Consider the following 72,089-nt stretch of genomic DNA (forward strand, 5'->3'; position numbering starts at 1 on the left):
AATGGCTGTACACGAACTACGAATTATGTGACATGTGTTTATTTAGTTTGGATTTGAAAGGCATGTAATGTATGGCAGCATTAGCAATGCTTTAAAGTTAGGGTTGATTATATTTTAGTGTATATACAGACAATGGCAAATAATGACATATGACTGAAATAAGTAAACATGGCAATGAATATATAAATATGGGTTAGACATTAAATGAGTTAACATAGTTAAATAAATAAATAGATTTCAGGTTTTGTGTTCTTTATGCAGATGTTTAGAGCGACTGCAATGCAGTTAGTGTTTTTTAAAAAAAATTTTCCCACTGTACATCTATGTATATCTGTGGCCTGGTTTACATTTACACATGTAGTCACACCCTACATTAAGTCATTAGTTAACATTCTTCCGGATCCAGCTCACAATCTGCCTAAAGGCTGCAAGCTGGTTATCAGGACAGCCACCAAGCACTTTGACATTTTAGACTTTCAAGATGCTGAAATGAGACACATCCTTCTTGTCCATCACCATCTCCAAATATGTTTTATATTAGGGATGTCCGATATTGACTTTTTTCCGATATCCGATAGCCGATATTCTCCAAATTCTTAATTTCCGATACCGATTTCAACCGATATGGTATACCGATATACATATGCAGGCGTTTTTCCCCCAGACTAATTTTAGGTCCCATCACATTATTTTCTGCCATACATTGTCTATAAAAAAATAAGGAAACTACTTCAACTTATGGAAAAGTTCCATATTTATTAACATTTTGTCAACAGATTGGATCATCATACTTTTCCTGAGATCATCCTGACAATGCCCATTACAACTAGGACAAATCTGATTTCTTCACAAATTGTAAAAAAACAAAACAACAACATTGTTGTCCTGTACAACTTCATACAGCATTTAAAGTAAACATGTGTAGTGTAGGACAGCCTACTGAAAACAAATTTCTATGAGGTACAACAAACAACACTTTTGGAATGAGGTAAAGTGCACACAAAGGAAATAAAAGTGCAAAGATATAGCCTAGAGACAGACTCAATCCTTAGCCCATTACTTTGACTAATACAGTATTTGTCAATTTAAAATATAAACTGGGCTCAATCAGCCCTGCTAAACATGAGCAAAAACACAACCTGTAATATTAATGTGGTGTGCAATAAAAACAAGAAAGGCACACAGTTCAGTTCAAACCTTCCAGAGTAGTAAACAAAGTTCTCCTTTTGTCCAGAAAATGATGCTGAAAGATTGATGGGCCATATGTAACTGTCCATAACTTGGCTAAAACAATCATTACAAATATAAACCGTTTCTTTCTGCCCTCTCTTTCATAATGAATAACAAAAAATGTGCAAATAAAAAAGGCACAAAACTAAAAACAGCTTCAGTTGAAAGAAGCAAACATAAATTAGAGTGCAACGACTTAAAGTGCTCTAATTCTCATCCTTGTACTACTGTTTAAGAGGGAGATTTTTCTGAATGAAAATAAGCATCTCAGCATTGTCGCAATGTATACGATTCCTCTTCTCGTCGATGACATGCGAGACAGCACTGAACAGCCGTTCGCTGTCTACACTGGTGCAGGGTGCAGTGAGGTACTTGCGTGCTACACGGGCAAGAGCAGGGAAGCGGGCCTGGTTGCTCTTCCAGTAGCTCAAAGGGCATTCTTTCTTGAGGATGAGGACTTCTCCCAGGTATGTATGCACCTAAAGAAAAAGTAAACACAAAAATAGAATTTTCTATTAACTATTCTTCAAAGCACTGACAGACAAATGTTTTGGTTTTCTTCATCTAATGTACACTTCAATATGAAGCAGAATGAAAATAGTTTATTATTTACTCACCTGTGAAGCTGTTTCGCCTGTAGTTGCTTTAGTGATGATATCATTCTCTGCCAGGATTTCTTGGTACATGTCCTGCAGGCTTTCATTTCGGGCCTTCTTAGGTGGTCTTGGGTTCCCGTCCTCCTGTCTTGGGTTCCTTTCCTCTTGTCTTGGGTCCCCGTCCTCCTGGCTTGGGTCATCTGCACTGGCACCAGCAGTCTCTTCCTGCTGATCGTTACCACCACCAGCCATTTCATCCACAACACTCAGCAGCATATTCAGTGCTTCCCCCTTCTTGTCTGAGTCAAAATACCGATCTTTGTGACGAGCATCAACCAAGGTTGCAATGGCATACAGTGGTTCACTTTGAACACCATTAAAGCGATTACAGACAGCTTCGAGTAGAGTACGTTTGGCCGTTTGCACACCCTTGTCTGACTCATCAACCCTGGCCAGCAGCCGTGTGAGGGACATCACAGCAGGGATGACATCTGCAGTAGTGGCCTCCGCAGAGCTGATGTCTTTGGTAAGTTGTTCAAATGGTTCCAGGAGGTTGGTCATCTTCTCCAGAATCCCCCACTGAGTTGCATTCAATGTTGCTGGGAGTTCATAATCTGCAGCATATGCACTCAATGCTCTCTTCTGCTCCACCAGTCTCTGCATCATATAATAGGTGGAATTCCACCTAGTGGATACATCCTGTTGCAGCTTTTTCACAGGCATGTTGAGTTCTTTTTGTATGTCTTCAAAACGACTGCAAGCCAGTGGTGAGTGTTTGAAGTGGCCTATCACACGTCTACCCACAGCCAGAGCATCTGCTATGTTGCGTTGAGACAGGGCACCTCCGTTCACTGCCAGCTGCAAGGTGTGTGCCATGCAGGGCAGACTTAGCACACCAAACTCCGACGTAGCTTTAGCCATGTTGCGTGCGTTGTCCCGAACTATTACATGCACCCTCTCCTTGGAGATTTTCCATGTTTCAAACATCTTTTCAAAGGCACATGTGATCGCTTGTGCCGTGTGAGACCCACGGCACTCTTGAGAATGAAGCACAGTCTTGACGAGCTTAAAGTCCGGGTCCAGCCATTGAGCCGTCAAGCTCAGCATGCTAACCTGGCTAACGCTTGAAGACCAGATATCTGTCGTAAAGCTAATGGCTACAGCATCAGAAATTAGCTTCTCGACGTGTTCATAAACAACACTGTACAACTCGGGGAGGCAAAGATCAGAGAAATACTTGCGACTGGGCATGGCAAAGCGCGGCTCGAGGAACTCCACAAGTTTGCTGAATCCAGCGTCTTGCGCGATTGAAAACGGCTGATTATCCAGTGCAATGCACTCCATGATTTTTTGGCTGATAGCTTTCGCTCTCGGGTGTTCCTTGTTGTATTTCATTTTTTTTTCTGCTGACTGTTTGAGCGACAGTTGCGTTGTTTTCTGCAGGGAGTCCTTTCCTCGTTGTTGTTTTGCCTTACTTTGCTGCAAAAACGCTTCGTGTGCCTCGGGGTGGTTCTTCTTAATTTGACAGATTAAATTCGAAGTGTTGAATGACGAAGCCTTGCTCCCCCCTCGCATGACATGCGCCTCACAATCTTTACAAACCGCAAATCTGCTATCCGCAGGTGAATTGTTAAAAAAATTCCAGACCGCAGACATTTTGTGAAGCAACTAGCGGGCAACCTGTTAACCACACTAACCACACTCTTCGTTGTTGTTTTGGTTCCAGGTGCGGTTTGTTGATGTCATCAATTGCGCGCCGGTAAATGTCAGGACCCAACAAGCAGCAGCGGCAGCACAACCCAGGCATTATAATCGGTTTTCATTATCGGTGGAAAATCCGATAACGATATGAACAGATATTAAAAAAATAGGCTAATATCGGCCGATATTATCGGCCGACCGATATATTTGTTTTTACTGTACTACATTGTGCTTAAAGACAAGATTTTTCTTATGTGAGTATTTGTAGTGGATCATTTTCATTTATTGCGTCTTCAGTTATTAGTTACACTGAGGAGAAATTGCAAAACAATACTCACAGCACTTCCACTATTTAAGGCTCGCATTCGGATTCATTTGTTTTAGGTACCTGATTGTGTCAAGTGAATATGGCCTCTGACATTTGTATTGTATGTATAGTTGTGGTTGTGGGTAGGTTCAGTGGTTAGCACTGCTGCCTCACAGCAGGAAGGTTTCTGGGTTCGAAGATGCCATGTGGAGCTTCCATGTTCTCCCTGCATACCTATGCCTCAGTGGTTTTTTCTCCCCGTACACAGGCTACCTCCCACAATCCAAAAAAATTCAGTTTAGGTTATTGGTGACTCTTGATTTCCTGTAGGTGTGAATGCGATCAACAATGGTTGTTTGACGCTATATTCCTATGCTTTGATGGACTTTCAACGGCCTCCCACCCCTGTGCCTCTCAAAGGAAAAGCTTTATAAATGGATGGTTGGATAAATTGTAATTAGTTTAAATACATATTGACTTAATGATTTCAATATTTTAACAAATTGTCTATATTGTTTTATTTGGACATCCCTTAATTCTGATGTGGGGGTCTTTGAGGATCCTAGTGAGGCCAGGGTCAATATAGAAGCATTAAGTAGTAATGCTTGTGTCTGTTAGGCCAGAGTGAAGCTTTACATGATAAGCATTTAGCCGAGTCTGCAATATAATCACTTCTCTGTATTGATTTAATGTTTTAATTTGAGAGGCTGCCACGGACGAACAGGAAAAGATCGCTCAGTGGTCATACACGTGAGAACCATCAACAAACACAAGGTCTTTACTGTACCACACACATCACGTTATATTAATCAGTTGCAGTTAGGGCTGAACGATTAATTGCATTTTCGATAAAATCGCGATTTGATAAAACGCAATTTTCTAATCACAGCGTGCGCGATTAAAACGTGCGAAAGAGACTAGGGCTCTGGGCTGCTGTCCGCACCCACAGCAAGAGTGCTGCGGGACCACAAAACTCCTCTGATCCAGAAGATAGCGAAGCAAGCCTGCATCACCTACAGGGTTCTAAAGTCTTCGGCCGACGTGGCGGACTCACAGAGCGAGCTCATGCCGCTGCTGATCGCGGTCTGGGCGGCGGACCTGAAAATCACTCCGCGGAAAAGCAAGCCGTGCTCCGGGGCGGCGGGGCTCCAGAGCCCCCCGGTCACATACATGCACATCTGCGAGACGGAGGTGTGTAGCATGGGGGTGTTCCTGCTGAGGCCCGGCGCCTCCGTACCACTGCACGACCACCCGGACATGAACGGGAATCTACGGAGCTGCTGATCCGCAAGCTGCCCTTCCAGCACATCCAGCTCGCATGCGCGGACACAGAGCCTAAACTGCTTCTGCTCCACTGACTATAACAACGCCGCTTTCCAACACTTATAAAAATTAATTCAATGTGGAAGTAATCCAAGTATTCAGAATACGTTACTCAAATTGGTTGGGCATGTATTCTGTAACGGAATACGTTTTCAAAGTATCCTTCCCAACACTGGAAATGTTACTGACTTGGGAGCAGTAAGACACCTACAATAAAAAATTGTTTACAATCCTTGTGTTTATACTTACAATGACTTTGATTAAATTACTTAAATGCACACTGATTTGTTTTTCTTGTTGCAGTAATGAGCAGTTAAATAAAAATGTGGGAAAGAATATTGTACAGTAAATGTATCTAATATTGTGTTGGTCATATTTAAATCATTCATTATGTTTTTTTCGGGAGAAAAAAATCGCATATTAAATCGCAATTTTGGGGAAAAAAATCGCAATTAGATTATTTCCCCAAATCGTTCAGCCCTAGTTGCAGTGGTACTTTTACCCTTGAGCTTAGATTTCTTAGCTCTCAACATCTTTTTTACTTCACTAAGCATTCTACATTGTGTCCATCCAAACTTAAGGTTGGATTGATTTTTTTTTTTTACATTGTTTTATAATATCATAGATGCATACCTTTTTAATTGATTTCAGAAACAGACTGTGGTGTTCTTTTTCATCTCAAAACGAGGAAAACATTTAAATGTTTTTTAGGGTATGATAAGGTCTCTGGCTCTATTTAGCAGTGTAAACCCAACATGACCTTTGCTCAATACATCACAGCCTGAGAGGCATTCTTGCAGTCTATTGTTTAGTATGCTGTAGAACTACTTCCTCAGTTTGCTGCTGACACTTGTGCCTTGCTAATTGTTTGGGATAATGTGACGGAGCGGCTCCGCCACTGACCGCCAGCGGTCTTCACACACACCCATCCACAGTCACACGCGCGCACAGCAGTCACACATGCGCACCCACAGCCACACACACGCCAACAAACATTTCCACGTTTCCTGTTACAATTCCTGTTTGATCACTATCTAACCATCATCTACTCTGTTTAGCTGTGGAGTGCCCGAGTGTGCACACACGTCAGCTCCGCATCTGGCTTACACACACACACACACACAGTCACAGTCACTTACCAGCGGTTAGAGAGGCAGCGCGATCAGCGCGCCGTCAGCGTAAAGCTGGACGGAACAAACCGGACACAACCTCCTGTTTGTTTAAATAGTATCTGGTTGAGTTTTTCTAAAGATGTTTAATAAGGGTTGTACTGGTTATGGTTGATACCATTTGGTTTATCAAAGTCATGTGATTTGTTTAAAGATGATTTATGTGATGATATGTAAAGAGGTCATTGAAAACTGTTAATTTTTGTTCTAAGCACTGGTTTTACAGATAAATGTGTCTGAATTGGTAATTAAGCCCGGGGGAGGGGCTTAGGGTTTAAAAGGGCAGCTCAAAGCCTTTGAGGGGGAGTCTGAATCCAGTTACAGAGGAGGTAACATCAGAGCTCAGGAAAGCATGGGACAAGAGTTTTTCCTGTCGATTTGATTTAAAAGTATTTTGTTTGTGAGTATTTTTTTTGTAAATGTCCACGAGGGCACCTTGGAGAGCCGGCTGAAATAAATTGGAAACAACATTTTTGACTACGCCTGTGTTTTCACACTCTGAGGAGTTGTTAAGAGAGACCCCGTCACAGTCAAATTCATTCTATTTTAGAATTTTGCTTTGATAATTCCTTTGTTCCAAATGTCAGTAAACACCCAATGCTCAGAATCAGGCCGAATAATTTTGACATTTCAATGCACTTATGGTTGCAAAATTACAGCATTCCTATTAGAATTCTATGAAGACCACTGACCGTGTTTGGTTGTAGGGCCATTGGCTCTTACTTGGTAGTTTGATTTTTGTCTTATGGGTTCCTCAAATTATTTTAGTTAATGGACTTTATTTACAAAGGATGGTGCTGGACAGGCTGTTCTTCGGACCACATTCACTGATTGCTGATATTGGTGGGACACCTCCGGGTGGTTAACTTCTCTCCATTATTGGCATGTTAGACTCAATGATTTCTCCTAGATTTCTGTTGTCTGTGTCAAACAGAGGGCTAACTTTATTTGGCTTACTATCGTCTGTGATACTTTTTCTGATTGGATAAATTCAACACATTGTCAAAAGGTTGCCACTGTCTCATACAGCCTGATTCAAATTCAATCAATCAAATTGTATTTGTATAGCCCATATTCACAAATCAAAAATTTTCCCATAGGGCTTTAACTGTTATGTCCAGCCCTGATTATTAAGTTAAGTTGGCTGGATATTTATAACTTATAGCAATTGGATCCACACACTAGTCTGCACCCCTTACAGTACGAACTGGCCAATAAGATGGATTCAGCCGACTCCGGTTTCCGGGCTCACTGTCCTGCCGGCACCATTACTGCAGCAGACGGAGGAACAATTTAATGCAGTTCACCTCGAGATGCAGGGGATGTCGGAGCGCCAGGACACCTTCACCGCTCCGAGTGCTGCTCCAGCTCCGATCCCAGCCCCAGCTCCAGCTCCAGCTCCAGCTTCACTTCCCGCTGCTTCTCCGCCTGCTGTCCCGCAACGTCTCTCTCATCTCGGAAGATTTTCCGGGGACTCTGGCGACTGTCTGTCCTTTCTGGTTCAGTGTGGGCTCCACTTCGAGTTAAACGCGCCAGCTTTCCAGACGGAACGTTCCAAGGTGGCGTACATAATCTCGTACCTCTCTGGCAGGGCAGAGAGATGGGCGACAGCTGAATGGTCAAGAAACTCACACATCTGCTCCTCGGTTCAGCTATTTACAGAAACGCTAAACAAGATCTTCCACTAATCGCGGTCGAGAGGTCGGCGAGAGCACTGATGGGATTTCGCCAGGGCAATCGGCGTGTCTCGGATTACGCCATTGAATTCCGCACATTGGCAGCCGATAGTGGGTGGAATGAGGAGTCCTTGTTCGCTGCATTCCTATATGGGTTAGCAGAGCCCATTAAAGATCAACTAATCAACCGTGAGTTGCCAGAGGATGTGGATTCGCTCATTGCTTTGGTGGTAAACATCGATAAACGTCTCCAGGACTGTGGGAGATCCAGACCGGAATATTCTGCTCCTGTCCAGAGGGGGCAGTCGACTTCGGCTCAGCAGTCCTGGCGCAGTCCGGCGCGGTTGCGCCAGCCATAGGTGCGAGCCAATGCAGCTGGGGCGCACCAAGCTCAGTCCAGAGGAGTGTCAGCGTCGAGTCCGTGAGGGTAGATGCATTTATTGTGGGCAGAAGGGTCACTACCTCTCAAGCTGTCCAGTAAAAGACCAGGCAACGGCAAGATATACACTGGTGAGTCACACTACTATGTCTTCTGTTCGACCTTTCATGCAAGCCAAGCTCATCACACCTTCTCAGACTGTCAGTTATCCTTTCTTGGTTGACTCCGGGGCTGACGAGAATTTTATGGACTGGAGGTTAGCAAGGAAATTAAATTTAAGATTAATTCCTCTTCCAAAGCAATTAAAGCTCACGCTCTGGATGGACGTTTACTATGTAAAATAACGCACCGGATTGATTCAATTCAGATGATTATTTCCGAGGAACATTCTAAAGTCCTGAGTTTTTGCCTTTTCGACTCTCCTTCACATCCTCTCATTTTGGGTTTTCCATGGCTCTCTAAACACAACCCCCACATGAACTGGGTCACAGGGGAAATTACAAGTTGGGACAGAAACTGTTCTGTAACCTGCATTCGCGCTGTGTCTATCTCCAAGGTATTCCACTCTTCTGATGTTTCTTCTCCCAAGTGTCTAGAACTTCCTGCGTCTCGATCTGTGGTCATCTCCCCCCGCACAGCTTCATCGGACGCTCTCCCGAGTTCCCCCATGTTATCTAGACCTCAAGGAGGTCTTCAAGAAGACACGGGCTACCTCCTTACCACCTCATCGACCTTATGACTGCGCCATTGACCTCTATTCCTTGTCTTCACCGGAGGTAAAAACTATGACAGAATATATTGACTCCTCCCTGGCAGCAGGACTCATTCGGCCATCCTCCTCTCCTGCTGGAGCTGGGTTCTTCTTTGTGTCCAAGAAAGATAAAACGCTCCGCCCATGTATTGATTATCGGGGATTAAATGAGATTACAATCAAGAATCGATATCCTCTTCCCCTCATCTCCTCTGCGTTTGAGGTTTTAAGGAACGCTAAGGTCTTCACCAAGCTGGACCTGAGGAACGCCTATCACTTGGTGAGGATAAGAGAAGGGGATGAGTGGAAGACAGCCTTAAATACCCCAAGTGGTCACTACGAGTACCTAGTAATGCCATTTAGTTTATCTAGTGCGCCAGCGGTATTCCAGGCGTTGGTTAACGACGTGCTTCGTGATATGTTGAACCAATATGTCTTTGTTTATTTAGACGATATCCTCATCTTCTCTCCAGATGAGGACACTCATGTCCAGCATGTTCACAAGGTTCTCCAGCGTCTTCTCACCAATCAACTTTTTGTTAAGGCAGAGAAAGCGAATTTCACGTGTCCTCTGTCGCTTTCCTAGGGTTCATCGTCTCTCAAGACAACATCCAGATGGATCCGGCGAAGGTTAGCGCAGTGACTGAGTGGGCTACTTCCACTTCTCGCAAACATCTCCAACGCTTTCTGGGTTTTGCAAATTTTTACAGACGTTTCATTAGGAACTTTAGCACTATTTCATCTCCTTTGCATAAATTGACCTCCTCGAACAAAAAGTTTCAGTGGTCATTACCGGCTGAGAGAGCCTTTCAGAAATTAAAAGAGCGATTTACTACTGCTCCGATCCTCATGCTCCCGGACCCTAATCTTCAGTTCGTGGTTGAAGTGAATGCCTCAGACGTAGGAGTCGGGGCCATACTCTCGCAAAGATCAGAAGTGGACAAGAAGCTCCATCCCTGCGCTTTTCTGTCTCGGAAACTTTCGCCCGCTGAGCGAAATTATGATGTGGGGAATAGGGAGTTACTAGCTATTAAAGTGGCTCTGGAAGAATGGCGCCATTGGTTGGAGGGGGCAGAACAGCCGTTCTTGGTTTTGACTGATCAAAACCAAGAACGGTTGCCTCCTTCAAAAGGTAACACCACTATTTTAACAGTTGTTGATAGATTCTCGAAGATGGTTCATTTTATTCCCTTGCCCAAGCTGCCTTCGGCCAAAGAGACAGCAGAGGCTGTTCTGTTGCATGTTTTTCGAATTCATGGATTTCCGAAGGATGTGGTGTCAGACCGGGGTCCACAGTTTGTTTCACAGTTCTGAAAGGCGTTCTGTTCCCTCCTCGGTGCCACAGTCAGTCTCTCCTCCGGATACCATCCCCAGTCAAACGGTCAGGCGGAGCGGATGAACCAGGAGTTAGAGACTGGACTACGATGCCTGGTCTCCCAAAACCCGGCCACCTGGAGCAATCATCTCATCTGGGTTGAGTATGCACACAACACATTACCCAGTGCATCTACCGGCCTTTCTCCATTTCAGTGTGCCTATGGCTACCAACCTCCACTGTTCCCCGACTTAGAGAAGGAGGTCAATGTCCCCTCTGCCCAGAGGTTCGTCCATCGGTGCCGTAGGATCTGGAGTGGGGTCCGGGAGGCCCTTCTAAGAGGCTCCGTCTGTACAAAGGGGGCGGCGGACATACGACGGACCCTTGCACCCACATACCAAACAGGCAATAGAGTCTGGCTGTCTACTTGTGACATTCCCCTACGTGTGGAGTCCCGCAAGTTGGCTCCACGGTTTATTGGTCCGTTCCCCATCTCCAGGATTATCAACCCTGCTGCAGTGCGACTCCAGCTGCCCAGTTCTATGAGGGTGCATCCCACCTTTCACGTGTCCCGGATCAAGCCTGCATTGGAGAGCCCGTTGGTTCCTCCCACCAAGCCCCCTCCTCCTCCCAGGATCATCGATGGAGGGCCGGTGTACACGGTCAAACGCCTCTTGGCAGTTCGCCGCCGCGGTCGCCAGTACTTGGTAGACTGGAAGGGGTACGGTCCTGAAGAGAGGAAATTGGTGTCTACAAAGAACATTGTCGATCCGGACCTCATTCTAGACTTCCACCATCTACATCCTGACCAGCCTGGGACGTCCAGTGCTGTCCCTAGGAGGGGGGGTACTGTTATGTCCAGCCCTGATTATTAAGTTAAGTTGGCTGGATATTTATAACTTATTCTTCTGTTTTGTGTTGTTATTGTTTACTCACCTCTCCTCTCGTTTCAGATTCCTCACTCCCTCCCTCGTGTGTGTGTTCCACCTGGGTGATTGTCAGCTCCTCCCTGATTGTTTGCACCTGGTCCTCATCACCCGGTGTATTTAGTCTGTGTGTTCCTGTGTTGCGTTGCCAGTTCGTCTTTGTTACTCCATGTTCCTAGCATTCCAGCATTTACTCCTGATAGCCTTCCTGTTACCGATCACTGCCTGCTTAAGGAGGTACGTCTCTGCATTTTTTCGCTGCCGGATACTCTGCCTTGTGATCGACTGCCTGCCCGTGTACCGACCTTGGACCGTAACTATCACGAACTCTGTCGGTGTCTGCTCCCTGCTGGATTAACGGATTACTAACTCTGCCGCTGCCTGCCTCCGGTTGGATTATTGTATCCGTGTTTGGACTGCCTTAACTTGTACTGCCATTCAACAGTAAAGTTGATTAACTGCACCTCCTTGTGTCTCCGAGTCGTGCGATTGGATCCACACACTAGTCTACACCCCTTACATTAACAAGGTGGGACATCCTCTGCTCTTAAACCTTCAACAAGAGTAAGAAAACCTCAGAGAGCCACATGTGAGGGATCCCTCTCCCAACACGGACAGAAGTGCAATATATGTCAAGTGTAATGGAGAACATCAGAAAGATCAGGGTATTTGCAGCATTGGTTGGAATAAACAGGGTGTAGCATAATGTAAGGTACATTTTTAAAATCAGTAATGATTCAGGCCATCCTTACTGGGGAGACAAAAGCATTTTGGGTTTTTACATATAGCGAGTGCTTTTTGCTGCCAGACACCAGGTTAAACTGAGTGCTCTGTGGTTTAAGTAACCCAAACTTTTGATGCAATCGTCAGTCTGTAAATCATTGCCCAGGGACAGCTCCCTGCAGGTAGTGGGGTTGAATCCAATCACATCAGCAGTAGCACAACTGCATGGTCAAAAGGTAAGATGGTAGACTTGTAGGGAATAAACCTACCCTGTGGATTGCTGTGGCTTTCAGGAATACACCAGCCGTTTGAGGTCCAGCTGGTATTTCACAGCTGTCCAATGATGTACATTCCTTCCATTGTCGTTAAAATTCTCTCTTAATACCTTTCCTTTCCCAAATCACAAGCTCTTCACTGTGCTCTTCTTTCACTACAAAGCTATAGCCTGGCACCTGCAGACAGTGTGGCCCATATCGAAATACAGAAACAGGGCACAGCTAATATGAAAGCACGATTTCCTTCCCATCTGCAGAGATTGTTAAAATGGGATGGCTAGAAGCAAAAAGAAGAAAATAAGAAATAAAAATGTCCAGTTCCTATTTTGTTTTCAATAATTAATATGCAGATATATTAAATGATTCATTGGTCAGTCTATACATTGACAAATTACAGTGAATCTTTATCCCATAGCCTAAAGGGCCTTTTTGAAATTGTTAATCTCTTTTTAATTGAAAACATTCAATACCCAAATCATTTTTTTGTTGTTGTGTTCGTCTGTTGTTCGACAGTAGAAATTTTAATCATATTCCTGTAACAGTTCATGTTCTCATGTATGGTTAGTAGAGATGAGCCGGATACTCGGCTGAAACGAGTATCCGGTACGGATAAAGCACTTTTGCAGAGCACGATTATTATACGAGTAATACGAGTCATTATCTGTGCTCGGACTGAATGAAAATCCTCACACAGCGTCACAGCGCTCCTCCCCTTCACACACCGCTCTGCTCACTCACTCACAGAACAGCTCTCCGTCTCTCTCAGTCACTCAGGTTCGCAGGTCTTTTCGGTTAACGTTTAGGGTTTCTTCAGCTTGAAGTTTGTTTTTATTTCAGTTTGTACTTACTTATTAACCAGTAGAGTTCTGTTAAACGTGGGATCGTTCAGACGTGGTGCTGGTAGAAAGCAACTCGCGTTGCGTCTCTGCCTGTCGGAGATTTTTTTTTTTTTACAGTTTTTTTTTTTTACTTCACGCATTAAGTGTCTGACTACTCTCTAGCGTCTGGCTACGCTCTCTCACTCTCTCTCTCTCTCTCCCTCTCTCTGCCAGTCGTTGGAGTTTTTTTTTTTTTTAAACCGTCAGTTGGCGCTTACCAGTTTTATTTTACTTCACGCACTGAGTGTCTGACACATTCTAGGTAGTAGTGGTATAAAAAATATTACAAATTAAGCTACACACACACACACACTCCCCCTCTCTCTCTATGTCTCTCTCTTACTCACTCAAACACACACTCACACACACACACACACACACACACACACTCCCGGGTTAAATCACACCCACTTCCGGGTTAGGCCCCGCCCACTCCGAGTACGGATACGGATACAGATAATTTATATGGTTAACAGATACAGATACAGATAATGCTGTAGTCGCTCATCCCTAATGGTTAGTGTTTCATTAATTACACATAGTGAACCATGGTGAGAGACAATGCAGATAATTAAGAGATGAATTAAAATTAAAAAGCAAAAACACATTTCACAACTCATGTGTAGTGCACTATGCTTTATTCATATCCCTTTCTGTCTTAGAAGTCTGTTAATCACCGAAGGTTTCAGTTCACACTGTTCTTTTTATCTGACGTCACATAAAACAGATTTACCTCACTGATCCCTCCCTCCTACCTCTCTTAATTATCTGAATATTTAACATATTTTAACAGTCATGCTGTTAAAAGGTCCTACAAGGAACTTTTCATTCCGACCTCTGTGGACAAATGCAGTAGTGTTTCCACTGTTACCTGTTGTTTAAACCTCGGTCAAGACAGCACATGCATTTGGTTTGGAAACTGAAAGAGCGATTCCTGGGTTTATTTCCAAAGTTATTATGGCCGAATGGAACATCCCGCCTGAGACAATACCAAGTCACTCAATGAATAGGGGTTAAAGCTGGCTGGAATATCAAACCACACAATTACACACAGCTATCGTAATTCCCATTCTGATCTCATCCATCTTGTTTGTAAGGGACCTGAATTTGGAGAGGAACCTACTCTGGAGCGCTGGTCTGTACATTTAAGCCTTTAGGTTAGAGAAAAGCCTGGCTCTCCTCTCCCTCTTCCGTTTCTTCTCCCTCCAGCATCCAGCCTGACTGCCATAAATAGTTGCTCTGACTTCGCTGGTGATCTGTCCCAGAGACAGACATTGAGAATAGATTTCATAAAAAGCCAATTTTCTATTTAGCTGTTGTTGGTCAAAAAGAGACAGCAATTTTAAAATAAGACAGTTTCATAACCAGGGCTTTAATGTCTACATTGGTATGATTTTTAGTACTTAAACTTAACAAAAGTATATAGATCAAAACTACAGATACATCTGTTAAAAAAAATGGACCTTTCAACTTTAAGGAGTCTGCTGATGGTGGAATTTTATTCCTGGATTTAACATCATTATTATGTCACATCAGGATAAATGGCATTGCTAGTTACCTCTCAGCATGGTTTAGGCACACATCAGCACATTGGAGACCTGAATTGCGAATGTTAGCATATAGACAAACCATATCCAAGCAGAATGGAGGATGAAGATGGATGAGCGGCAGAGAGAAGGATGGACCGAGGTGGAAAAGTTGAGTTGAAGAGTGCCAGCAGGAAACAAAGAAAGAATCAGACAGATCTTTAAAGGGATAGTTCACACAAAATTCACTCAGTATCTAACCACTATGCTGCTGGAGGGATGGGGGAAGTGTTTGAGTCCACAAAACATTTGACCCACATATTTCAGATAGTCCGTCAGATTAAGAACTGGCCACACCAAAGGGAACTTATCTGCAAATTTTTCTGCAGGCTCCGATACAAAACAGGGACTTAAAGCCCTGCTGCCAAACATCACAAACTCCACAGCAGACCCTGAAGTGACCATCTCTGCCAGCAGGCCTTTTGATAACACGTCAAGGGTCCTGGCCAACATTTGGTCTGCTCCTGAGTCAAGGGTAGAGATGTGAATCTTCACTAGCCTCACAATTCGATTCAATTAGATTCACCGGACAACGATCCAATGCCTCTAAATGTATCATATTGTATATTGATACAATCAGTCTGAACTCAATTTTATTTGGTATTATAGACTGTTAATGCTATTTACACAACAGTGTTTTCAATTCTAAAATCAGACTACAACTATTTAGTTATTTTGATGCTGTCCACAAGGATTTGACGTTCATTCAGTTTAGACATGTGCTGCAACTAAGACTAAAAATGAGGAAGAATTGATTATAGAGAGGCGGTGGACTAGTGGTAGAAACTTGGACTATGGGTAGAAAAGGTCTCTGGTTCGACTCCACGGAGAAACAACAAAAAGACGAACCTGGATTGATCTGTCCAAAATCCAAGAGGATTCTCCCTACCCTCTCTAGTGCCCCTGAGCAAGGCACCTTACTCCCCCAACATCTGCTCCCCGGGCGCCGTACATGGCTGCTCACTGCTCTGTGTGTCCTGCACCAGATGGGTCAAAAGCAGAGATAAAATTTCCCTACCTGCATGTGTTTGGGACTAATAAATGCATCTTAATCTAATTTTATAGCATTTTGGTGTTTAAATGAGTGTCAAATAAATTAAAGAGCAAATCAAACAAATGTTAAGTAAACGTCAATTACTTTACAGGTCCAAATAACTTCTGAGTAGTCTTGGTCCTCCTTATTCTCGAAGTGTACAGTGAGTACAGGCAAGCGGGGGTGTCTGGAAGGAGGACACTGTCATGTAATCATGTTAACGTGGAGCAGGAACTTAAAAGAAGTTTTCCAACATCTTCAGGAATCAATACATTTTTTATTTGTTATTTCTATAATGTATTTTTTATATTTGATGATAGATAGAGTGACAGATAGATAGGAAAAAATATGAGTGTGCGAGTAATGTATTTCTAACATAAAAGCCATTTCTCTCTGTGTTCCTTTACCCAAGATGATGAAAATTTTACAAAACCCTGTGAATATCTACCCTATTTCTGGCTTTAGTCATTGCTCTGCAAGAATAATATTCTCAACAGGCTGGCAGCTATAGTAATGGGAAATGGCTGCAGGAGCTGCACCGCCATCCTTCCACTCATGTGTAGTACATAATGGGACGCCTCCACCTGTATTCAGCCCATAATTCGTTAACCCATAGTTAGTTGATACAATTTGCACCACTACAGTGATCTGTCCAATCTTGTTGGTCAGTGACAAATGAGGCAACCATTAATGGATTTTACATGAATATAGCTGTGCTCTCCTTGATATCAGACCCTGCTTTGGAAGATTACACTATTAGTCTATGGTGATGAGATCACTGCTGGGGCAGGCAGTTTAATAGGAAGGGGGACATTATAGACAGAGTGGATTAAATAAAGGGGCGGGAACGGGTGCAGATAGTTGTCACTGATGCCCTCCAATAATCACTGTGGTTCAATAAGGTAATTCTGTTGGTTGAATACATTTGGCCTTGACAAACCCATACAAGTCAACGATGTCGTAAACGACCTTAAAGGACATAGACTAAATATCTCTGGAACGATGCATGCTAGAGACTACATTTTTATTATCAGAAGGTGGCGTTATGCGGTTCCAATAAGGGCTCTGTGGCTTTCTAACTGGGCATGTGTATGGTAGCTCTGATCTCAAATACAGTGCAATTGAATAACATGATATTGAGCCTATCCTGGTATAAATACATTGTTGTAGTAGTAGTAGTGTGATGTGTCCCTCTGTCTCATTGCAGATAGAAACTGCTATGAGACATGACAAAACAGTTTGTTATAAACAGGACGGGAGGCTGACAATTCCAAAAATAGACTATTTATTCAATAAAAATACTGATTGAACAGTAAATAGTGTAGATGGGAGCGACACAGTGACAAGGTTGGACATTTGCAACTTGCAACTTGTTTGGATAACTAGCACTCACTTGACATAGATGGCAGATATAAAAAGGGGGAAGAACCTAAAGGTTCAGGAACCAATTCAAGTTAAAATCTCATGTGTAAAATAATCACTGTACACTTTAAGAATCCTAACACAGGTGTATTTGCACAAGTGGATTATCACAGCAATCGATATTATAACAAAGTAATAGAGGAGGGTCTCTCTTTTAAGAGACCAATAACTTACAAATATTTATGCCATTACACCAGGATTGCACAGTACCCGTCAACAATATTACACATTGCCCATTTAACCAAGAGCAAAATAAAATAAAACAAGGAAACCAGAAATCACATGTGTGAACCAGAAAGAAAAAAAGAGGCCTAATAATGTTAATGAAACCCAAATGGTTGAAAAAACTGACAGTGGATATCCTGCCTTAAGGCAGCACTATAAAACACACATATCATGTAAGGTCACAAGGTTGTTAAACAAGGTTATAAAAATATATAAAAACGAGACCCACACTGTCCTTATTGTCTTGATCACAAATGGTAAACCAGGCAGAATAAAATATACACTCAATGTCACAGCTACACTGTAAAACCTAACAGTACATCTTACTTAATGAAGTAAGTTACAATAACTTAATTCTCAAAAAAAGTTGAGACCACTAATATCAATAATTTAACAGAACTCAAAAGTAAATTATTGAAGTAAAAACTTAGTTATTTTGAGTTCGATTAAATTCGAGAGAATTTTGAGTACTGCTGACATGAAAAAAAAAATTTCAATGACTCATTTTCTTTAAGTTGATTTTATACTATTACAAAAAATGCAATTCCCATGGGCTGCTTCCTATGTCTTAGGATTTTAAATTGTATTTTTGTTTTTTTTTATAAATCATCATATTTTGTATAAGTATGCATCCAGATCATCTTTAATAATCCTCCAAAGTGGAACCTAAGTGAGGATGTTAATTACATAACGTACAAGCAGGTATTTTTAACAACTTGATTGACAGAAAATGAATTGCCAACTAATATTATACGTGATTCATTGTGTATCATATGTACATTTGACATTTTATATAAACATTTGAAATATATATATATATAATATTGTTTTAATTTCCTTGTCTTATAAATCTTTTAATATTTTGAAGTGTCGAAGGATGAGGCGAGGTGGGGTCAACTTCTGTTTGTGATTTCTAAACGATTTTCCAGCCCGAATCATTATCGTATTTTATAGTCCGGAAATAAAAGCACGGCTCCTTTATATACAGTCTATGCTCTCCGCGCAAGTAAACGTCAAGACTCTAAGTTATTAGTCCGTTCATTTTCCGCTCCTGCAACAATAAAACCTTGTTAAAATAAATGACTAGACTCAGTCAACAGAAACGCGAGAGTGCTTTTACTCTGAAACGGGCACAGGAAGAAGTGAGTGGTTTAAGCTGATGATCTGGCGCTGACTATGACCTGGCGCTGACTACCGTAACCCTAACCTGCCGTTCACCTGCTGTCACACGGTACCGACGGAGACGGAGGGCTTCGAACCGATCAGCGCGAAGTTTGCACTTGGCACCGGCGTGTTTTAAAAGATCGGCACGAAGAGTTTTTTGCTGGACAGACTTGAGACTTACTTACAAGTTTCAGCGTCAGACTTACTGACGGAGAACCCCGTGACGATAGTCCCCCACGCACGGTAACTTTGTTCTGTTATTGCTTTTATTACTCTTCATGTCTTGGATTTAGAAATATACAAGAAAAATGTCTGACGCTTAAACTTGCTAATGAGTTCAGTAAACGGCGCTAGCTTGAAGCCTCTCAATACCCGCTTTTGAAAACCATGTGGAAATGTAAATTGTGTGATTTTTCTACTGCCCTACGAATACGGTTATTGAGACATTACAGACTGAATCATGGCCAGTATTCCACAATTTCACCGTTACCATGCCTGTATAAGAACTGTTTGTGTACATTTAGTACTTTTAATTCACTAAAGGTACATTTGTCAAGATTACATTCAGAGAAAAAAGTGGTAGGTGAAGACGGTCACGATTTGAGTATTCAGAGGGCATTTCATTGCCCTGTGTGTGACTTTAAGCAACCATTTGTTGACAGGGACATGTTTATACACCTAAGGGGGCATTTAAGACGGAAAGAAATAGTGCCATGTCCTTTCAGGGCCTGCACGTTTAAAACAAATGTTTACTCCACATTTAATGCCCACAAATCCAGAGAACACCAACATGTGTCAGACTACGATGTAGGAGTTGTGGTGCAAACTGTTTTTAATGTTTGTCAGTATAGTGACATTGAACAGGATCCAGTTCAGTTTTTAGATGAAAATGAAACTGCCACTGTGTCAGACAGAAGCAATGAAGGGTTAGCAGAGCAGTTACAGTACAACCTGGCTGCCATCTTCTAGAAAATGCAAACCATTCTCCATGTATCACAGAGGGCAACACAGGAAGTCATTGAGCATATAGATCAGTTGTTTTCACTTTCAGAACCTGTTATCAGAAAATCGGTAACAAAGATATTAGAAAAACATAACTGCTCTGTTACTGAAACACTTGCAAATGACATTGTGCAGGCAGTTTCCGAGAGTAATGTTTTGCAAAAATCAGTTACATCTGAAGGACCACTGTCCACAGCTAAGAGACGGAAATCATATTATGAGGAGAAGTTTCCATTTGTTAGGCCTGTACAGTACCATATTGAGTCGTCCCAGCATACCTTTATGTATGTGCCCATTCTCACATCTTTGCAGCAGCTGTTGAAAAAACCCGATGTACTTGAGAAAGTCAAAGAAACTACTGCACAGTTGCCTGGGCATTATTCATCATACTGTGATGGCTCCTACTACAAGGAAAATCTGCTTCTTTCTGATGAGGGTCAGAAATTATCAATAATTCTCTATGTTGATGATTTTGAAATTGCAAACCCTCTAGGAACATCAAAAAAAATACACAAAGTCTGTGCAGTTTATTGGACATTAGCTAACTTACCAGTAAAGTACCGCTCAGCCCTCCACATTATTCAACTGGCTCTATTGTGCAATTCAAATGATGTAAGGAAGTTTGGATATGCAAAAACATTTGCACCCCTCTTGAGTGACCTAAAAACTCTTGAAGAAGCTGGTGTCTACATTGAAACATTTGGTGACTGCCTCAAAGGCACAGTCTTCTCTGTTGTGGCTGATAACCTTGCTGCCCATGGGCTAGCTGGTTTCAGTGAGAGTTTCAGGTCTACATATTTCTGCAGGTTTTGTCTTGCCACCCAGACAGAATTGCAATTGTCAGATGCAGTTTCTGGTGGTTTTGAGTTGAGAACCAAAGATCTGCATGATAACCATGTTCAACAAATACAGAACAATGACAATGGAGACAATTGCGGTGTAAAAAGCAGTTGTGTTCTCTCTGACCATCTCTCTTATTTCCATCCTGTCACTGGATTTCCACCTGACATCCTCCATGACCTGTTTGAGGGTGTGGTTCCTGTGGAGTTGGCACATTGTTTGAAAGGTTTGATCACAAAAAAATACTTCACTTTGGAAGAGTTGAATAGGGCAATACTGTCCTTTCCCTTACAACATTCTGACAAGGTTGACCGCCCTCACCCGATTCCTCAAACTTTTGCTAAAAGAGGAACAGTTGGGGGGAATGGGCATGAGAATCACACTCTGATTCGATTGCTTCCTATTCTCATTGGCTCCAGAGTCCCAGAAGGGGAAAAATTATGGGAAGTGCTAATGGACTTAAAAGATATTGTTGAGCTTGCTATGTCTCATAATTTCAGTGATGATACTATTCAGTACTTGGCATGTAAGATTTCAGATCACAGGCAGCTGCTTCAGGAAGTCCTTCCTAACTTACGATTACGCCCAAAGCATCATTACATAGAGCATTATCCTCATCTCATTAAGTGCTTTGGTCCTCTGGTGCATCTCTGGACAATGAGATTTGAGGGGAAGCACAAAGTTTTCAAGAAAATTATTCATGACACTCATAACTACAAAAATGTGTTGAAAACTTTGGCAGAGAGACACCAAAACATGATGGCATTCTATTTGGCATCTCCAAGGTTTTTCAAGCCACAAGTACAAACTTCAAAAGTGGAGTCTATCTATATTGAGTCATTGCCTACTGATACACATGCATTAATATCGAACATCACAGACAGCAGCAGTGTATACGGCACAAAACAGGTAACCATTGAAGGCACAACTTTTGTGGTGAGCATGTTCGTTTGCACTGGAACGTATGCTGCATTGCCTGAGTTTAAAGAGATCAGAAACATATTATTAATCAGAAATCACATCTTCTTTCTTCTGAAAGACTATGAGACCGGGTATATTGAACATTTACGGTCTTATGAGCTAACACATCATAAAAGCATGGAGGGCCATACAGTGAAATCTGTGTGTCAGCTAACTGATCCAATGCCACATATTGCCTACAAAGTTTCAGGCAAACTAATTCTGACAAGTAAACATTTCATTCCAGTATCTGAGTAGAGGAGTAGCACAACGGCAAGCAGCCTTCCTCATCCATTTTTCCGGTAAGGTACTATGTGTTGAAGTATATCATTACTGTATAATGGTTAGTTATATTTGTGAATACGTTGAGTGTATTAGCATACACTTAAGATTGCATTGTTCCAATTATACCATGCTCTGTTGTAAAATATTTAACCAGTCCATGCCTATTTAAAGGGAATTTTCAATATTTTGGGAAAGTTAAATTGAAGAGCAGCAAAAAAGTGAGCCGCTAATGTACAGATTATAGCCTGCACCTGAAGTAACTATTTGCGTTTTGTGTTACAGGTCTTCCTTATACAGTGAGAATGGATCCAAATGCCGTCCTAAAACTAAGGGTCATCCTAGACGATATAAATGCTGAAAGGCTTATTTTGCCCTCTCGTTCTGAGACTGTAAACGCCCTCATATTGGAGGTAAAAAACAAGCTGAACTTGGCATATGACTTTCGCCTTCAGTTCCAAGACCCAGACTTTGACAATGCTCTCTGTAATTTAGTTAACATAGAGGACCTCCCATCCAAGGCAACCATTAACATAGTTAGATTGGTTGATTTACATGTTAGTTCAACCAGCACAGATGACACAGTGTTCCTGTCTGACAACACATATTCACAAGAGCGTCTTTTTCCATGGCCAGAGATATTTGTCATTCCAACATTCTCATATGAGGTGGAGTATGCTCTAAGAGAGGGCAACTCTGCATATGTGCAGGAAGGAAAAGCTCTTCGTTTGCTCAGGGATCAAAAACACAACATATTGGATTCAATGGCTGCAGAAATGTATAAACATAAAGCATATCCCAGTACCAAAGAGATCGTGAAGGCTGCTGAGGCTCTGGTGAGCAAACACCCCTGTTTGAAAGAAACTGGTTCCAAAACGGGGTGCGAGGGTTGGAAGAACAGTTTGCGCTTCAAGATGGGCAACTACAGGTCAAAACTGAGCAGGGCTGGCATAAAGGAAGTGGCTGTGAATTCAGGAAAGCGCAGCAGGACCAATCCAGAGGGTGAGCCATCCAGGGCCAACATCAAAAGACCCAAAAGAGGGGAAGTCAACTTCCTCCCTAATTATCCACAGGGAGAAAGTAAGGACACAATGGATACCATGAGGCTTGAGATGGTGGAGCAGTTCAAGAGGACATCGGTTGAAAGAGACGCGGTTCTCATCCACCAACACATGCAGCGTACCTTTGCACTAAGGCGCGAAGAAATTGTGAATTCAGGTCCTCCCATTGCTGAACTTAAAGACCGATGGCCTGCACTCTTTTCTGAAGCCCAAGTGAGTAAACAATTAAAAAAAGAGCAATTAATTGACAAAACACTACTTGATCTAGAAAAATGAGCTTGAGTTGTTTAATATAATATGTCTATGTGTCTTTCCTATGCTGTTTTCCATGCAGCTCTACACTGAATTCCACAGGATCACCAACACAAATCTGCCACATTCCTTCTATGCTGCCCTTGACAAGTATACACCACTGCTGCTACAGCTTTACAAAAAGAAGAAAACCGGAAGTTTTGCAGAGAAGATGGAAGAGGTTATTATGGCATATAATGATCAGGTAAAATGTTTTTTGCGTATTACATAATGTTTAATGTGAACAGGATGGACATCCATATATGCATAACCTGTGTATGTTTGTTCAACAGGACAAGAAAAACATCACTGCAGCTCGAATGACAGCCCTAGCCGTCCTACCCCTCTACTTAAAGGAGGATTCATCAGAGGTCTTCAAAACTTGCAAGGTATGTTTGCCCTCACTATATGAACAACTCAAAGGTAATGGTCCACACAGCAATCATATTATATGGTTTGTAAAAGTACACTCAACCACTCTGGACATGTATTCCCTTTTCAGGATGAGATGGAGGCAACCCAGCAGGGAGCAGTGGCTCTGGTTGCAGTGGTGGATGAAGCAGAGGTGCCTGCAGGAGTTCCCTTTGACACTCACCATGTATCGATCATCCTCGAAGATCAAGTTGTTATGTCTAGCAGATCTTGGACTGATTCACTTGTAATTTTGTTTGGACTGATATATGCTCTACATTTGAGGTACCCTGAGAAGCTCAGTGGCTTCTTTGAGTTCATCCAGGTGGTCATGTTAAATCTTGATGATGGGAGAAAGCAGCTCAAAGCTAAGTTGCAGTCCTTAAGAAATGAGCTGGAGTAGGTTGTAAGTAGCTAATAATGTTGAATGTCAGCATCGTTTTGCCAAAATAAAAATAATATATATAATAATAATATATAATATAAATAATATATGTATATAAAGTAAACTACGGCACATCTGATTTTTGTGTTTAAAAAAGATCCTATTCTTGGATTGTTTCTGTGATGTTCTCAGTTCTCTTCGTTACCACATGGAAATATTTTTTATTTATATTGATATTATTTTTATATGAGCCTCATTTCATTCATTTCATCAACAGCTTCATTGTAAAACAATATTGCCACGGAGTCCAAGGGAATCCAAATGTTGACGTTAAAATGTTTTCTTTTGTCAGGTATTGACACTTTGGGTGAACTATACCTTTAAAACCCTCGTGTTGTCTTTGGGTCGGATGACCCAGAGTGTGTGTTTGTGTGTGTGTGTGTGTGTGTGCATGCATGCGTGTGATTGTGTCTATTGCCTACGTGTGCGTCTTAATATACTGGGGAAAGCAAGGACAACACGAGGGTTAAACTGTTTACTTCAAATGTGCCCTGCTTTATGTTGTACAGTTCATCGTTATGGGCACAAGAATGTGCTTGGTCTGCTGTAGCCTTTAAGTTGCATTGAAATGTGAACAACAAAATAAATTGCTCAAAGTGAGTCATGTGGGTGTTTTTATTTTGAGTTAATAGAGTTTAAAATGTTGAAGGCAATCAGTTTCATCAAATGAACTGAGTAGCCATAATAAAGTTTTAAGTTATCACAACTTAAATGTAATCATTTTCTTAAATGGAAGACAACTAAGTAAATTGAACTTAAGTGGAAACCTTTGTATAAATAAGGTTCATTTAAGTTAGTCTTACTTAATTCACTTACATTCTGTCAACACATTATAAATAAGTTTGTGTAAATACTGCATATGAGTATAGAATACTAAATAGATTTAAGGTCAGGTAACTTATAGGGATCGGCAATATTAACTTTAGTTACTCAAGTTGGCTCATCAATAAATATTTGAGTTACCTTTGCTTAAATCAAATAATTTGTAAACCTTAAATTGTTTGAGTTAATAAACTTAAATGGTTCAAGGCAATCAGTTTCAGCAAACGGTTTGAGTTGACCTAACTTGTCAGGTTTTACAGTGTATATAATAGTGTAAACTCCTGAATTGTGTCTGGCACATCACTTACGATTGCCGTTCACACTCGTTTTTGTATATGTGCTGACTGCAGGAGGTCACAGTGTGCATATGAGCCGACTCTAATACTTACACACACATTTTTTTTTTTGAAACGTCTTACACTTGGATGTATTCCCCCTCATCCACCTTTTGCAACCCTGTCAAACTGTGTCAAATGGTTCTCAAGACATGATAATGTAGGTATCAGATTACTGGGACTTTTCACCAAACGCCATATTAATTGCGTGGCAACAAAGTTCATCAGCTCGCCATGACACACGAAATCGCTGTAACTTCCGTGTTCATGGGTCCAGCTCCCTCAAACTACATATAGGTATCAACAGCTTAAGGAATGGGCGTGGCAAAATAACTGACTAGCGCCCCCTAAAGGGCAGCCCAGTCACTACGATTGGCCTACATCTACAAAAATCGATAGGGACATGTGTCTTTTCATGACAAAGAAATAAGTCTCATGGATAGATATGCTAGACCAAACAGGAAGCCCGCCATTTTTGATTTGGTGGCCATTTTAACCATTTTCTACAATTTTACTCTGATGAACTTGTCGTAGGGCTTTCATCAGATCAACTTCAATTTCTGGGAATGTCACCTAAACAAGATGGATATATAAACTGACTTGGTAGATTTGATTTCGTCACACGGTGTGACCGTGGCCTGGCGTCAAAGTTTGATACACGCCATCAAAATACAAGCTTCTGTATCTCAGACATATTTGGACCAAACTAGACATATAAGACAAGACTCGCAACCTGATGACACCTACAAAGACTTTATGACTTAAAACCAAAGCGCAACCTGATGGCTACAGAAAGTGAAGCGTTTATCCTTGCCGCAGAGCGCAAAACACATGCAACATGGAGACGTGCGCTTGGTCATTGAATGCTCCCTCTTAACCGACCACAAAAGGCTTGAAATTTCCTGTGGTTGGCCCTGTTAGTGCTACAACATAGACCTCGTTTGTGTAGGCAAAAAATTCAATAAATAGTGTTCGATGGGCCACGCATTCACACTCTACGTGTCAATATATTTGGCCAATCAGATGAAGCCCTGCTACTCTAGACGATAAATTAAAGAAATTCATGTCATTGACAGGTTGAAGTTGAAAGCCGAGCTCCAGGAGGAGAAGAAGAAGAGCAACGATTTCCAAGAATAGCTGGAGAAGCTCAAAGCTTATAACGAGGCCTGCCAAAGTCTTGCAACCAACCAGGAGAAGTTCAACAGCGAGTTCTGGGAGGATAAGAAGAAGAAGAATGTTCTCCTAAAAAATCTGGAGAAGTTCAGGTTTACTTCTGATGAGGTCTTCCAAAGATATAAACCTTATGTTTCCAGAACTGAGCTCACTGAGGACGAGTCTCTCTTCAATGTTCTCCCTGATCCCAAACCCAAGGAGACAGGGCGGCCTGAGAAGACAGAGAAACCAAGGAATGCTCCATTGTGTAAGAGAGTCCGTCACCTTGTGTGGTTGTGAGGCGCCAACATCCCCCAGCAACTGAGCTGACTTTACCTTCTTCACCTGCTGTGAGGACTGTCAAGGTTAATGGAGGGTTTTACAATTTGATTTCAAAACATCATATTAATGTCCTCACAATGTCTCACATATGTTGATGTATTTAAGATAAGGTAAGATAAGATGTACCTTAATTTATCCTCCGTAGAGGAAATTCATAAATGACACAGCAGCACAAGAAAGTGTATCAGATACATCCTCCTGCAGAGCCGGAGACCGGTTCCAGATGAACACATGCAAGAGTCATGGAACCACAGTTTAGGCCTGTGCATGCACCACCAGTTTGGTTCTTGTAGTTTTCCAGGTATGCATTTGTCCGACTATATACATCACATTTTATTCTCTTCTATAAAATGTTCGTGGATATAGATTTTTTAATCAATATGAACATTTATTAAGTGTACACAGCCATATCCCTACATAAAATACATTAATCAGCTGTATACCTGCACACATGCAAATACAAATATACAGACACTGATATATAGTCAATGCTTTTTTTATTCATACAGATTTTGTGTATTTTTTTAAAGGAAACATAAACTTGAAGGGCTTTGTTTAGGCAGAGCCATGGAAATCTGAGTGGAGACATAGAATACTACTTAAAGCTGTTCACTAAACCACCAGTAAATATCTTTGTTTGTGATAGAGTGCTGGAATTAATATTCTGCCCTAATGATGTAAGAATGAAACTAGATGTTCACTTTTCTTCTCAGTGGGTTTTGAACTCGTGCATTCATAGGTCTAAAATGGTGGAGAACAGGGGCTCTCCATCTCTGCAGGTGGATGTTAATAAAGAAAGTAGCAGCTCAAGTGGAAAATATAGTAAGAAAAAAAATATCAGTAAATATAGAAATATATACAAAAGTAGGGATAATTCTATCTATACACAAGGCTATTAAAAAAAAGTAAAAGTAATATAGAGATGGGATCAGTGTTGTGTTCATGTGCAATTTGTCCAGTCTTTGGGCCCGAGGTGCGGTGGGACGATCCTCTTAATGGTGACATTAAAAACACCGGTCCGAAGTCATTTGCAGCACTGGGACGCTCCTTCTTGGGCACAGGGACGATGCAGGCTATCTTCCTAGATCTTTGGCAGCCTCAGCGAGAGGTTGTATAGATGCATAAACACACCTGACAGCTACTCCACACACACCTTGAAGACCGTGGGGTCCATGTTGTCCAGACCTCTAGTCTTATTTGTCCTTGTTTTGGTGAGCTGTCATCTCACTTGGCTGGTCTTGATTTTCGGGGTAGTTTGGGGCGTGGTGGGGAACAGACTTGGGGAGGTGACAGTAACTACTATGGCGGCTGAAAACTAAAGATATCGTTCGTCAATCTTGTTGTTGAGTCATACCCCAAGACGACTAAAGGGAGACAGGACTTGTCTCTCCATCTTATCTCTATCCCTTATATTTTCTCACCATCCTTGCTGATTGTGATCCTTGTCTCCTAACGCTCTACTGCGGCTGGGTCTAGGGAGTGACTATGTGTCACTGTTGTTTTGTTAAGAAGAGCAGGTCGGAGTAAAACAAAGCAGACCAACGTACAGTATGCAACCGATTTTTTAACATTTAACAATATTTCAATTATATGATATATTAATAGTTTGGCTTTGAACACATACCAATTTTAATACACAATTTATTTATATGGCACCTTTCCAAACAAAGTTACAAGGTGCTTTAGATAAAAATGAAGAATTTAAGCAATTTGAACCTGCGGAAAAGCTCTGGATCGTTATCAAACAAGTCTGTCTGGACTCTGCAGGAGAAACAGAAAACATACGAACGACACACTGATTGTTGCATTTACATATTTAAATAGTTTATGCTGTACCTGTTTGACTTATAGACTTGTAATAAGTCTGCACATGGCCACTTCTCTTTAAGCATATGAGGAATTGTAACAGTTTTAGTGCATTTTCATGTGACGTATTGTTATTGTTACATTACTATATATTTGTAAACCTGTTGTGACAACACACACGGCTCAATGAGCTAAACAAAACCAACGTCCTTGAGAAAGTTCCCAGAGACATCTCTGTTCAGTTCTTGCAGCAGCTCAGTGGCGGCCTGACGTTGTCATACTCACAATTCTAGTCAAAATGTGAGTCTGATACCGCGCCATTGGGCTGTGATTATGGGGCGTTTTACAACCGAACCAGAAAAAAAAAAGCCTCTTGTCTCAATTGGATAGACCTACAACCAATCAGAGCAACGTAGTATGTGACGTATGTTAAGCGGCTCATTGTGAGTTATTTATTAACGCCGGGTTCACACCGGACGTTGAAGCGACCGTTTTGGCGTCGAGTCTATTTTTTGCGCTCAACGCGAGTGTATCGCACCAGGAAACACACTGAAAAATGATTTTAAACGATATTGATGACATATTTTATATGATATAAATTATCAAATATGATACTTTGAATTCATTAAATGTCCCCCTCTGCCACAACAGCCACACAAGCAGTGATAAAGATAAAAAGAGAGAGAGGATAGGCTAAGTATTCTCCACATAGGCTTGAGTGGAGAATACGTAATTTACCCTCGACACCCGACATTTAATGGAGCAAACAGCGAAGTTCTTCAACATGGATGACATTAAATTAATAATTGAACTGGAGAAGTCCAGTGAGTTGTATGATCCTCGGAACATGTTGTATAAAGACAACACCAAGAAAGACAAATGTTGGGACGCTGTTGCTTAATGTTGGAGCAACAAGCACGTATATGCTTGAATACTACTGGATCAACGGGTGATATTATTAGCGCTGCCCAGCGGTTCAGCGTCACTTCCACGTCCGGTGTGAACAGCCAAGCACCGGCGCGATAGGGATTAGCGCGGTGCTGCGCTTTGGCCTCACCTCTGCGTTCTCTGTTCCTATTTCAAAATGAATGCGCTGTCGATGTCTTCTAAAACAGACTCAATGGCAGCATCTACACATCTCAGCTCTCCGCTGGCAGGCATGTTTGCTGAAAACGAATTCAACCCAAGCTCACTTTGATGACGTGGTTGATTACGTTACTGTCTATCATCTGACCATCATCATATAAAGCCCGCCCTGACAATCTGATTGGTACGGCCACTTTCGAACCGGGCATAATTTCTCCCCAATGGAGCGACTCCAGACTGAACTTCCCGACCTCTAATGTTGTGGGCGGGGCTAAGTTTGTCTGGCATCCAGGCTAGGCGGCCTGTGCTCTGTTGTGGAACATGAAACAGGAAGTACTTTGTTAATCCACTCTGCTTTATCTAACCGGCTCCGAACTACTGACCCCAATCCTTATCTGAACAGCTCCTCATCCATACTGATCAGGGTGAAAATTTAATTGTGGTAACATTGTCCAATTGACACAAAATTGCTCACGCTACATCAGAGCGCCTACTCAAACAGATCTGTGTGTCGGTGCAGCGTGGAGACGTGCGCTTGGTCATCGATCGCTCTCTGAACCGACCGCAACAAGCTTCAACGTTCGGGTGCTCGGGCCCGCCAGTGCTACAACGTAGCCCTAGTTTTGCTTGAATCAGATGGTTACACGCACTACACGTTCCGAAGGCCTTAATTTAGATCTGGTCCTCACTTACTTTAATTTAATAATTATAAGAAGCTTTCTTCAACTTCAATCTTGATCATACTGCTCCTCTAAAACACAGAAACAAAAGTTGAAGTCCTTCCCCATGGCAAACTTGGACCCTCAAAAGAGAATACTGAAAATCAAAATGTAAATTGAAGGGAAATAAGTTACAAGTCCATTTTTAAATCCTTAAAAGCCACCTGGTCTGCTATCAGGCTGCTATTAAAGGTAGGGTTGGTGAGACTTCCGGCAGCGGCATGTTTAGGTAGGATGCAAAAGTTTGAGCTCTGCTGATTAACCGACTTACCAAACCGATATTCGAACAAAACTCAGCAAAGACATGTCTAACGACACCACAAAGACGAGCGCTAATGACAAACTCACCAGATATCAGTTTAGACACAAAGGAGAAGAAAAATCGTCTGAACCAAGTCTGCTGATCCCGACGGAGCTGGCGCTAGCAAAACTAATGATGCTGCCGTGTGTAACTTGGAGGGGATGTTTCAAGCTATCGCCAAGTTGAACCGAGAAATATGGGGGGACATTCTGCAGATGAGTATGGATGTAAAGGAATTTAAAGGCCAAGCAAAGGAGTCATTCACAAGGCTTGAAACATCAGTTGAGGGTTTAAGAGCACAACTAACAAAGTTGGAAAAGAGGATCGTTGACGCAGAGGAGCGTATAACAACTATGGAGGAGACCACCGCAACCCAAAGGAAAGCCATCGGCTTCCTGCTGCAACGTGAGGCATAATTATTTGAATGGTGCGAGGATCTTGAGAACAGACACAGAAGGCAAAATCTAATGCTGTATCAGGTTCCTGAAGGAAGCGAGGGGAGAGACATGGCCGCCTTCATTAAAAAACTGCTGCCGAAGGTGCTGACTGGTCTGCCACTAACCGATGCCGACATCAGGATTGACCGGGCCCATAGAGCACTTATGCCAAAACCGAAAGAAAACGACCCGCCTCGCTCCATCGTAATTAAATTCGCTGAATACACAGTGAAGGAACAGATCTTGCAACACGCCTGGAGACAACGCACAGTGAAGATGGGTGAGAAGCAGATTTACTTTGACTACTCGCCGGAGCTACAGAGGAAACGCGCCAAGGTCAGATTTATTGTGAAACAGCTGAAAGAGAAAACGTTAAAGCGAAGTGCAGGTACCCAGCCCGGCTGAGGATGGGGGTGGGATCCGAGGAAAAAACTTTCCAGACGGTGATGGACGCAGCGACGGTGCTTAAGGATTTCAACATCCAGGTCAGAGTTGACGAGCGGGATAAAGTAGAGCGACAGCTGGCCAGACACAGGTGGGAGACATGGTTCGCCAACCGAGGAGGGCAGAATGTCAACATGATGACAAAAGAAGACTGCAGGGTTTTTCTTCCCTTGAAGTAACTGTGAATATTGTGCATAAAGTAAGGTTTTTCCATTTTATTTAGACAGCTATGAGAAGCCTTGAATAATTTACTGTTAGATGGGCTAGAGTTGAATGGTCAACCCAAAGTGGTGTTGTTGGGTTATATCTCATCTCTCATCTCATTTTCATCCGCTTATCCGGGGTCGGGTCGCGGGGGGAGCAGCTCAAGCAGGGGGCCCCAGACTTCCCTTTCCCGGGCCACATTGACCAACTCTGACGGGGGGATCCCGAGGCGTTCCCAGGCCAGTGTTGAGATATAATCTCTCCACCTAGTCCTGGGTCTTCCCCGAGGTCTCCTCCCCACTGGACGTGCCTGAAACACCTCCCAAGGAAGGCGCCCAGTGGGCATCCTTACCAGATGCCCGAACCACCTCAGCTGACTCCTTTCTAAGTAAAGGAGCAGCGGCTCTAATCCGAGTTCCTCACGGATGGCTGAGCTTCTCACCCTATCCCTAAGGGAGACGCCAGCCACCCTTCTGAGAAAACTCATCTCGGCCGCTTGTACCCGTGATCTCGTCCTTTCGGTCATCACCCAGCCCTCATGACCATAGGTGAGTATAGGAACGAAGATCGACCGGTAGATCGAGAGCTTTGCCTTGCGGCTCAGCTCTCTTTTCGTTACAACGGTGCGGTAAAGCGAACGCAATACCGCCCCCGCTGCTCCGATTCTCTGGCCAATCTCACGCTCCATAGTACCCTCACTCGCGAACAAGACCCCAAGGTACTTGAACTCCTTCACTTGGGCTAAGGACTCATTTCCTACCCGGAGTAAGCAATCCATTGGTTTCCTGCTAAGAGTCATGGCCTCAGATTTAGCGGTGCTGATCCTCATCCCAGCCGCTTCACACTCGGCCGCCAGCCGATCCAGTGAGTGCTGAAGGTCACAAGCCGATGATCCAATGAGGACCACGTCATCTGCAAAAAGCAGTGAAGAGATCCTCAGACCACCGAACTGCAACCCCTCCCCACCACGACTACGCCTCGATATCCTGTCCATGTATATCACAAACAGGATTGGTGACAAGGCGCAGCCCTGGCGGAGACCAGCATCCACTGAGAACGAAACTGACTGGCTGCCGAGGACGCGAACACAGCTCTCGCTTTGGGAGTACAGGGATTGGATGGCCCTGAGGATAGACCCCCTTACCCCATACTCCCGCAGCACCTCCCACAGTTTCTCCCGGGGGACCCGGTCATACGCCTTCTCCAGATCCACAAAACACATGTAGACCGGATGGGCATACTCCCAGGCCCCCTCCAGGATCCTTGCGAGAGTGAAGAGCTGGTCCGTAGTTCCACGTCCGGGTCGAAAACCGCATTGTTCCTCTTCAATCTGAGGTTCGACGATCGGCCGAACCCTCCTTTCCAGCACCTTGGAGTAGACTTTGCCAGGGAGGCTGAGAAGTGTGATGCCCCGGTAATTGGCACACACTCTCTGGTCCCCCTTTTTGAACAGGGGAACCACCACCCCGGTTTGCCACTCCTTTGGCACTGTACCCGACTCCCACGCGATGTTGAATAGGCGTGTCAACCATGACAGCCCCTCAACACCCAGAGCCTTTAGCATTTCTGGCCGGATCTCATCAATCCCTGGGGCCTTGCCACTGCGGTGATGTTTGACCACCTCAGTGACCTCCACCAGGGAAATTGACGATGAAACACCATCAACCTCGAGCTCTGCCTCCAACATAGAGGGCGTGTTATTCGGATTCAGGAGTTCCTCAAAGTGTTCCTTCCAACGTCCGACAACCTCCTCAGTTGAGGTCAACAGAGTCCCATCCTTACTGTACACAGCTTGGATGGTTCCCCGTTTCCCCCTCCTGAGGTTCCGGATAGTCTTCCAGAAACACTTTGGTGCCGACCGAAAGTCCTTCTCCATGGCCTCTCCGAACTTCTCCCACACCCGCTGCTTAGCCTCCGACACGGCAGCAGCTGCAGCCCTTCGGGCCTGTCGGTACCCTGCAACCGAGTCAGGAGTCCTCCAGGATATCATATCCCGGAAGGTCTCCTTCTTCAATCGGACGGCTTCCCTGACCACCGGTGTCCACCACGGTGTCTGAGGGTTACCGCCCCTTGAGGAGCCTAAGACCCTGAGGCCACAGCTAGCCGCCGCAGCTTCAGCAATGGAGGCTTTGAACACCGCCCACTCCGGCTCAATGCCCCCAACCTCCACAGGAATGCCAGAAAAACTCCGCCGGAGGTGTGAGTTGAAGATACCTAGGACGGGGGCCTCCTCCAGGCGTTCCCAGTTCACCCGCACTACTCGTTTGGGCTTACCAGGTCTATCCGGAAATTTCCCCACTCCCTGATCCAACTCACAACCAGATGGTGGTCGGTTGACAGTTCCGCCCCTCTCTTTACCCGAGTGTCCAAAACATACGGCCTCAGATCAGATGACACGATCACAAAATCGATCATTGATCTTCGGCCTAGGGTACTCTGGTACCAGGTACACTTATGAGCACCCTTATGTTCGAACATGGTGTTTGTTATGGATAATCCATGGCTAGCACAGAAGTCCAATAACAAACGACCGCTCGGGTTCAGATCAGGGAGGCCGTTCCTCCCCACCACGCCTCTCCAGGTGTCTCCATCGTTGCCCACGTGGGCGTTGAAGTCACCCAGCAGAAGTACGGAGTCCCCTACTGGAGCCCCATACAGGACTCCATTCAGGGTCTCCAAGAAGGCAGAGTACTCTGAACTGCTGTTTGGTGCATACGCACAAACAACAGTTAGAGTTTTCCCCCCTACTACCCTTAGGCGCAGGGAGGCGACCCTTTCGTCTACCGGGGTAAACTCCAACACCGCGGCGCTCAGCCGGGGATTTATGAGTATCCCCACACCCGCCCGGCGCCTCACGCCCTTGGCAACTCCGGAGAAGAATAAAGTCCAACCCTTATCCAGGAGTACGGTACCAGAGCTGAGACTGTGAGTGGAGGTAAGCCCCACCAGATCTAACTGATAGCGCTCCACCTCCCTCACAAGCTCCGGTTCCTTTCCCCACAGCGAGGTGACGTTCCACGTCCCCAGAGCCAGCTTCTGCCGCCCGGGTCTGGTCCGTCGAGACCCCTGACCTTCGCTGCCACCCATGTGGCTGCGCACCCGACCCCAACGGGTCTTCCCACAGGTGGTGGGCCCATGAGATGAAGAGAGGGGGGGTGCCACGTAGTTTGTTCGGGCAATGCCCGACCGGGCTCCGTGGCAAACCCGGCCACCAGACGCTCGCCATCGAGCCCTCCGTCTGGGCCTAGCTCCAGACGGGGGCCCCGGGCTTTCTTCCGGGCTGGGTCCCATCTCCTCTTCTATCGATATTCATTGAGGGTTTTTGAACCATTCTTAGTCTGGCCCCTCACCTGAGACCACTCTGCCATGAGAGACCCTACCAGGAGCACAAGGCTCCAGACAACACAGCCCTCAGGTTCACAGGGACACACAAACCTCTCCACCACGATAAGGTGACGGTTCAAGGGTTATATATATTTCATAAACATATCTTTTCTTTCTAGTATGGCGATATCATCATCCCAGAGATAGAGACTATACATATAGGTCCCAAGTTCATGGAAGTTACTCCAGAATAGACATGTTTCTTGTTTCAAAGGCTGATGTGCATAGAGTAACAGAGTGTAAGATAGAACCGATAACTTTGTCAGATCATGGTCCCATTAAGATGAAAATAAATCTAGGTCAAGAAAAACTATTCAGATACTGGAGACTTAATGTCTCAATATTGAATGACCCCTTAATCCAACAGGAATTACGTGATAAGATAAAAGAATATATTGATATAAATGATAACGGAGAGGTTACCCCATCTATTTTGGGGTGCCAAATGGTGCCAAAGCTGTTGTGAGGGGACATATTATTCAAATTACAAAAAAACAAAGGGAAGCCAGGAGACTTGAATTGGAGACTGAAATTATCAGGTTAGAAAAGAACACAAAGTTTCAAGGAAAAAGAATACATTAGAATTATTAAAACAGGAGAGACAAAAATTAGATGATTTACTCACATATAAAGCAGAGGGAATGCTTAGATTTGTGAAAAGAAAATATTAGGAAATGGGGAATAAAGCAAGTAGGTTATTGGCTTTCCAGTTACGGAAAGCTCAATCGAACCGTGTGGTACCTAAAATTAAATACCCCGACACAAATAGAATTACCTCCATACCGAAAGAAGTAGCAGAGGCGTTTGCGGCATACTATAAAAATGATATGAAGGTCAAGAATTGATAGGGAAGGAGGAGAAAACAACAAAACTCTTAGACTCGATCCAATTGAATAGATTAGCACAGGACGAGACTGAGATGTTGTCTTCTCCCATAACAGTGCAGGAAATAACAGATAGTATTAGTAAATTAAAGAACAGTAAATCCTCGGGTGTCGATGGATACTCCGGGGAATATTATAAAGTTTTTGTTCACGAACTAGCCCCAATTCTATGTCGATTATATAATTATGCACTGGATGAAAGGGACCCCCCAAAAACTTGGACAGAGGCAATTATCACAGTTATACACAAAGATGGAAAATACCCCACTCAGTGTATGGGTTATCGGCCGATAAGTCTGCTATGTCAGGATTTAAAAATCCTGACCTCTATCTTGGCAAATAGAATACAGAGACACATCCGGAAATTAGTTAACTCTGATCAAACGGGGTTCATAACCGGGCGGCAGGGCACTAACAATGTCAGACGAGCTCTAAATCTACAATCTATTGGTTCTGGTAGAAAGACTCCATCAATGCTTCTTAGCTTAGATGCTGAGAAGGCATTTGATAGACTTGACTGGACATTTTTGGAGCAAACAATGGCTCATATGGGCTTTAATGAAACCTTTTTGAGTTGGATTAAAGTGTTTTATATGAGTCCGAGGTCAAGAGTTAATGGCCAATGTTCCGACTTCTTTGATCTGGGAAGAAGGACAAGGCAGGGGGACGCGCTTTTGCCAGCCCTGTTCGCTCTTAGTATTGAGCCCCTTGCGGAATTGATTAGAAGTAACCCCCTTATACAAGGAATAAGAGATGAGAGTGGAGAACAATATAAAATAGCTCTATATGCGGACGACAAATATTATTGTTTATTGAAAATACTGTTCAATCAGTCACGGCTCTTCTACAAAATCTTAATGAATATGGTTTAGTATCCGGATATAAAGTTAGTCCTAGTAAATCAGAAGCAATGATGGTGTCTGGGAGCTTGATGATAAAGTATCCTTCCGCAGATCTAAACAGGGTTTCAGATATTTAGGGATCATACTCACTCCCCAGGTAACACAGCTATACCAGTCGAATTATAAAAAAATATTTGGGAGATTTAGAAATGAATTGGCAAGATGGGATGTGCTACCATTATCCCTTCTGGGTAGAGTAGAAGCTGTTAAAATGAATCTACTTCTCAGAATTTTGTTGTTGTTTCAGTCTCTCCCAATCGGGATCCCAACATCAGCCTTCAATATGCTAGACAAGCTCATATCTAAATTCATATGGCAAAATAAGAGACCAAGGGTGAGACTTAAAACGCTCACTCTTGGGAAGGACAGGGCTGGACACAGCCTCCCTAATTTAAAATACTATTTCTGGGCAGCTCAACTAACAGCAGTGATAGCTTGGATTAACAATGACTATGAATCGGGATGGGTGAACATAGAGCAGAGCTCAGTGCCAGCAATACCTTTATCCACATTAGTGTTTCTAAACAAGCAGTCCCAGAAGAAATTTGAAATAAAAAATGTATGGGTAAAACACACCTTGAAAGTATGGTCGGCAGTCCAGGAGAAAATTAGAGGATCAGTTGCCCTCTCAAGGGCTATGCAGATTAATGGAAATCCAGATTTCCCCCCCTCAACAACAGATATTACTTTTAAGAGGTGGGCAGACAGAAACCTGAGGGTTATTGACCAGTTGTTTTATGACACTGGTATACAGCCATTCTCCTATCTACAAGACAAATTCCTCTTACCTCAAAGTGATATGTTCTGGTATTTTCAGATAAGAAATTTCATTACAAACCATACAGATTGGAATATACAAACAGATTGCCCCAACAAACATGGAAATTTACTTTATTAATATAACTAAACATCAATTACCCAGTAAAAAGCATGTTTCCCATATATACAGAAATCTGTTACTGGATACATCAGACAACACTTTTTATATTAAAAACAAATGGGAGCTGGAATGAAATACTATAATTGAGGATGGGGAGTGGGAAACAATGTGCATTGGATGTCATAAAGGTATCAATAGTAACATGTGGAAGGAGTTTGCTTGGAAGATGAAGACTAGGTTCTTTAAAACGCCCTCCGTGGAGTCTAAATTTGCAGATAATCCAGAGGCAATATACTGCTGGAGACGATGTGGAATGGTTGGCGACCACTCACACATATTTTGGGACTGCCCAATGATGCTTCCTTTTTGGAAGGGGATAAAGAGCGAGATAGATAAAGTTTTGGGAATTAATATACTATTCACCGCAAGTCAGTTTCTTTTCGATCTAACTCCTGAAGGCATGTACACAAGAGACCAAGAGCACTTGTTACATATATTCTTGATCATTGCTAGGAAAATGGTTGAATCCACAGCCACCTACAGTGGCACAGTGGAAACAGAAGCTGAAGGAGGTGTATGGAATGGAGGCTTTAACTGCTCAATTACAATTAAGGTCTGATGTTTTTGTGAGGAGGTGGCTACCTATTGCAGGATACCTCTCTAACTGAGGGTAATCCTGCGGTACGATGGAATGTCTGAACTGTCCATTTATTTATTTATTATTTTTCACTAATCAGTCTGTCATATGTAATTTGTGATGTTGTCAAGGAATGTTTGTGTTTCTCTTCAATAAAAAAATAAAGTAAAAAAAAAAAAAGGTAGGGTTGGTCATATGTTTCTCATATTTGTTGGAATCGTCTTTGGCTGGTGTACCAGTCTGTGACTAACAGACATGCTTGCCTGCGTGCACCCTGCCCTTGACCTTATCACGAATGACTGGAGTCTTCACAGGCCAGGCAGATATACATCCTGAAGAAGGGACGACAGACATAAATTAGGGAGTGATTCAAGAAAAAGTCGGCCTCTTTCTGTTGTCAGGCAGTGCATGTTCATATAGGCATAGCTTTGATGAGAGGTCTGATGGGAGGGGATGGGATCAGGTGCATTTTTTTTAGAGGTTGGCCAGCTCCATCTAGTTTTCCCAGGATTGTCAACCCTAGCTTGAAAGAACAAGATCAGCCTATTTTTTCAGTTTAGATTTAGAAATGGCCTTAACTCAAGGTATTATGGTTATTGATTCTGTTGTGAACAGTTAAACCTTAGTCCTCCTGAACCATGTCCTGAATTAGCTAAAGACCTTCTATATTACTTTATAAAAAGACAAGACAGGACTTATTTGTTTAACTTAAGGAACAAGGTGTTATCTGTGCACTAAGTGTGTACAGAATGTAGCTCCTTTAATCATACATACAGGGAAAGAGTAGAGGAGGGAAGAACGAGAGCCAAACTGAATAACAAGGATTGGAGAGGGAGGGACGGAGGCATGGAGGGTGGACTGAGTTACAGTTGGATGGGTTCTTTCTAATTGACAGTACGTTTACTGCTTATTGTGGCTTCATCAAGAGACTCCGAGCAGGGCGCATGGAGGCTAGAGATCAGGACTGCTGTAAAAATCAGTTTACTCTTCACATCACCTAGAGTGCTTGGTAATTTTGTTGGTGCTGTAAATGCTTTTTTATCTTTAACCTGGATGCTAAATGTTAATTCAATTTAATTTGAAATTAAAAATTCAATAATATCATGAAAACAGCTCTGGGCGAAATTCACATCTGTTTGGATGCTGAGAAATCGCAAACCTTAGCCAGTGTTTAATTGTTATCTTAATTAGGGCCCGAGCACCGAATGGTGAGAGGCCCTATTGAAATTGAAAGGAGTATTAGGGGCCGAGCACCGAAATCGGTGGGAGGCCCTATTGAAATTGAAATGATTATTAGGGCCCGAGCACCGAAATCGGTGGGAGGCCCTATTGAAATTGAAATGATTATTATTATTTAGGGCCCGAGCACCGAAATCGGTGGGAGGCCCTATTGAAATTGAAATGATTATTATTAGGGCCCGAGCACCGAAATCGGTGGGAGGCCCTATTGAAATTGAAATGATTATTATTAGGGCCCGAGCACCGAAATCGGTGGGAGGCCCTATTGAAATGATTATTAGGGCCCGAGCACCGAAATCGGTGGGAGGCCCTATTGAAATTGAAATGATTATTAGGGCCCGAGCACCTCTGGTGAGAGGCCCTATTGAAATTGAAAGGATTATTCTGAGAATTTTTAAACCTGCTCAAAAAGTTGTAAAAGTTTGCAGTAAATTAGAAAGTGGTGTAAATTTACGTATTCTGGAGTATTTGGAAATGGGTGTGGCAAAATGGCTGAACAGCGCCACCTACGGAAAAGCCCCTCATTTAGCATTCACTGATCCTCACGAAAATGAGGATAGTTGTGTATCATGACAAGATGCACAAAAAAGCCTCAATGACAATTATGAAAAAATTAACAGTAAGCCCGCCATATTGGATTAAGTGGCCATTTTGGTCATATTCCATATTTTTACTTTGATGTATTTCTCGTAGAGTTTTCACCATATCAACTTAAAATTTAGACGAGTGCCATTACAACAAAATGGAGATCAAAAGTTATTGAAAGATAAACTTTTCGTCACACTGTCTGACCGTGGCGTGGCGTCAAAGTTTGATGAAAGGCCATCAAAACACGAGCTTCTCTATCTCAGACATATTTGGTCCAATCGACTCCAAACTACACATGTACGACAGTAGTCGCGACCTGAAGACATCTACAAGATATTGTGACTTAAAATCACAGCGCCTCCTGGTGGCAGCAGGAAATGTCTTGTTTTTGGTACATTTTACACTTGGATGTCTTTCTCCTCATCCACTTTGTGAAACCATGTCAAACTGTGTCAAAGGGGTCTCAAGACATTGATAATGTAGGCTTACGATTCCTGTGACTTTTCATCATGCGGATTATTAATGGGGTGTCATCAAAGTTCAACTCGTCCTGACACACGAAATTGCTGTAACTTCTGTGTTCATGGGTCCCGCTCCCTCAAACTACATGTGTGTATCAACAGCCCACCCCTGAAGATATACAGATAGTTTTAAGGAATAGGCGTGTCAAAATAACTGACTAGCGCCCCCTAAAGGGCAGCCCCGGCACTACGATTGGTCTACATCTACAAAAATCGATAGTGACATGTGTCTTTTCATGAGAAAGAAATAAGTCTCTTGGACAGATATGCTAAACCACACAGGAAGCCCGCCATTTTGGATTTGGTAGCCATTTTGGCCATATTATATTATACTTTTACTTTGATGTACTTGTTGTAGAGCTTTCATCAGATCAACATGAAATTTAGTTGAGTGTCATCACAACAAGATGGAGATGAAAAGTTATTAAAAGATCGATTTCTTGTCTCACGGTGTGAACTTGGCGTGACGTCAAAGTTTGATTACACGCCATTAAAACATGAGCTTCTGTATCTTGGACATATTTGGTCCAATCCAGTCCAAACCAGACATGTAAGACAAGAGTCGCGACCTGATGACATCTACAAAGACACCATGATTTAAAACGATAGCACCACCTGCTGGCTACAGAAAGTGAGCCGTTTATCCTTGCTTCAGTGCTCAAACGCATGTAACACGGAGACAAGCGCTTGGTCATCGAACGCTCTCTCTTCACCGACGGCAACAGACTTGAAATCGCCTGTGCTCGGGCCCGTTAGTGCTACAACGTAGCCCTAGTTATTAGGGCCCGAGCACCGAAATCGGTGGGAGGCCCTATTGAAATTGAAATGATTATTATTAGGGCCCGAGCACCGAAATCGGTGGGAGGCCCTATTGAAATTGAAATGATTATTATTAGGGCCCGACCACCGAAATCGGTGGGAGGCCCTATTGAAATTGAAATGATTATTATTATTATTATTATTTTTCTCTGTTTAAACTCATTGGCTTTTTGAGGGCTTTAATGTGCTCAAAAAGTTGTAGAAGTTTGCAGCAAATTCGAAGGCGGCGTAAAATTACCTATTCTGGAGTATTTTGAAAAGGGTGTGGCAAAATGGCTCAAGAGCGCCAACTACGGAAAAGCCCCTCATTTAGCATTCACCGATCCTCAAAAAAAACAAAGATTATTGTGTATCATGACTAGATGCACAAAAAAGTCCATCAGTGCATTATGAATAACGCAACAGGAAGCACGCCATTTTCAATTTCGTGGCCATTTTGGTCATATTCCATAATCTTTTACTTTGATATACTTCTCGTACAGCTTTCATCACATCAACTGAAAATTTAGACGAGTGTCATCACAACAAGATGGAGATCTAAAGTTATCAAAGAAACAACTTTTCGTCACACTGTCTGACTGTGGCGGGGCGTCACATCAGCTCGCCATGACACACGAAAACGCTTTAACTTCCGTGTTCATGGGTCCATCTCCCTCAAACTACATGTGTGTATTATCAGCCCCCCTCCCTTGAAGATATTCAGATGGTTTCAAAGAATGGGCGTGGCAAAATGGCTCAACAGCGCCACCAACGGAGATTCCCCTCATTTATGGAGAAACACCTCATTTAGAATTCACTGATCCTCACGAAATTGAAGACAGTTGTGTATCATCACCAGATGCACAAAAAACGTGCTCGGAGCAATTTGAAAAACGCAACAGGAACCCCGCCATTTTTTAGATTTGGACCATATTCCATGTTTTTTATTTTCAAGTACTTCTTGGAGAGCTTTCATCAGATCAACTGAAAATTTAGACGAGTGTCATCAAAACAAGATGGAGATCTAAAGTTATTGAAAGATCAATTTTTCGCCACACCGTGTGACCGTGGCGAGGCGTCAAAATGTGACTAAACGCCATCAAAACACAAGCTTCTGTATCTTGGACATATTTGGTCCAATCGAGTTCAAACTACACATGTAAGACAAGAAGCGCGACCTGATGACATCAACAAAGACACCATGACTTAAAATCATAGCGCCACCTGCTGGCTACAGGAAGTGAAGAGTTTATCTTGCAGCAGTGCGCAAATGCATGCAACGCTGAGACGAGCGCTTGGTCATCGAACGTTCTCTCTTCCCCGACCGCAACAGACTTGAAATTGCCTGTGCTCGGGCCCGTTAGTGCTACAACGTAGCCCTAGTTATTATTATTATTTTTCTCTGTTTAAACTCATTGGCTTTTCGAGGGCTTTAATGTGCTCAAAAAGTTGTAGGAGTTTGCAGCAAATTCGAAGGCGGCGTAAAATTACGTATTCTGGAGTATTTTGATAAGGGCGTGGCAAAATGGCTCAAGAGCGCCACCTACGGAAAAGCCCCTCATTTAGCATTCACCGATCCTCAAAAAAAACAAAGATTATTGTGTATCATGACTAGATGCACAAAAAAGTCCATCAGTGCATTATGAATAACGCAACAGGAAGCCCGCCAGTTTGACTTTAGTGGCCATTTTGATCATATTCCATATTTTTTCTTTGATGTACTTGTCCTACAGCTTTCATCAGATCAACTTCAAATTTAGACGATCGTCATCACAACAAATTGGAGATCTAAAGTTATTGAAGGATTACGTTTTAGCAAAACCGTCTGACCTTGGTGTGGCGTTAAAGTTTGATGAAACGCCATCAAAACACAAGCTTCCATATTTCAGACATATTTTGTCCAATTGAGTCCAAACTAGACACATACGACAAGAGTCGCCACCAGAAGACATCGGTGCAGAAATTGTGACTTACAATCACAGCGCCCCCTGGTGGCAACAGGAAATGTCTTGTTTTTGGTACGTGTTATGTTTTTATGTACTACTCAGACAGCTTTCATCAGATCAACTTAAAAATTAGATGAGACTCTACAAAACAAGATGAAGATCTAAAGTTATCAATATTTAAACTTTTCATCATACCGTGTGACCGTGGTGAGGTCTCAAAGTTCGACTAAACGCCAATATAAGCGAGCTTCTGTAACTTAGACATATTTTGTCCAATCGACTCCAAACTACACATATAAGACAAGAGTCGCGACCGGAAGACATCTACCTAGAAATCATGACTTAAAAAGAAAGCGCCCCCTGGTGGCATCAGGAAATGTCTTGTTTTTGTACATCGTGCGCTTTGATTTATTTGTCGGAGAGCTTTCATCACATCAACTGAAAATTTAGACGGGTGGCATCACAACAAGATGGAGATCTAAAGTTATTGAAAGATCAATTTTTTGCCACACCGTGTGACCGTGGCGAGGTTTCAAAATGTAACTAAACGCCATCAAAACACGAGCGTCTGTATCTTGGACATATTTGGTCCAATCGACTCCAAACTAGACATGTAAGACAAGAGTCGCAACCTGATGACATCTACAGAGACACCAAGACTTAAAATCATAGCGCCACCTGCTGGCTACAGGAAGTGAAGCGTTTATTCTTGCTGCAGAGCTTAAAACGCACGCAAGGCAGACATGCGCTTGGTCATCGATCGCTCTCTCTTCCCCGACCGCAACAGACTTGAAATTGCCTGTGCTCGGGCCCGTTAGTGCTGCCGCGTAGCCCTAGTTTATGTTGTGCAATAGTAGGAGTAGAATTGACGTTGGCTAATTATTAATAATCATGAAATATGATTATTAAAATAACAATTATTTCTTAAAAATAATCAAAAATGATAAAGCTATTAATTAAGAATAGTAACACATTTAATTAGAAATGATACGGTTATCCATTAATAATAGTTAAATGAATGAAAACAATAAAATTATCAATTAAGAATAATACAAATCTGTAATCATTGCTTATTGTCGCGGGGCACCACCCTGGTTACAGGGACCAACAATTCAATCTATAAAATATCAGTCTCAATGATATAAGTTATATTAATAATCTCAATATTTAGTATTAATGATTATATAATAAACAATGAAGGGTTTTAAGTTCGAGCACAGGCAATCATAATCCAGCTGCCATCACATACATATGCACAAATAATCACAGACTACAGATACTTTAATTACAAAAGCATTTATTAAAAAGGGGAAATAAAGTTATAATGTTATTCAATGATTCATCATTTTAACAAGCTCCGATATTTCAAAGATAAACACAGCAGCAGCACTTATCACAATTCAGAAAATACATTTAAAACCGGCGGTCTACCTATATATGTCTGTCTCGGTATGTGTGTGTGTCTGTGTCAAAGTGTCTCTCTGTGTGTGTGTGTGTGTCTATGTGTGTGCATGTGAAATACAGTTAGTGTTATTTAATGATTCATCATTTTAACAAACTCCCATATTTCAAAGATAACAACAGCAGCCGCTTATCACAATTTAGAAAACACATGTATTCATCTATGTGTATCTGTGTGGGTGTATCTGTCTGTGTCTATCAATGTGTCTCTGTGTCTGTGTGGGTGTGTGGGTGAGAGAGAGCGAGAGAGAAAAAGAAGAGGGGCGTGGCGATGACGCAGTCACGTGGTGACGTCACATCTAAGATGGCGGCCGATCATGATTCGTGGAATCAAGGCCTAAAAACTCTCAAAATGGCGGATTGACTACAAAACAAGATGGCGGAGCCATTATGAATTTAGAGCCAGAATGGGAGGAGAGGGAGAGAGGAGGCGTGGCCATAATAGACTCAAAATGGTGGTTTAACTTGCGTTATTCAAAATGGAGTCTATGTTAATGACACCATGTGGCCGGAGCTCACACTGGTGGTCGTCACATGAATTACACAAAGGGATTTTCAGACAAAGAGAATTCTTTGTCTCTGCTTTGGCGTTCGGCCGCATGGCTTCCAGATTTGTCCAGCCTCTCTGAATATAGATTTAACTATGTTACATGAACTGTATTCTAAATACAGATCGGATGTGTGTATAGGTCGGTTTAGAAGGAGAGAGAGAGAGAGAGAGAATACAAGGAGAGAGCAAAGCTCTCTAAAAGCACCGTCAGAGACAAGTTATATGTACTTTACCACTCAGCACCCAAGTGGCGTTGTGTGCTGAGGTTTGACCGGTAAAGTATCTTTAAAGTTGTTCAAACGGTCACAATGAGCTGGAGACGCTGCTTACGGCACTTAAAAACTATGGCACAAGGCCGTAACCGGAAACCGGAAGTGGCGAATCGCCGCTAAAACACTGGAGACTCTGCGGTCTCATACAAAACAAATACATTCAAGTATTAAAACAATACGCTACGTATTAGATTAACATCTGCCCAGACAATAAAGCCTCTTACTGTACCACCCTCGCGGTGTGCGTGCGCGTCGGGCCACTGAATCACGTGGTCTCTCAAGCGGTGAGCCGCCGCTGGATTGGACAAGCAGCGGATTTTCTCGTGCTGCCTCGACGGGATGAACATCGTCCTTCTTCTTCAGGGATGTGGAGGTCGTGCTCCTCAGCGGAATGAATCTCGCGCTTCTGCAGGGGACAGCTGTGGAAGCCGTTTGTAGATTGTTGGGAAAAGAAAGTAAAGTCCGTGGGGAAAGTGAAACAGTCTGAGATTGTTCCGCGTGCAATTTCCTGTTTGGTCTTTTCAAGTTAAAACAGCAAAAGTCCTTTTGAAAATAAAAGGTCGACTGAGATAAAGGACAATGAAAGGAATGAAAGAAAATAACTCTGGTTGCCCCCTTTAGCAACTAAATCAGCTGGGAGGCCCCGAAGGGGCCTGGTGATGTCTTCAGAGCAGGGTAAAATGGCTGATAAACTAAAAGTTAAGGTTGCCCCCTTTAGCAACTGAATCATCTGGAAAGACCCGGAGGGGTCTGTTGACGTCTTCAGAGCAGGAAAAAAATGGCTGATAAACTAAAAGTTAAGGTTGCCCCCTTTAGCAACTAAATCATCTGGAAAGACCCGGAGGGGTCTGTTGACGTCTTCAGAGCAGGGTAAAATGGCAGAGATTATTGATGTCTTAGTGGTTTTGTTCTACCTGAGAGGTCCTGCTTCCTCCGGAAGTGGTCACAGGGTTCAGTTGGCTCTCAGCCAATGGGAATGTCAGGATTCCGACCTTAGTGGGCGGGGCTTGGAACTCAGCGGGGGTCCTGAAGGCTCTTCAGGATATTTTCCAACCACCAGGGGGAGATTCTCAGGCATGCTGGAGAATGTTTTCCCTCCAAAAGTTGTAATCCTTTGTCCTCACCGTTGGCTCCAGGCTGTTTGAGGAAGGTGTGAATTAAGACTGAAAACTGGCCAAACTGGTTTCAGCTTGGCCTAGCAGGGCCCAAGTATTTACAACCCACTGGGGAGTCTACCCCAACATTTATTCTGAATTTATTTGCTTTAATTTCTTGTATAACTTGTACAATAGAACCAGCAACCTAATAAGAGTACATAAGTGGCACAATCAAACACTGCCTGCCTGTTCAGCTGCTTAAGCTGTTGCTCTTTAAGAGATTCGAGGTTGAGCCTATTTTCTCTGCGTATCTAGTGCAGTTCACTGTATGAAAGATCATTAAGATCTTTTCAATGTTTATATATGGAATAATTTGCCCACATGCTGAAGTTAGTCCGCATGCGGAACTGTCCTTGGGTAAGATACTACACTCCAAAATATCCTTCTTATAGAGAAAGTGCTTCACATAGATGCACTATAAAAGTGTGTGAATGGGTGAGTGTAAAACTGTACTGTAAAGCACTTTGAGTGGTCATCAGGACTAGAAAAACTCTACATACAAAACATTTACCATTTATGTTACAACATAACTGTCTGGAACACTTCCTGTACCCATTTCAAAGTAAAAACACCTTAATCCATTCCTTTATTTCAACAAGGTTTTGATCATTTTTTGCAGGACTGGAGATGCTTAGTGTCCTGCCATGTAATTGAGTATATTACCCAACTTTTAAACAAGAAAGTTCAGTAGTCAATCCGTCATCTGAGCAGAAGCAGCAATGATGCTGGGATAGTAATGTGTGTAGGATCCAAACAATGCTGCTAAGGACTGACTGAGCTTGAGGACATTGATGGCTAAAACTAATATTAATTTAATACCACTACTAAGAATATCAATAATTGATTGCATTACTTTGATTGATCTCTGCATGTGTTTGTCTGTGTGGCTTAAAGAACTATTCATGTCTGACAGAGCTACAAGGTGGAAAGAGAGGTTAGTTAATAACATGCACGGTACATGCTGCATTAAATTTGTTTGATATCAGCAAATATTAGCAAGGCTCTCCTTTCACTGCTGTTGAGAAAAGCATTAAATGCAGTGCTCTTCTCCGAGCAGGATGCACAGGAAGCTTAGAGCAGCAGCTCCTGCTGCATTGAAGAGTGTGGGCAGAGAGGAGAGAAAGACAAATGGACCGCTGGGCTTTTGTTAACTTGGTGACATCATGGATCATAGGCCACATAGTGACCAATGGCAGCTGATTGTTTAGTCTGTGTGCAGAGTTTAGATGTGAAAACTGGGCAAATTCTGGAGAGTTAAGTTCAGTTCAAATCAAACAATGACCAAAAGTAGTTGTTGAGATCCCGATCACGTATGTTAAAAACCCTAGGCAAAATAGTTCCTGCGGCCAGAGAGCACGGTAGAAACCCATTTGACTAATTTCCCATCATCCCCTTTGCTTGCACTGCTGCTTAAGTATTGCTCCCAGTTGCTTCAGCCCCTACACCACCCCAGCATCCCACTGAGGCTCAGACAAAGGGCTACAAATATTTGCTCATCACTCTCATCATTCCTGTGTAATCATATGGGGAAGTGATTAAGTTGGAACCTAGATGCCAAACACCAACCTGTTCTACTACTGCACTAAACGTTTGAACGTGAGTTGTCCGACTGAACTACACAGATATATGGTATTCAATATATCCCTGTTAATTCTAACTGTATCTTGATCCATTCGTGGGTTTGGTTTTTTGATCCCTCCAACCAAATACAGCAAAATATGAAGGCAAATCAAATAAGCAGCCACTTATACCTTTTGGCTTATCATTAGTAGCTTTAAATAGCGTTATTGTTTCCTTCATTTCAGCTATCCTGTTTTACGGATGCCGGCCATACCACGTTGATACTGTTTGGCATACAGTACACATAGATGTTTCAGAAACCAATATCCAAACTAAATAATTTATTTAGCCCTTAAATTCCCTGCTTATCTTGTCCACTGTGGCAGAGGTCTGGAGCCTTTCCCAGTATGCATTGGCTGAGGCCCTGTTCATACCTGGCATTCACATGCAACTTGGGTAATCCAATCATGAGCACTTTACGTATGGCACCTCATACATAGCATGGGAATGTATCTCCATGTATGTCTCCAGTGACCAGCTCTCTACTCTGCTTTATATGCAAATAAACATGTACATCATGTGTGTTCACTTAGACCACATGGGATTTTTTAGCCAGGCTGACTATGGCAGACTAGAGGGATGAGCGGTACAGCATTATCTGTATCTGTGCAACTAACTGAATTTTTACACGATTATCTGTATCCAGACTCAGATTTAAACCGGAAGAGGGCGTGACTTTAACCAGAAGTGGGTATTTTAGGCCTATCATCGATATGGGTTGTTCAGAAGTCGCTTTATTTACTGTTTACTAGAAAACTATTTACAAAACTGCCTAAGAATTTAGCTTCAGATTAATGTTTTTGATCACAAGTTTTTTATAAACTATAGTGAATCAATGAACACAACACATGCAGTATTAATAAGTATTATTCATTTCTACACTAAGTAAAACACAATGTTAATTATGTTGTGTGGATGTATGTGTCAGTGAGTGAGAGAGGAACATGGACAGTGAGAATATATGATCATAGATAACGATGTTACACATGAGTACCCCCGTGGACAGAGTGTCTGTGACACCGACAAGATTGTAATGTGGCACTGCTGGCGCATCAGCAGTGAACCTTATATAGGCTCTGTGTAGGGGAATATCTCTGTGTGTGGCTGGCCTATCAAGGAATGATGTGGACACAGCTACCAATGAGGATTTTCATTCATCATGAGTACGGATATTGACTCATTATACTTGGATGGTACTCATGCTCGTAAAAGTACATTATCCCTAACGGATACTCATTTCTTCCAGTATTCGTCTCAACCCTAGCAGACAGGTCTGTTGTCAGTATGGGTGTGTGTTTGTGTGTATTTGTGTGTTTGAGATAGGGGGGATTGACAGTAAATGTGTACAGCTATACAATAAGATGTCAGTGGACTTCAAATGAGTAGGCGATCCTCAACTATGGCCCAAGACACATTCGGGTTCACACTGATAGAAATTCACCACCACTGAAAGAGTTCTGAGTGATCCGATCTCAAATGTGTCTTGGGTCCATTCGCACCTGAATTCAGAGCGCTCCACTTATAATTGGAAAACACAGGATGGATTTTAGTGCCAGTTCAGAACAGGGTCTGAGAGGCACATTACACATCTTCCCATCAATCTTATAGACAAACATATTCACATGTACATTTATACCTTATATACATTATACAAAATAGGAGTTTTCAGTTTGCCTGAATAACTGTCTCATGTTTCTTCAGAAGTTGTACAAGTGAACGTAGAAAACTGGACTTGTGTTTCTTGAAAAAGTTTCACCTTTCAACAGCTTCTTCAGTTCTAACTGACTAAAGGGATGTTTCAGGTATTTAACCTCTGTTGGTCTGTACCTGTGTTCACTCGGTGTGTTAAACAGGCAGGTCGTTGACCCCTCCACCAGTAAGTGGGCCGGCCGGAACCTCTGAGTCAAGGTGTGTTTGGCTGTTGATACCTGTAAGTTGTGGACCCAACCTTCTATTGTGTGAGTCATTAGGGTGTATGTAGGGTGTCTGTTGTGCTTGAGGTGTAAGTGTGTCCAAACCAATGGTTTAGAGCAGAGCAGATATGTCTAATGTATACAAATTTATTGTAATTTGACCCCCAAAAACTCTACACTTTAAGAGACCCTGAGTTGATTAATATATTTAATGTTTGAAACTATACTGAATATAAAAGTCCAACTAATTAAAGCTTTTTCCATCACACTCTTTACATTCTATGGAATAATACCTCTGTGAACTATGAACTCCCAAAATCCCAAGTCAGGTAATGGAAAGTGAATGTTAAACCTAACAGTAGAAGAGAACATCTCCAAAAAAATTCTGTGGATACTGCATATGCTTCAGCTTGTAAAAACCAGCAATGCATGATGCATGTCTAAACAACTATGCAGTAACACAAACCTCAAGTTGGCAAGTTCTGCATTGTCACAATACATTAATGTCTTCCACCCATAATGTCAGATGTAGTGAGGCTTCAGGAAAGTAAAATTACTCCTAAATGAATACACAATGCAGAAGCGAATAACTTTGGTTTGTTTAAGCATGCTAAAACTGGTTAGTCTGCCCTTTCCCGAGTGAGATATCGCAAGTAATGGCAAACTGGGCATGACAAAGGTAATGCAACTACAGCTGTAAATCACTTGAAGTAATTGTCAATCCATTTCATCCTATAATTATCATTATCCTCCTCACATTAACAGGAGAAACATTCTCAGTAATTAATGCTTCTCATCCTTACCAGGACTGCACTTTTAGTAGAAATGTAAACCGAGTACAACAATGATCAACAAAGATAATCTGGATCGATCAGTCTGACACCTCTGAATGACATGACTTGACAGCAAAGCATGGCAAGTGAGCTGCTGTGTGCCTGCTGCAGAGCTGTTTGCGTAAGGTATGATTTATGTACTTCCACGAAAAATGAACAGGCCTAGGCTATGTGCTCAACGAAATGCCAGGACTCTACCGTATGAAGATGTGCATTGTCTTTAAATATTAAAATATTTCGCAATAAAAATCTTGAACAAATAAATGGATTCAGTCAGAAGAAATGCTAAGTGTGTTTTTATTTTGAAACAGGCAGTGGAAGTGATGTGTTGAGAAATGTTCAGCAGATAGAAATATTACAAGAAATTGTGGTAAAAAAGAGTATGTGTCTCATGCAGGCAGTGATAGTATTACCACATAACATGGCCCAGTTAGCTCGCAAGCTAACGCTAGCCAGGCTAATACTAGCGTTAGCTCGCTGCTGCTACCTAATGCTAGCGTTAGCTCGCTGCTGCTACCGTCAGACATTTAAGTGGCCGCATAATCAAGGGACACCCGGGACACCTCTAAACGTTGACTCAACAGTGTGGAAGGCTGCTGCGCCAGCTCAGGCTACCACTGCGTCCACTGCTGGCTGGGGAGCTGGGGCTCTCACAGCCAGGCTCACCGGGGGTGAGGGGGCGGGGCACCCATAACAGGTCAATCTGAGGAGGGCTGTTTTAGACAGGGTAAAAAGGGTGCTGTTTTAAATTATCCTTGTGGTATTTTGACCAAAATATGTTACAGACATTTCATTAAGACCCCAAGGAACCATATCAATAGTGGTATATACAATTAGCATAATATGTCCCCTTTAAGCCTTGGATTCAGTTGTCAGTTGTCTATTTGTAGACCTTGGGGGCCAATAACACTATCTTCGACATTAGCTTTTCTCTGGAAAGGCCTGAGACGGCCCCCCTTCTAACACAGGCCAGCCTCCAGGGTACGAGAAAGAAGAAATCTATTTCCAAAATGTCTTCTCTTTCTCTGTTTGCCCTGGGTAGGTGGGGGTAAGGGAGCTTAGGGGAGAGGTTTGCTGAATGGAAATGTCAACGCATTTCATCAAAACCAAAACAAAATAGAAAAAAAAATTCACACATGATGAATGCATGCAATATGTTGGCCCATGTGCTGCAATCCTATTAGCCTATGCAGCCTTGCTTGTTGAGGTTTGTCATGAACAGACGGCGTGTAATAAATGTTTAAGGAGGGAACAAGGCTTCTGCTTCTGTTTACTCCTGGAAAATGGATGGAGGCACAGGCTCTGATTGATACACACTTTCTTGAAAGCCAATACTGGTAATTTTCACTTTATAACAACACAGACCAAAAGCTGAGGAAGAAGGAAGAAATTCAGAAAATCAGGAACGACATGAGAAAAATATTTATTTTTTCACGTTAATAATTATTTAACCAATCTATGTTTCATCTGGGAATCCTGATAGGCCTGTGAGGGTGTGTTGACCCACTTCAGCAGTCCATTAATTTATATATCAAATCATTAATTAAGAAATTACAACATCCACAATTGAATGTTTTTTTTGTGCCTTTTTGCTTACAATCTCCAAAAATGTAAGGTTGTGTGACTCTCCAGCTGTGTAAAAATTCCAATATTCACTCTTCACAGTACAGTTTGGCCATTTACCAGTTTTATACAGTGCATCTATCTGCAGCACTTTCTGTAACATACACTCATACACTGCTGGCACAGGAGCAAAGAGAGTGAGGGATATTTTGGGAAACGGATATTTAAAACTGGATTTAAGGGTGAGGGAGTGTGTTAATTATCTAGGGTAAGGCAGTTGTGGCATTCAAGGTAATGCCAGGGTTCAGGGCAAGTGACCTCATAAAGACAGATTCAACCAAAAAGGCTATAATTGTCTATTCCAGACAATGTGGCTCTTTGGTTCCTAGTTTACAATTTGTCTGTTATTCACAATGGACAGACTTTCATCACTTTGTCCCTTCTCTGACTCTTCTTAAGGTTATGTGTACTCCTCTGAGCTTTCAATATTCCTACTCTACCTTCAGCTTTCCTCCACCTCATCTTCGTATAACTCTAAGTCTGACTTCCCCTTCCCAATCCTACAATCTGCAAAACTGATAATTAACATCCCTTGCTGCTTGATAGATGTGATGCCAACCATTTTGAAATTAAATAACTTGTGCTATGTTAGCCACACCCTCTCACAAGAGGCATCATTACAAAGTATAAGATGACCTCTACACAGATCAAAGAAATATAGAATTGTAACTAGTGCTGTCAAAAGATGAAAATATTTAATCGTGATTAATCTCATTTATGTCATAGTTAATCTCGCGAGAAAAAAATTGACGTCTGTAACGTTGGGTTTGCGTCGTTAATAACGCGTTTAACTGACAGCACTAGTTGTAACACATGCCAGGTTTTGGCATCCTTCATGCGGTGAAGCCACTGGAGGGGGCGTGGTTCGAACTGTACCGAGGCTCCCTCTCTGATAACTTCAAGCATATGTACAGCACAGGCCGGTCGACACCCTACACCTGCTAAGACAGAAATGTACAGTCGTTTACTTTCCTGGGCCTGGAGCAAATTCTCACGTAATGACAGCCCCAGTGTGTGAAGCTTTTCTTTCAGGTCCAGGACATATTGAACCTCATTTTTCAGTCCTGCACGATTAATCTTAAATCCAAGTCTCACACTTGAATAAATGATGGCAACGGTTACCTCCTCTTTACTTCACTTCATTTCGAATAAATCCAAACACATTGTATCTACTGAGGAAGTTTAATGATCGCTGTGTGAGATCAAACTCTGCTAATGCTGAGTAAGAAGTATTTTTATCTTTCATCACAGTCTAATGGAATTCTAAACTGGAGAAAACTGAAATTACAGACAATGATAAATGTTGCAGGTAAAATTTGTCATTTTAAAAGAGCACTAAAAATCTAGACTTTTATTAGAATGTGAGTATTTTTGTGATCTGAACATGAGCACTGTGGTTTGTGGTGTTTAAGGAGGAAACTGACTCAGTTAATCTCTCACATTACTTTCACTTGTCTCAATCAGCTTTGAAAGATATCCTGGAAGGAATACAAAAGAACCGACTTGATTTATTCTTTATTTAAACTTTCCGCTTCTTCACAGATTAGATTGTTATTTGTTTATACATATATAAGATATTTAACACATAAAATGTGATCAGGAAGCTCTCCAATGGAACTGCTAGTTCAGATCATTAAAATCAAAAAGAAAAGAAACCTACACAGTAGCAGATAAATATGCTCGTCCACTAAATATGTATATACAATGAGGACGAATGGATTCACGATTTTCAAACATTAGCCATAATAAAAATAAACCTTTAACAGCTGATCTCTGTGTGGAGCAGAAACGTCACAACGACGAACTTTGAGGAACAAACATGGAGACAAAAGAAGTTCAACATGTAAACAATGAAACTAAATCACTGCTTTTAATGACACAAGTCTATTTGAGTTTACAGAATAATGAACCCTAATGCCAGCATAGAGAGGCTGAGTGAATGTTGTATGGACTTTGTGGAGGAGACTCATGGTGTCAGAGACGCTATGGAAAGACAGAACACCTGCACTGTGATCCAGGTACACTTCTATTCCGGAGGATGGAGGACCTGACACTGGAGTCGCGATGTTGTAACAAAAGTAATAACTGCTTCCATCACAATCTAACGACCAAGATTTATCATTGTATCCCAATATACATTCATGTGTGTCTCCTGCTCTGCTGATATTCTTGTATGCGACTGCTACCTCAACTCCTCCTCCTCTCCACTCCACCTCCCAGTACCAACGTCTAGTCACACTCTCTCTACTCAGGACATGATTCAAATAATTGAATCTGTCTGTGTGGCTAGAATTAATCTGTTCTTCACTTATTACTGTTTCTTTTCTGTTTCCCTCAGATAATAACAGATGTTTGTTTGCTATATTTGTATCCAGTGTGATTCAGTTTCCTGCTGGGATCTGATCTGCTGCTTCTCATCAGAGCTTATTTTTCCACCAGAAGGATCAGCTCAGTGTAGATCTTCTCACTGTCCTCCACTGCTTTATCAGCAGAGCCATTGACGGCCACCACGTCCTGTTGAAGCAGCTTCACATCTTTCTCTCTGTCCTGGAGTCTCTGCTGGATTGTTTATCTCCTCAGCCCGAGCTCTCTCTGCCTCTCAGTCCTTTCTGCTTCAGCTTTATATTCATCCACAAAGCAGAGACAACAGATACACTGCTGATCAGTGAGGCAGAACATCTTCATCGCCTCATTGTGCAGATGTACTGGAGCTTCTCGGAGGGCTCCACCAGCTTGTGCCTCTTAAATTGAGGTGTTTGGAAGTAAGGCAGGAGGTGCTTTTCTTAATAAGAGGTCAAACAAACCAAACAGGAATTGAGAGCTTTCAGTTTTCTCCCATTGCAAAAATCACAGGCCACATCTTCATGTCCAGCATAGCAGTGGAGGAGGAGCAACTTGTAGTCCAATCTTCTTCAGCTCCTCCAGTAAATCAGATAACATGGTTTTTTTTCACAAGGACAGGCCTCCCTTTGAAGGTCTGTTTACACTGAGGGCAGCTGTAGATTCCTATCTCCTCCTTATTGTCTCAGTTGGTTTTAATACAGCTCATACAGTAGGTGTGTCCACAGCCAATAGTCAACGGATCCTTCATTAAATCAAGACAGATCGAACAGCACAATCTTTCACTGTCCAGTTGATTTTCTTGCTGCGCCATTTCACCTGGTGCCAGTGACTGTAGAAAGGTTTCACTTCCTCTGAACAGAAACAGACCCAGCTCCAGCTTTAGAAAAATAAAAACCCTTTTTGTTTACTACCATCTTTCTGCTTTGTTTGTGTTCTGCCTTTTGGCGCCGCAAAAAACTGATCATAACATCACAGAATGCATTGTGGTTATAGCATGATCAACCCCCAAATCTACAAATAGTGGTAACAAGAAAATCTATAAAATCTAAAATCTAGTTAAATTTGTTTAACTAGTGTGTAATAATCTAAATTGTATGAATTGCGGTTTTCTTTTCCCTCGAATGGGCCCTATTTTTATGGTTTCTATGGCTACAAACTAATCCCTTTTTGAATTTTCATGACAACTGTGAGCTACCACAGGTTCTCTTTCATGTCTGAAGGGGAGGGTGACGTGAGAGGTATTCAGCTGAAACATGACACTTCACCAATAGATTCTAGAAACTGTACCTTTTAACAGCATGATTATTATTGTTACCATGACGATGAAAGTCCTTTATGCCTGCTGCTTGGATGCTCTGATGGGTCATAATATGTACAATGTTTCAAGAACAATAGTGTGAAGAAATACTTGTGGTGAGACCTCTACAACAAATTATGAAGTAGGAGATGTCTAAAAGAAGTAATCTTCCATCAGAAGAGGAGATTAGCTGCTTATGAAGCATTGTAAGATACCAAGTTTTCAGTGGGGTTACTCACTTGCCTGACAGCCCGCAGGTAGAAGCCAGTGTGATGAACAGGTTAAATGTTGGGCGCCTGCAGTCCTTGATCTTTTTGCCAGCCTTCCTCAGACAATGCTACTGAAAGATTCGGATGGGTTGGGAGTTTGATGCCCATAATGAGCTCTGTAGGGTTTTCTGAGAGAGCATCTTGTGATTGAAGTGTGTACACGTTGTACACATTTTGGGGGTGATTTAAAAAGGTAAAACTAAAAATCTACAGTTAGAGGCACTGATATGCAGATTTCCCCATCATATCCAGGTGAAGAGAGCAAATCTGTTCATCAGTGAGATGTACAACAAGAACCTCTATCGAGTCCTGCCCTTACCAGATTACTCTTCTCTATAGGCTCATTCAACTCCATCTGAGATGAGGCCCAGGATAATGGTATCACCACCAAGCTTGGAATTATTATATGGGAGGGGACTGAGCACCAATCCCCATATAGCTCCTGCGCTCAGAATCAGTGTAGAGCAGGTGTGATTGCAGATTTTCGCAGGCTGCCACATATGAATTATTTCCTTCTGTGATTTAAACTGAACTCTACTTCAGAAATCCCAAGTACACATAACCACTGCCCATGAGTCTTACCACCAGCTACCATCCTATCATATCATAATTGTAGTTTTGTTAATGTCCCAGGGGATGTGGCTTTGCATATCTCTATTGGCAAAGCATTCAAGAGGGTGGAGGCCGCTACACTCAAAGCTCTGTTTCCAAAAGGGTTGAAGTAGGTCAGATATGTATTACGGAGCAAGGCTTTGGAGGGATTTGTTTGTGATCTGGGATTTAACTGGGAGCCAGTGAAGATGGTTGATGGTCAGGGTGATTAGCTGCTAGGCGTTAGAACAGGTGAGAACCCTGGCAGCTGAGCTCTGTCATATAATACATATTCAATGTCCTCACGTAATTAATTATGTTACTTCCCAATACAGAAACATGTATCATACTTAAAATACTTTTTGCACATATGCACACATATTCACTTTTTCTTAGCTGATACTCTGGACAAGGGATATTATTCCTTAAAAATAAGTAAGCAAACGTCCCATCCCAACACAGAGCGAATGCATAGAAGAATATGCACCAAGTGTCCTGCATATAAATAAAGCAGTCAGCAAAAAGCTTAACACGACATACACTTACTAAGACATTGAAATGGTACAAACTGGCAGATCAGTGTATATTTAATGATAACTAATACCTAAAAATGAATACAGTATAGACCCTGTTACTGGTAGACTTTGTGAAATACCTATAGTAATCTAACCTTGTGCAGCACCCTGCCTTCCACAAATGGTGGAGAACTGATCCCTGGTCATGAGAACCTTTCAGTTTTATTCTCCTTTAATGGCCCACAGATTGGACTAATTAAATACTACCATCAACACACACCCAAGTGTTTTTGCTCAGCTCTTGTCCTTGTGCTTTCATAATGAGTCGTCACTGGCATTCGAAAGAATTTCTGCATGCTGATATCATTATCCACTCATTGCTTTTGTGAGATATAAATGCTAGAAATGCAGTCAACTCAATCCAAACAATCTCCTACTGGATCTTGATGAATATAGTACTTGGAGGAGAGTTGCACCACACATGTTTGGTGCAATTGGTGCAAACAAACAAAATAGGTAAACTTAAAAGAGGGAACAGGGTTATCAGAGGCTCTTTGAATCAGAGATATAAATATAATGAAAGCATGACTCTGAAAACGATCTAAATACCTAATTAGTGAATGCAGTCAGTTTTAGAACAATACCTGGCCCAGTCCCTAGATAGTATGCTGCAATTATATCGTGCTTTTTTTAGTCTTCATGACCACTCAAAGCCCCTTACAGTACAGTTTTACATTCAAGCATTCACACACATATACTACATTTATCGGTAGCACTTTTCTATAAGAGAAGGGACAATTTGGGTTTCAGTATCTTGCCCATGGACACTTTGGCACTCGGAAAGGGGAAGACTGGGATCGAACCACCGACCTTCTGGTTAGAGGACAACAGCTGTAACGCCAGAGCCACAGCCACCCCAAAGCAAGTTGCCATGTACACATTAACACTCCCAAAGACAGGTTTCATGAAGATTAAATGGCTTTACTTTCCAGATACGGAATCTAAGTCCACTTTACATACAGACAATGGTCTTTTTTTTTGGCTGACACAGGAGCCTGACTGAAAAGAAAAGTTAGATGTGGAACAGCACATCATTTTTTTCTCACCCAATGTGGGCCAAGATTTGCCCTTACCCTTCCTCTGATCATTCTACACAGATATTCGTATTCTATAAGCCTGACAATCATCACTCTCCATGACTATAAATTAACTAGGTTCATCCACCATTGAAGGTGAAAAATAAATAAAGATCAAGTGTTCTGAATATAAATGGCACAGAAGGTGTAGTTCTCTCTCTGTCTGACACATCATTGTTCACACATGTCAATGGTTTCAACACTGATGTTACTGAATAACATTCCAACATCATGTTGTCTTACCTACAAATTATATTTTATTGTTTTGGAAATTTAAATGCACATTCTTTTTGCCATCATTTGAAAGATACCAGGGATAAGCTGTTAGATGGACCTTGAGTTCATTTTGTCAAGCTTCTGAACTTGATGCATCATTTAACAACTGCCTGTCAATAATTTGAAGTTAATAATTCTCAATTTGAGTCCTGTTTACAAGTATAATAATGAATGGCAAATAATATACTGTTTTATAATCCACTGTCTTGTAATATACATTACACGGTGGATGTGATATATAAATGTGTTCCCTGTAGCTTCTAGAGATTTACCTAATATTCACAGATTTCCAGAAGCCTAGTGTGCAGACCTTAACCCCTGCTGTGAAAATGGAAGTGCTGCCCTTTAAATAGACACTTTGGATGTATGTGTGTGTGAATAGGTTCTTGAGGTATAGTTCTATATTTTGGCATTTTTAAGAAAAGTCCTCAACAAGTGAATAACCCCCGTCTCAAGTTAGATCTGATCAAATATCTTAAAAGCAGTGGCAGGAAAAAAACAGCTTTCAGACATTTCTTTCATCTCAAGAGTGATAAATAATCTGAGGAGTGAGTGTCTCATTAATCCCTCAATCCCTGAAGAGCGGAGGGATTCCCATCTCATGAAAACAATGTTCCGCACACAGAGACGGAGAGACAGTGAGATGGAGGAAAAATGGATATAACAAAAACATGGTGATAAACAGTGAGAGAGAGAGAGAGAGAGGGAGAAAAAAATCAGACGACGGATTTTGAAATTGCCTCGTGCCAACTCTGCTTATTATATTTCACATCTCATTATGTGGCATGGTCTTTTTGGGGGATGGCTGTCGCTGTGACTGGAATAACAATGATGGCAGGCTTGTGTTTCTGCTTCATTTGCAGGGAGAAAAGACACTGGAACTTTTCCTTGAAGCTGCGACACTAACACCCACCAGGTTTTGTGTTGAGCACACTACACAAACAACACTGAGGTTCATATTGTACCTTTGACCTATAGCATCTTGATATGTGAGTAAGGGAACCGTTTCACGCGAGTGTCATTCTCTCATTGAAAGTGTGGGAACGTAAGACCTTAAAACCCTTGTCAGAAATGGCAAAGAAAATAATTGGAGGCTTCATCTTTCTTTTAAAGGAATTTTCAGTATCTCAAACATAAATGATATATGTTTTTCAATGGCTGCATTTGATTAAAGTTAGAGCTGCTAATCCTTTATTGTTATCTCCAACCAATGCAAAGCCCTAAATACATTCCAGAATCATTAACATGAAACCTATTACCCTCATTCTCCATTGTGTCACATTCTGTGTCATCTTCTGTCACTGAAATAGCGGTTGTTAAATGTTATTTTAAAGGAACAATCTCAGGCACGAAATCAAAGCCATCGCTGATGGGGGCTTTTGGATGCAAAGCTGCCTGGGCTACTATGCTCAGTTGATCCTAGGGATCAGCGAGTACACCATTATCTGTATCCGTACTCAGAGGTAGGCATGGCCTTAACCGCAAGTTGATATTTGCTATACATGACTTGGATCTGGGTTGATCAGAAGTTGCTATGTTTATTGTTTATTAGAAAGCTATTGACAGGACAGCCCTAGAATTGAGCTTCAGATCAATGTTTTTAATCACAAGAGTAAGAGTCCAGTTGGTCTGCACTTTTTTGAACCTCATTTAAAAATACATGTGATGCAGCAAATAAACAAACTCACGTTTTCCAGTGTCTCTGTCATCACGCTGGACATCAACAGTTGAATGAAACTTCTCAAACTGAGTAGCGTTATAGGCTATCGCCAACTGGTAAACTAAGTAACTAACTGATCTGAGAAGTGTTTAAAACAACTGCGTTTATGCCAAGCTGACATTTACTCTTCCAAGGACTTTATTAACACCTTTTGAACAAACAAATTATGCTGAGGTTTTCTTTGCTAAATTCCAAAAGAATTGCATGCATAAATATGGAAACAATAATCTTGTGAAACTTGTCTAGGGCTTGTGATACAGGCCTATGTAACCTTAAAACCAATTCATCAATTTATGCCTGAATTCTGTCCATCATTAAATCACTATGTGGACATACAGACAGACTGCTAGAATCCTTTTTTTAATACAGCTGCAAACACACGCGAAAGTTGTTTAAGCGAGGTAAATACAAGATTAGGCAGAATAGCAATTAAACAGTGCACAGCCGTGAAACCACCTTTAACGGACCTGTAAACATAAAGTGAAATCATGAAAAACATCAGTATAGCAAAAATATATCAGAACATATTTCAAGGACCTACCTCTATGCAGAAGAGAAATAGTCTGAATACATTTTTAAATGAGGGCTTTAATTTGAATTTTTAGTACATTCATTTCTAAAGAAAAGCCATTTTTGAGTCATCATGCGAACAGACAGATAGGCAATCAAAACATAACCTCCTTGGTGGCAGTTATTAACTGTTCAGAGTTGCACCATACCGGTCTCTAGCTGGAGACTGGAGCTGCAGGGCACTTCCACCGGGACAGTGACATAGCAGTAGCTCCCCATGACAGGGAACATTCCATGGCCTGGGCTTTCATCTGCGTCTGACTGAGCCAAAGCCTAGCCTCCCGGCGGTGCAGTTTGTTTATTTCTGATGGTAGTGAGGTCGGGGAAGACATGGTGGGAGTGGGGGCATGGCCTGAGGTACACATGCCACCCACTATGCAGGCACAGAGCTGTTCCTCTGGGCCTGATGTGAGGGGGCACACTCTGACCATATGCCCTGGCTGTAAACACCCCCAATAGATCCTGGGGCTGTGGTCAGGATGGCACGCTGCCTGAAGTGACACAGACACTCTTCCTCTGTAGGGCTCAGGCAAGGGTGCACCGGCTTTACCTGTACCTGCTACCATGTGGGAAAATGTCTTGTCCAATGCCCTCAGTGTTTCCAGAGATCTCCTGCATCAATTACTCTGTTCATTTTTGAGAAGCTCAGACTGAAGACAATGTCCAAACGTCCACCTCCTCAGCCCCCACAAATGCATCACAATCTCGTCTGTTCTCTTACGAAAGCAGTGGAGACAGGAGAAAGCATCGCTTGCCAGCTGTAGAGCTTTAGTCTTCCTTGACCACTTGTCAGCTCCGGCTAAAAGTAAAAATTGGACATTGAAAGTCTCCTAGGCGGACTGGCCCGAATATTCTGCTATTTTCTCTGACAGAACAGCCAGTGACTACTTCCTCTCAGCTCCTGTTCCCTGACCAATCAGTAGTGTGCATAGTGACTCCGCTACATTCACTCTCCTGATTACCCGAGCGAATGAGTTTGACAGGACACTTGAACAGGATTACTTCCATATGTTTACCTGCTTTCCAGTTGTTGATGAGGTGGGCAGGTAAGAAGAAGACTGGTGTAGAGATCTGGTATAAAAGTTTCTGAAAAAATGTTAAAACTAATGGTGAACTTTATTTGTTGCTACAATGAGGAATAAATTAAAGTAAAAAGTGGCAAACTGGATATGTGAAGTGTCAAGAGTATAATAAGCATTCATTTGGAAACATGAGGTGTTAATGTGGAAACACACTTGTGTCAAATTATTATCTGTCATCAAAATAGGAAGCTATTTCGCTGTCATTAATATGGATGTTATGTAAATGATGTATTTTATCTCTATTTTAGAATACACTCCCTCTTTTTTGTAATAGTACAGAGTTTACAGTGGAGATTCAAAACATCAGTAGAGACTTGGGTGTATATTTGGAGACTTGGGCCCTAAATATCAGGCAGTGTAGTTTTCATAGATACAACTTTTGGTGCAAAAGTTTATCTTTCTTTCTTTCTTTCTTCCTTTCTTTTTTTCTTTGTTTGTTTCATTCTTGATTCAATTCTAACCTTTACGTTTTAGAAAATGCTATTCAAACCCTTCGAAACCTGATATAAACATCTATCCTTGGTGATCCGATCACAAGTGGTCAGCGCAAAGTAATCAAATTCTGATTGACTGGCATGTGTCCTGAGATCCAGTCACTCATACCACATTTAAAAGTAGACACCGGTGATCAAGTCACTCAGACTGGGTAAAAAAACACATGATTTCTCCCACACTCAAAGTCATGATGGATAATTTCATTGTAGACTTTAAATTTACCGTAGGTGTGAATGTGAGTATGAATGGTTGTATGTTAGTGATACACTGGTGACAGGTGTATCCCACTTCTTGCCGAATGTCAGCTGGTACTGGTTGCAGCCCCATCACGACCATCAAAGGATTAGTGATGTCGGTAATAGATGGATGTTCTGGTCCCCCATGAACAATTGCTGTCAGCTATGGCAACAGGATAACGAGACCGGGTTGATAATTGGACCAAAACAGCAGCCAAATCACATTAATTTGAAAGTAAATCATAGTTTCTCTCCGATGTATGTGTCTCTTTCCCTCTCACACAATACATTTGCCTCATGTCTCTTCCACTCTGCCGTTCCAGCTACTCCTCCTCTGTGTTCGAAAAAACACTGCGGTAGCCTTTATTAGCCAAATAAATACAAACCCTATTATGCTGTTCTTGTGGTGTGGAGGCTGTTGAGTGGCAGGAGGAAATGAGCGCTTTGGGGAAGAAGCAGGTAGCGCGTAAGTATAACAACTTTTGCAATGTTTCATCTTATTTTGCCATTTCTGGTATGTTCACTCATATAATTTCAACATATTAAATAGATTTTTTTTAATAAAGTTTGAATTAAAAATGTGAATTAAAAAGCATGAAAGAATTAGATATAAAAAGCACATCCCTTCAGCTTTGTTGATCGACACAGTTTGACGTTCGCAATAAAAGGCTGACAGCAGGGTAAAGTGATTCTGTCTCACTCCTATTTGTCAGGTAAAATGAATCTCTTGCCCTCATTGCTGATGAGCAAGAGAGAAGGATAAACAAAACGATCCCTTTGTGTTGAATGATGTGCTCCAGATGTGAAAATAATCCTGCAAGGGAAGGTGGGACCCCAACGAAAGAGCTAATCCCTGAGCCGTCCCCTGTCTGATGGATGGCTGCTTTGGAGCTGTAATGAACTTCTCCACTTGAGGAGAAGCACTGCCACACTGTCTGTCAGTCTCTCGCCCAGCAGCTCCGGCAGATTGACGGAGACAAAAGCGTTGGTTGTTTTTTGTTCTTCCACAGAAAAAACTCACTGCATAGGGAGACTGAATGATCTGCTAGGGACCGGAGGCTTAGATACCACCACTTAAGGTGAGTTGCTGGTTAATTATTGCAGTTCAGATGCACAGGAGAACTGGTGGGAAACCTCACCCAGCAGAACACACACACAAAATCACAGACAGGACTTACTGAACATGATACAAAAGCAAACGGGAAACACCATAGCAGAAATAGGAAAAGAGAGGTTAAGTCCTGCATCCCTAACAATGCTAGCATTGCTTTGACTCTTGGGCCTTGTTCAGATCTGGTATTAACACCTTTCCTGAGAGATCCAGTGGTCAGTGCATCAGATTGCGTCCTTAATGTGACCACTGGTGACCAGATCTCACTTCCAACCACCATACAGTATGTAAAGAACCACGACTTGCCATTTGTGTTTGCGAAAACTGTTAAATGATTGTGTGTCAGTGCATGTGTGTCGGCACATGTGAGAGATAGACAGAAGAGAGCGAGCTGAGTCCGGAGGGGCTGAATGAATGAATGTGCATGGGTATGGAGAACATTTTTACCAATTTAATAAAAGTATTAGTTATGATGTGGTGGTCAGCGTTGGTATTGTGGCTATACAAACAAATCAATGTATTGACAGTGAGAAGCATACACTTTGGGGCCCAGGACAGAATTGTGTTCACACAGCGAAAAGAATGAGGCCACATGTGTCCCTTACATCTTCAAATTGGGTTTAAGTACTTGGATTTCAGGACTCCTTTTAAACATATATGGATGTGTTCAGACCGGAACTTAGTGCCTGTTATTCGCATAGCTTAGGATGGATGTTAATACCAGGACTGAACTGACTATTAGCAGGGATGCACACCTAAAATAGCCCCACATTAAAACCAACCATAGGGCTGCACTAGTGTGGGGGTATTGTTTAAATATTTGGGACAAATAAGGTCCACAATGTGTTGCAAAACTAAACTTTTTTGACATCCACTCTATGCCAAAAGACCTCATTGAAAAACGAGAGCCCTGCATTTTATACACACAGGGCTACTGTTGATCTGAGCAAAGTAAATGGTAAATGGTTTTGTATTAATATAGCGCTTTTCTAGTCTTGATGACCACTCAAAGCGCTTTACAGTACAGTTTTACATTCACCCATTCAAACACACATTCATACAGTGCATCTATTTGCAGCACTTTGTTATTCTATGGGGGGGCATTCGGGGTTGAGTATCTTGTCCAAGGACACTTCGGCATGCAGATGGGTCAGACTGGGAGTCGAACTGCCAACCTTCAGGTTGGAGGACGACCACTCTACCCCTCAGCCACAGCCGCCCCACGCCCCAAGTACACTGGCCAACAGTCACACACTAAGCCTAAGACAAGAGAAACCGAACAACTTCCCAGTTCCCCCTTTCAGACTCTATTTACCATGTAGAAAAATAGCTTCACTGTACATAGACATTTTGTTAGTGTTTACAAAAACTGTGTATCCTTGGACCGGTACACACATTACAGTCACTCCACCAACATATGGAGTAGACTAACATAAAGTTTTAAGAGAAATGAAGATTAATTTAGCAAAACATCTTAATCAGGCATTTTAAACAAAAGAACACAGACCCGTAGTGACAATAAAACTGTTGACGACATGATGTATAGCACAGTAAAATCAATATGTTTATCAATATAATACAACAGTGAAATAATACACACACACACACACACACACACACACACACACACACACACACACACACACACACACACACACACACACACACACTGAACACTCAACAACGCTTCTAAACGGAGGAAAATAGCATCACAGATGTTACCGCTTCCATTTAACACTTTACTCAGCTCCTCTTTCATTGACTTTTAAACGAGCGGCCATATTGAGGTAAATGCCAGCTCCCACCTGCACTCTCCAATTTCTGCCATTCCAAAGACATGACAATAACAGCTTGGCTATTTAGAAGTGGCTCTGTAAAATTCTCATCCCATAATAGAGGAATGAGTAGGAATGGTGACCGATTTACCCTCAGAGAGGGAGGAGGGGTCATTATGTAAGAGAGCTTAACTAAAGAGTATGAGTTAGCTAGAGGCAAGTTCCAGTCACTTCAGAATACATCCATAATCATGGCTAAAGCATTTTACTATGGCAATGGAAGAGAGAGAGGGGAGGTGTCTCTATTCCTAAAAACTTACATCAATGTGTATGACTGAGTTCGAACATTATTCTGTTAATGAAAAGGGATGAATAGTGTTAAGTATTATTGCAACATAATACCAAATGTTATCTAGGATTTATTTTTCCCAATCCACCCAAATGGCTCCCTGGGTACCGAGCACACCCAGATAATGCCAGCTAGGAGGCAGAAAACCAATAATTCTGGCTGGACTGTGAAGCTCAATTGGATTTCCTGTCGAGCCTCTTCATCAGTTTAATAAAGTCCCTCTTTCCATCCTTCCATTCCAAGTCCCTGGGGTCTTTGTACCTACAAGACCACCAGCATCAGTCACTTCTGTTACTGTCATTAATCAGAGACCATTTAAAGTATTTTGTTGCTGAAATCTGAACTGTCTCATGGAGTTGTAATCATTGAAGAAGCTGTCAGTAGTGTTTGGAAAAACTGATGGAAATGATGCTGTGGGCACATCATATTAAAGGCAGAGCTCAATGTTTCAGGAAATATGCTACATTGCTTTCTAAGAGTGGAATGAAAATATGGAAATTATGTTGGATGTGATTAGCAAAGCCTTGCATTGACACTAGAAGCGTGTCACAGTGACTCATGTGATTTTAGAAATCACTGCCAATCCAGCCTTGGAACATATACTCAACAACAGACCTTGATGATAAGAGGTAGTGGATGAGTCTATACTTACATTTTTCTTTATTGAGTTTAACTCCAAGAAGTTCATAATCAGGTGTCAGCAAGTCAGTCTTCCCCAGCATTGTTAAATAGAATGCAAACCTATTTTAACAAATGTATTAAAATTCAGCCTAATTTGTGTGTTGTTTTTTTCATTTTGCAAAAGTATTTTAACTTTGATGTTTTTTTTATATTGAAAATAGATAATTTCTATTTTGCAGTTCATTTTTGGACTGCTATGTTCTGTTAGATAGTTATTATAGTAGATAGTTAATATACTCTGGAATTTACCAAGTGCTTTAACAGCGAAGCAAAAATAGGCAAATACAAACAAAATAACAATCAGCACCATGCTGTGACTTTCTGTCATTTTAGTTTGTGGATTTCTGTCTCTTTGTGTTTTGTGTTTCCTTTTTTTTGTAGTCTTGCTTTCCTTGTGTGTTGTTCCAGCTTCTAGGGTGTGTCACTTCCTGTCTTGGTGATTGTCTTTCACAGTCCTCATGTGTTGCACCTGTGGCTAGTTACCCAAGCCTTCCCTGTGTCTATATTTAAGCCTCTGTGTTCCAATTTGCCCTTTGTCGGTTCGTACTCGTTGTTGCCACACGTTGTCATTCACGGTTTGTCATGTCTCGCTGTTTGTTCCTGCTTTCCTGATCTTCCGAGTTCCCCGTGCGCCTTGCCGCTCAGCTTCTGCTCCTCTGTAGTAGTTCTTGTTTCCAGTGTCAACCTGTAGTGTTTATGTTTTCTTTTTGTCTTGTTTGAAAGACCCTTTTTAATATTAAATACCCTTTTTGTTACAACCTATGCATCCTGGGTCCATCTCTTTCACCAAACTATGGACCCAACAGGTTAATTTTTTTGAAGGAGTTTATTATTTTGATTGTTTGATGTCACAGCTGGAGTGGGGACACTCAAACCCGTTCGCGTGGACCCGCCTGGCCCTGGGTGAACTGCAGCGGATGTCTGCAGTTGGGGGCAGAGGTGAGAGGAGTAACCCTGCACCTTTACAGCCAGCTCACAGGCACCAGCTTCCAGCCCCATCCACAGTCCTGCACACGGGAAGCGGCATGGCCTTTTGGAGACCCCGCAACCTTTAGAGGGGTCCTGCTGTGGGCGGCGGATGTTGGGGAGGGGGCATCCAAAGTGGGAGCCTCTCTCCTCTACAGCGGGCTTCCAGGAACCCGCTCCCAGTCCTGGCTAACGTCCCTTGTGTTACGGTGTCAGAGGTCGTCACAGCGGTGCCTGTCCCCGTCCCTGTCCCACGCCAGAGGTTCCTGGCTGACATCCCTTGTGTTCCGGCATTGGAGGTCCTCGCGGCACCTGCTCCAGTTCCTGCCCCGCGTCTGAGGTTCCTGTCTGTCGTCTCTCATCCTCCGACGTCAGAGGTCCTCACAGCGGCGTCGGCTCCAGTCCCTGCTCTGCGGCGGAGGTTCCCGTCTGACGTATCTTCTCTTCTGACGTCAGAGGTCCTCACAGCGGCGTCGGCTCCAGTCCCTGCTCTGCGGCGGAGGTTCCCGTCTGACGTATCTTCTCTTCTGACGTCAGAGGTACTCACAGCCGTGGTGATAGGGGAATTATACAAAGACAACCACATGAATGCAAGTCTATAACAATGTTTTTTAAGAAGTGATTTAAAAGAAGTTACTGACTCTACGAGCCTTATATCTTCAGGTAGAATATCCAAAGCAGAGGGGCCCTGATGGCAAAAGCATGATCACCTTTAGATTTAAGCCTCTACTATGAAACATCCAGCAGGAGGATCTAAGGCTAAGAACAGCCACATAAGGAGTCAACATTTATTTGATGTAGCTTGGGGCCAGAACCCGGCCTACTTTAGAAGTGATCAGTAAAATCTTAAAATCAATTATAAAGTGGACAGGGAGCTAATAGAGAGAAACAATGGCCGGGTCCTGTTAAATCTGGTTAGAACAAAGTGTTTTCTTGAAGAGTGAGATGACATTTCATCCATCAGGTAGGCATCTCCAGGAATAGCCAAATAAGAATTAAATAAAATTGTACCCAAATTCACCATCTGAATTCACCATGTCGAAGAGGCAATCATTTTCTCATTGGTTTTAAGCGGGTGTAATATAAAGAAAAACGCCCCAAGGCTGTTCATCACTTTAAATTCAGGCAAAAGTATAATTTTCCCTATTTTCCTCATCCCACAATTGTGTCTCTGACCTGACATTTACAGGGATAAGCAGAATACTCAACAGACCTTCTCTATGGGCTGGGTTTTGGTGCCAGGTAATGACGCATATTATTGTTGACTACAACAGATGGAGATATCAGCTTTAAACTAAACTCAGCCAACTGGAACTCATTTTCACTTTCCTCCTTCTTTCACCATTCAATATCAATCACACATTTGGGGGATAAGATTCTGTACTCTAATGGCAAGTTGTACTGGTGACTTGTCAGTTATGATGTGTTCTCAAGGCTGGTAGTGTGATTGTGGGATGTTGGAAATACATAGATATGTATTGGAATGGATATAGCTATTCTAGATGATATTGCCCTTGCTTCCATTGAAATTTGAGCTTTGATCCCGATTTGCCCCTTGATTCTCACTTAAAACACATATCTAGGACTTTCTTCTTTCACTTGTGTAAAAATTTGACATGCCCTGTCAAAAATATGCAGAAAAACTAGACCATGCCTTTGTTACATCCAGACTTGATTATTGCAATTCCTTATTATCAGACTCCAGCAGTAAGTCGTTAAAGATTCTTTATGAGAGCTACAGAGATACATTTATTGTCCCACACACATGCACACTCACGACATGCAAGGGGGGAAATTTGTTTTCTGCTATGACCCATCTGGTGTACACAGGAGGACATATAGAACAGTGGGCAGCCATGCACAGCGCCCCCTTTGGGAGGCAGACACCATCTTCGCGTTTAAGAGTAGATTTAAAACCTTCATTTACGATAAGGCTTATAGTCAGAGCTGGTCCAGGCTTGACCCTGCTCTTAGTTATGCTGCTATAGGTCTAGAATGTCGGGGGAAACATGAGACTCAAACACTTCACCCACCCCTCCATAAACATTGTGGTGAGTGATCATTTTTCAGTGAATTATCCCTCTAATGTCTCATCAATACATGTTACTGACCTGACTTTTCCCAGGAGTCCTTGTGCTTTATCGTTTACAGATCCAGGACTGCAGCTGCCTCCACATTCTTGATTATCCATGTTGGTGGATCGTGATGCATTTTGTCGTTGTGGATCATGATCGAGGTGGCGGCTTATTGTGGACTATCATTTTCAACAAAACTGCTTGATATACAATATGCTTACTCATATATTCTACTATTACTGACAATAACTTCTTACTTCAATAATCATTGTTGCTCTCTTCATCTCTATCAGAGATTTTTCTTATGCACAAATACTTTAGACACACTTTCCATTATATTACAAACTGTTTCCTCTAATCAATGTTATACTCTCATTTTGCTGTTTTTCGCAGTTACACGCGGCATCTATCTCACTTCTTTCCATCCTGGGAGATCCCTTACATGTGGCTCTCTCTGAGGTTTCTATATTTTTTTCCTCCGTTAATAGTATTCTTTCCTGAAGGCCGATATATGCTACACCGAGCCCGTTACGCGCCGAGGGACGAACTGATCCGACGGACTCTTTTTCAATTATGGTTCTCCGAGGGCTGTGGGTTCTGAAAACAATTCACCGCCAGAACAGTAGGTGGCGAAACGGAAGACAAGCTTAGAGAAGCCTGCCTCATGACACCTTTATATGTAAAAGAAGTCCACGATTGTTTATTTACGTCCTCCAGGCTTTCCTCAAACACAGTAAACGATAGCAACTAGCAGACAAAGGCTGTTGATGGAGCTGGAGCTGCTTGATATGGAAGAGGACTTGCTTGGCACAAGCTTAGAGAATCGTAGTTGACTCTGAACACGCATAGAAAGGACAGTTTTAGCTGAAACAAAGTGACACCCAGCAGGTCAAAATGCTAATGTTATAGTTTCTTAGCGCAGCGGTTCCCCGGTCTTGTTTCTGAACTGCGTTGCTTATTCAGTGTCATGACAGCCGTGGAATTAAAGTCGTTACAGCAGGTTTTTGCGTCGTTACCACCGCAGTTAGCATGGTGGCTAGCACGCTAGCGCCATTATGACAGGGAGGTATGTGACCGTAAACACATGCAGTAGTGCTCTAAACACACTTGACACATTAATCGTAGAATCAAAGTTGTGTTTGGTTTTATTGTGATATAGGAAATGAAACGGGAAGTTTGAGGTCGGAAATGTGAGATTCCGGAAATGATGTAGTTCGGAAATGCTGTCGTTAGCAGACTAATCACAGCCAAGGGCTATCCATAGGCTCTCTGACTTGCCGACGTGTAGTTAGAAAAATCGGAGGTGCGCAAAGAGCTCTCCCAGGTGCTCGTGGAGGGCGTTCCCATGTGTCTGTCTCAAAACGGAGTAGCATATATTGGCCTTTACTCTTCTTGAGGGTTAAGGACAACAGATGTCGCACCTTGTTAAGCCTTATGAGACAAATTGTGATTTGTGAATATGGGCTATCGAAATTTTATTGATTGATTGACTTGCCATTCAGTTCAGTTCAGTGAAGATGAACTCAATAGAATCTGCTTTAAGCTAGCTGTTGAGGAGATAAAAAAAAATGATTTGCCATCCCCCACCCCTCTACAAAATTTCATGGAAATCATTTCAGTTGTTTTTCCACAATCCTGCATACAGACAGAGACTGCAAATAAATCACAATTGTCTTGGTGTTTAATGTGTTAAACATTCCAGTACAATATAAAAATGTACTTTTACCAATATTCTTCCATGACTTTGTGTATCTTATGCTGGGCAACAGCCCAGT

The 72,089-nt window shown here is 42.2% G+C and overlaps 2 protein-coding genes across 8 annotated transcripts; one reads left to right on the forward strand and one right to left on the reverse strand.

Annotated features, from left to right (window-relative positions):
• Window positions 1-18,685: 18,685 nt before the first annotated feature.
• On the forward strand, window positions 18,686-24,571 carry LOC133959031 (sterile alpha motif domain-containing protein 3-like). Of its 7 annotated transcripts, none has more exons than XM_062394104.1 (6): window positions 18,686-20,747; window positions 21,729-21,783; window positions 22,049-23,037; window positions 23,159-23,320; window positions 23,409-23,504; window positions 23,618-24,571. In XM_062394104.1, exons 3-6 carry the CDS (start codon window positions 22,069-22,071, stop codon window positions 23,927-23,929), a joined length of 1,539 nt encoding a protein of 512 aa, XP_062250088.1. In that variant the 5' UTR covers window positions 18,686-20,747; window positions 21,729-21,783; window positions 22,049-22,068; the 3' UTR covers window positions 23,930-24,571. The 7 variants fall into 5 exon arrangements, 5 of the variants coding, with proteins under 5 accessions (XP_062250088.1, XP_062250089.1, XP_062250086.1 ...); XM_062394105.1 differs by having other exon boundaries at window positions 18,686-18,922; XR_009921762.1 differs by having other exon boundaries at window positions 18,686-21,783.
• A 30,680-nt stretch (window positions 24,572-55,251) lies between these two features.
• On the reverse strand, window positions 55,252-55,981 carry LOC133958582 (E3 ubiquitin-protein ligase TRIM58-like). The gene is given in 3 exon segments (XM_062393466.1): window positions 55,252-55,417; window positions 55,679-55,767; window positions 55,769-55,981. Coding segments are annotated over 3 exon segments (468 nt in total).
• Window positions 55,982-72,089: the final 16,108 nt, after the last annotated feature.

Source organism: Platichthys flesus, chromosome 8 (genome assembly GCF_949316205.1).
Source record: "Platichthys flesus chromosome 8, fPlaFle2.1, whole genome shotgun sequence".
NCBI lineage: Eukaryota > Metazoa > Chordata > Actinopteri > Pleuronectiformes > Pleuronectidae > Platichthys > Platichthys flesus.

Excerpts from the sequence above, each read along its gene's own strand:
- LOC133959031 (XM_062394101.1), top strand. The coding sequence starts at position 22,069 with ATGGATCCAAATGCCGTCCTAAAACTAAGGGTCATCCTAGACGATATA. Across the intron at positions 23,321-23,408 it reads TTATGGCATATAATGATCAG|GACAAGAAAAACATCACTGC; the intron begins GTAAAATGTTTT and ends TTTGTTCAACAG. Across the intron at positions 23,505-23,617 it reads AGGTCTTCAAAACTTGCAAG|GATGAGATGGAGGCAACCCA; the intron begins GTATGTTTGCCC and ends TTCCCTTTTCAG.